The sequence below is a fragment of the Sorghum bicolor genome, chromosome 8 (assembly GCF_000003195.3).
Source record: "Sorghum bicolor cultivar BTx623 chromosome 8, Sorghum_bicolor_NCBIv3, whole genome shotgun sequence".
Lineage (NCBI taxonomy): Eukaryota > Viridiplantae > Streptophyta > Magnoliopsida > Poales > Poaceae > Sorghum > Sorghum bicolor.
Window position 1 is genome coordinate 41,329,112 of NC_012877.2, and position 72,089 is coordinate 41,401,200.

At 43.6% G+C, this 72,089-nt stretch overlaps 1 protein-coding gene and 1 long non-coding RNA gene across 2 annotated transcripts; one reads left to right on the forward strand and one right to left on the reverse strand.

Moving 5' to 3' along the window:
- LOC8061253 (E3 ubiquitin-protein ligase UPL1) lies at nucleotides 23,762-40,124 on the reverse strand. The gene is made up of 17 exons (XM_002443111.2): nucleotides 39,944-40,124; nucleotides 39,621-39,768; nucleotides 36,587-36,682; nucleotides 36,292-36,495; nucleotides 29,670-36,180; nucleotides 28,418-29,493; nucleotides 28,034-28,327; nucleotides 27,737-27,944; nucleotides 27,363-27,619; nucleotides 27,014-27,285; nucleotides 25,606-26,713; nucleotides 25,373-25,519; nucleotides 25,190-25,270; nucleotides 24,887-25,112; nucleotides 24,662-24,801; nucleotides 24,415-24,521; nucleotides 23,762-24,314 (listed from the first exon to the last, which is right to left on the reverse strand). Exons 2-17 carry the CDS (start codon nucleotides 39,735-39,737, stop codon nucleotides 24,212-24,214), a joined length of 10,947 nt encoding a protein of 3,648 aa, XP_002443156.2. The 5' UTR covers nucleotides 39,738-39,768; nucleotides 39,944-40,124; the 3' UTR covers nucleotides 23,762-24,211.
- Nucleotides 46,141-48,785, forward strand: LOC110437666. The gene is made up of 2 exons (XR_002455575.1): nucleotides 46,141-46,394; nucleotides 48,415-48,785. It is a non-coding gene; the product is annotated as an uncharacterized LOC110437666 (long non-coding RNA).

Sequence of the window (72,089 nt, forward strand, 5' to 3'; positions counted from 1 at the left end):
TTGAGAATACGCTGAGCTTAAGTCGAAAAAGTAGATGCTAGAATATGAGTAGAAACTTGTGTTTGATTGATTGATAGATGTCTCGATTACAAGGCCCTAGGGTCTACATTTATACCCTGCTTAAAGAGCTACAACCAGACACGACTAGAATTGGAATTCCAAATTTAAACAAAATCCTTGTACAAAACAATTTAAATAACTAAGAAAAACATAAAACTATCCTGCCGCGACAAGCTAGAACACCACCATGGACCAATTGGCAACCTCCAAGTCTTCCTTCCACGTCATCGGCAGACTCCCCATCGGCAACGATCAATACTGACCATCGGCATAAACACATCACCACCTATGGACTCAGCCACATCCAGCTGCCTCCTCATCGGCAACCACCCTTATCGGCAACTTTCCTGCAGACCAATCACTATTGCCTTTTCTTGCCGATCCACACTCTACCGATCCTGGGTACGTGTCCAAAAACGGTGCCAACACATGCCCCCCAATTTCGAAGTATGAAATCATTAATACTCCGAAATTCTCTGCAGTAATGATGCCTTTCCGCAATTAATTCTCCCAATTTGGTAACCGACAACCTTAATCTGAACAACCTTGGTTTGATTCCTCCGCAGATTCCTCGAAATCCTCAACTTCCCAAACAGACATCTCTACTTTAATCGCCCGTCAGCAATGTTACCGTTACAGAGACCTACCAATGGACTGACCAGGACGTCCTGTTCAATAAAGCATCTTATCCTCCCAAACGAATATTCCCACTCTATCCGCTCATTGGCAATATTGCCGTTACAAGGTGCTGTCGATGGACCGAACAAGAAATCCCGCACAGTAAAATATCTCCAGATCACGACCGCTTCCTGTCAAATCACCTGCACAATCCCTTGATTACCGTGCGAACAGTTACCATATCTACCTAGGCATCCTCGGATTTCACGGATACGGCGAAGTGATAAGTCAGATTTACCCTTGCCCATTTGGTCCTATAAATAGTTCCTTCTCGGGTACTCCTTCCCCATCGCATCATTACACCGTCCCAACTCCACCTTCCTAGCGGCGGTGCTGTTCGGGATCTCTAAGAACTCCAACAAAGCCTCTTCTTCACCAACCTCGAAGCCTTCGATCAACCTTTTTGTGAAGAGATGGCCATCAACTTCACCGTTCCTGAGGTTAGTTCTTCATTCCGCCTTTTGTGCTTTTTCCCGTATCCCTATTCATCCGCAATTTATTTTACTAAACATTTTTCTCTTTCTTTCTTTGTTCTTCTTTTACCTTCAAAACCATTAGGATCTGTCCAATAATATCGTCATCCCTACCGATCAGCCACACCTCCAATGTCTTGGCCCCTTAGGGAATCCAGATCCCACCGATCTCATTAACGCAGAAACAAACAGAATCCCCTTTAGAGTCGAGAACTTTTCTCTGAATCTGTGGAAGGATACCTTTCGTTCTTGGCCCATCCCTACCGTGGGATGGAAGGATTGGTTCTTGAGAGTTAGCAACTCAAACGAAGTCCAATGGGGTGAGAGAAAACTAGACCAATGCATCAGGCTATCCATTGCCGATATGCATAGGAATGAGTCATTGCTGATAGTGTTGACGGTCCTTAAGTACTAAAATTAATAATCAAATAAACATGAAAAAGGATCAATATGAAACAAACATCTAGAATTAGGGTTTTGTCTGACAGAATTCCACGAGCTTTGGTGTTTATCTATTTCTATAGGGGTTTATCAGAAAATAGGGAGAGAAGGCCCACATGTCATGTTTACAACGAGATAATTACGTGCCGCGCAATTTTCCTCAATCTAGAAGGATCCAGAAGCCACGGGAACGAACGGGACGCGAATCGGGCTCGGGAGCTGGGCGGCCGCCCACCCCCCTTGGGCGCCCGCCCTGGCCAGGAAGCCAATCAGAACTCTGCTTCGAGGCAAGACTCCACCGACCTAAAGGATCAATCTAAACCATACAATCTATGTCGGTTTGATCCAATGGCTCACGTTCACTTGAGGGGACTATAAAACCAGACCCCCTGGCCCCTGGAGGAGGGGAGGAGAAATCATTATTCAGAGGTAGCCATCAAAGTTAGGGTTTAGATCTCTCTCCCACAGAGAATTAGAATTAGCTACTCCCTAATCCTTCAAGTTTAGAGGTTGATTAGATAGCAATTAGAGAAGTAGAGCACTACGCTCTGGATTCGGATCTTCGGTAATAAAGATTGGTATTATTCATATCTTTCTCTAATTCTATTGTTCTAATTGCATTATGTCTCTAATTATTATGTTCTTAGTTTGCTCTAGTTCTATATTTGATATAGTTCTAATTGATAATGAGTTTATGTATAAGTTTGCAAAGCGCTTAGCTCTTGACGCGAGGGAGTTAGGTGATAGATCACATGTGAGCGTGGTGCTTAGATGTTATTTATCTGCAAATGTATCCTATTGGCCGAGTCGTGTGGTAGTTCGCGATAGTGACAGCTTCGTTGATTCTTATATAGTCCACCCTCCGTTGATAGGACAGGCAGAACCGGTATTGTGGAGTAAGTCATGCGATGTTCTGATTTACTTTATCAATGTTCCTTATACATGAATGAAGAGTCTTTTATGCTATATATGATCTTGTAGATAACTAGAGTAGATTATGACTTAGTAATTAGTAGATAACTTAGAATCCATTCTCTAGCTAATCCGACATCACCTACATATATGAGGAGTAGTCTATTTTCTAATCGCTGTGCTCTGTATCCCATGAACTTATACTTTATTATCATTATCTTTATGGTTTACCCCCTGCTAAAGTATGTGACTGTGTGACGAGTTTCTCATTAGTAATCATGTTCTTGCAAGTTTATCTCTAGTCTATGCCTTGATAAATTTTGCCCCCTTTTATTTTAATTCCATCTTCCTTAGATCCCCTAAGCAAAATTATAAATAACGATACCTGGAATACTTATCCTGGTGAAATGCTACAATGAGGTGTTTTATCTGTGCGCTTGCGGATAGAATAGATTATTTTCTAGAGAGCCTTTACATTTATAAATACCTTTGTACACTCTGGCGCCATGCTAGGGATGACAACCTAGTATCTAAGTGGTGTTAGCTAGTGTCAACAAGCATTTCTGGCGTCGTTGCCGGGGAGTTACGGGGAAATGTTAGGAATTATAAGAATTATATGAGTCTCAGGAATAAGTCGTAAAAGGGGAACAAAGGAGTAATATTTAGGAACGGTAAGGAAAGCCAGAAAATCAATCAAGGATTATTCACATAAAACATTAGACTAGACTATAGAGAAATAATTGCATAAAACAGCTACTAAGTGAGAAATCATAACAAGGCACCGCTACTTTGGCAGGTTCACCCTGTTGTTTTTCTATGTGTATATTTTTATACAGGGTATAACAGGATTGACTTTGGGTACATTCAACTCTCCATCATCAGAACCAAAGCAATCAAGAGAAGAAGAAGCTAGCTACCAATTGCTGAAGCTATGGCACAAAAGACCTTGCAAGAATTCTCTGCTCCAAGTCTTGACAACATTCCAACTGGTCCAAGATTTGCAGTAGAAGAAGGAATACCTGAGTTTGAGCTCAAGTCAAGCCTCATCAATTTGGTGCAAGCTACACAATTCAGTGGAAAGGCACATGAAGATGCTAGTGCACACTTGCAGAATTTCTTAGAGATTGGAAGCACAATCCACATCAACGGAGTTGACAAAGACGTCATACTGCTTCGCCTTTTTCCATTCTCATTAGAAGGAAAAGCGAGGAAGTGGTTCTACACTCATCAAGATAACATCAACAACTGGACGAACTTGTCAGATGCCTTTCTATCAAAGTTTTTCCCTATAGGCAAAACAACTGCCTTAAGAGGAAATATTGTCAGTTTCCAACAGCAGAAGACGGAAGCCATTTCAGAAGCATGGGAGCGTTTTCAAGGATACATATCAGATTGTCCTCACCATGGAATGGCTACATGGTTACTTATGCAGACCTTCTACCATGGATTAACCCAGAAGGCTCGTGAGTGCCTAGATGCATCTGCTAAAGGATCATTCTTGGAGCTTACAACTGGAAAAGCAGAGATACTTTTGGATAAGATAGCAGAAAACCAAAGCTGGTTCCAAGATAAACCTCAACATTGTCATCAAACTGAAGAAATACCAGAAGAAGTAAATGCATTATCAAGTAAGATGGAAAATTTGCTTCATTGGATTGACCAGAGGGCCAAGTTCAAAGAAGATCAAAGGGCCATTGAGACAGCATACAAATATCAACCAACTTCGAGTCAACCCAATAGCAAAGGTATGAATTCAGGTATACTTTCAAGCAACTTTCATTAAAAGAGATAATTGCTCAACAAACCAAAATTAATGATGAAGTTAAACAAAGGCTAGATACAAATGAATCATCTCTAAAAGATATACACAATAAAATGGATTTTCTACTAACTGCCTTTGATGAGCAAAACACTCTTAATAAAAGGGTAGAGCTTAAATTGATAAAGATAGCTGCTGCACTGCCTGTTGCTACTAACCTTGAGCAGGTAAAGAATATAACTACTAGAGGAGGTAAAGCTACCAGAGATCCACCATACCCAAAAGAGAAACAAAGAACATCAGCACCAGTGCAACCAGCAGTAATAGAAGAAGAAAGCCCAGTTGAAGCAGAAGATCTGCTCCAACCACCAAGAACCGGAGAAATGAGGAAAGATTTTTACGACACCAACTATTTGCCATTTCCCAGAAGAAACAGAGGACTGCAGTCGGATGAGCAGTTTGGTAAGTTTGTAGAGGTCATTCAGAAATTATATGTCAACATACCTCTGCTCGATGCCATACAGGTACCTACATATGCAAAGTACATCAGAGATATTCTTAACAAGAAGAGACCACTGCCCACCACTGAGGTTATCAAGCTGACAGAAGAATGTAGTGCGGCCATCCTCAATAAACCACCAAAGAAGAAGGAAGACCCTGGATGTCCCACTATAGATTGCTCGATCGGAAACCAACACTTCAACAATGCACTTTGTGATCTCAGAGCAAGTGTCAGTGTGATGCCAGCATCAGTCTACAAAAAGCTTGATCATGCAACCTTAGAACCAACATCAATGTGCCTACAACTAGCAGATCAATCGGTTCGAAACCCGTTGGGCATCGCCGAGAACATTCCAGTCAAGATCAGAGATTTCCTGGTGCCAGTAGACTTCGTAGTACTGGACATGAGTCCTGACTCAAAAGTGTCCATTATCCTTGGAAGGCCATTTCTGAGCACTGCCAATGCCCACATTGATGTCCGAAAAGGAGAAATTAAGTTCAACATAAACGGTCAAGAAGAACACTTCACATTCAAACCCAGACCAGAGAGAGACTGTACAGTGAAGGAAGTTCATGAAGAACCACTGGAGACACCATCTCCGGAGGAAGGTAACTCAGAAGATTAAAAGATTTGGAGGTCCAGCTTGGGGGACCTAAAAATCCCAAACCCTCACCGGGAGGTAAATCGGTATTTATCCGCATTATTAATTTTCTCATATTTAAATTCTTGCATAATTAATTCTTGCATTAGTCATAGCATAATTATAATAATAAAAAAAAGCCCCATATAAATAATATTTGTGGTGTGTAACAACCCATATTTATTAATTATTGTGGAGGCACAAAAATATTCTTCATTATCATTTTCATTAAGTTTCAATTCTCATAGATTTTTCTGCATTATATTTATGTTGATCTTCTAGAAGCATGACCCACACTCTTTGGGTCCCACATGTCATACACTTCACCTCACATACATCCCATCACATAATTTCATCCACCAATATGTTTCCACTCACTTGACATCTTTCCACCGTCCAACCACTACCAACACAATATTATTCTGCGTAAGATCAAAGCAAGGAAGCATGTGGAGGAGGCACACCCCGGATGGACACCAGGGGTGGCCGCCCGCCCACCTACCTTGGGCGCCCGCCCTGTCCCCTGCTCAGCTTATAAAAGGCCACCTCCAGCTCCCCTTCTCTTCACACACACATTCCAGAAAACCACACAAGTCTCAATTTCCCGAGAAGGAGTTCTTGTAGTGAAGAGAAGAGAGTAGAGAGAAAGAGGAGAGTGGAAGGGAAGGTTGGAGTTCTTTTGAGAGAGTGATTATCACCTAGCAAGTAGTGATCCCGTTGTCTAAACGGAAGTAAAAGTTGTTTAGGGGGAGGCTCTACCAAAATAGAAACTTGTCTTGAACGATTAACCCCTGGACTACTAACACTCTGGACAGCTGACCACTAACATTTTATCTCACATTTTCCACCAGTTGTGTTTTTGCCAACTTTTGTTTGCAGGATGTTTAAGAAGGTGAAGAATGCAGGGAAGGCTCTCAAGAACATTGGTACAAGGAGTTCATCCCGACACTCCTCACAACCATCAGAGATGAGCGTCGACCCGACACCCACACAAGCTCCATCATCTTCATCAGGTCAGCAAGTCAAGGTCTTTCTCAAGATAGGAGACCTAGGACTGAAGACCCGAAGAGAGAAGGAAGTCTATCAGCAACTGAAGAACAAAGATTTCATTCACACCCCTACTATCGATCCAATCCTACTACGAGAAACAGGTATGGACACTGAATTTGACTTAATTTTTCAAATGATGGGTTGGACAAATTTTTGGAATATAACTGAGCTGGGTTCTCGTCTTCTCACCCTCGAATTTCTTTGCACTTTACAATACTATGAGGGGGGAATTGTTTTTCGGATGTTTAAACAGGAAATTATGTTATCTTGGAGGGAGCTGAGCGACCATCTTGGTTTCTCTTCAAGATGCATCCTAAACATTGACTCCGATTTACCCAACTTTGAGAGACACCAGTTTTGGAGAGAAATATCTAGAGATAATTTTTACAGTCAAGCCCGAACCAGTGACATGGAACACCCCACTCTTAGGATGTTTCACAAATGGCTTGGGTACAATCTTTTCTACCGTGACGATATTAGGAAAGTAAGAGTAGGAGATTTACAACTTTTATATGCTGCTATTAGTAAAGTACCCACTTCACCTGTTACACTATTAGTTTCACATTGGCTTAGTATACCTAGTCTTCAGGGACCAGTAGGATGTACTTCACTTATTACTCGTCTAGCCACTAATCTTCATTTACTAGAAAACTCATCATTGGACTTCATAGAAGAATTAAGAATTTATCATGGCTATGACACATTTAGACAAGCTCGGATGTTAAAGAAAGAGGGGAATATAATGTATATGCTGTATGATGATAAAGGCAAGATTCGGTTACCTAACCCGAACCTTGGCCTCTACTCTGTGCAAAACTTTTTGATTGAGATTGCAGCAACACCAGTGAACCAGAGAACGCACTTGGTATGGAGCTGACCCTGGACCAGAAGAAGCAGCGCACCTGCATTATTGCGATTACAATCCACGAGTCCTTCGAGACCCATGGGCTCGTCATGCGCAACCACAAGAGCCAGCAGAAGAGACATGGCCGGAGAACCAAGATCACCAGTGGACAAACCCGCCTTTTCATACGGGCAGGTACTCCACTGATCCATATGGAGCTTCAGGATCCAGACCTCCACCCCAATTTGATGCAGGACGATACTCCGATGCCTCCTACGCTTTCACGAATGACTACTATCAAGAGGCCGGTGCTTTCTTCACTCGTACCGACAACACACTCCTCGACATCCAGAACACGCAAGCAGAACATGGAAGACTCCTGGAAGAGCAACAAAAATGGAACCAGGACCATGCCGCTGCAGTACAAGAGATGAGACAAGATACAACAACAATGAACGACAACATCACAACCATGATGCGGTTCTGGAACATCGGGTAAGACCGACGTCAACATCCAGCTTGGGGGAGTTCCTCCCTAATTTATCAAGTAAGTTCCTATTTGCTCTTCTTATTTTTTCTATTCTGTCTTAGTAATTAATTTATCTTAAAAGGAAAAACTTAGAAAACCAAATAAATATTTTCTTGCTTTAATTTACTGCATTCTATAAACATAAAAACAAAATAAGAAGAGTGTGTAGATAAGTGTGCTTTATTTTCCTGCTAAGTTTAATCTCTAGAAAAATAAAAAGACCAAAAATATGCATGATGGAAATGATGAACAGTTGCTCTATTTGCTTACTTACAAGTACCTAGCTTTTATATTAGAGTTCTTCCAGGAATTACTAAAACTAAAATTACTATCTTTGGAAAGCATAAAACTAAAGTCTAAGTAAGAGAAAGACATGATATAAAGTTGAGCTACTGTTTATCTTGTTCCTACTACACTAAGTTCTAGAGATTTATTTTGAAAACTTACAAATCACATGATGAGTTCCTAGCATAACAAAACTACCTACCATAGCCATACTTGCTATAACATCTTTTACTATATTTACATTGAGTTTGATCGAGCTGTGTAGACCCTTAGGAGCTTTTCATGTGGTTAAATTAAGATATTCACTTGCACACATCTACCACAGCATTCATCACCAATCATTAAAATTGCTAAAAAATATTATCACTCACTGTCCCGAATATTGTTATTCTCTCTCTCTAAAAAAAAGATTCAATGCAGAAGAGGCATGGGTTATGCAAAAATATATACGAGGAAATAAAAAGGGGTAAGTGCCCGGGAACCTCGAAAAAGAAAGAAAAAGAAGTGAGAAGAGAGGTAAAAATGGACAAGTGTCCGAAGTAGAATTAGGGGTACAAAGATGCCCACTTGAGCGAAAAAAATGGACAAGTGTCCGACAGTAGAATTAGGGGTATCTACTACCCACCTGAAAAAAAAAAGAAAGAAAAGATAGCCCATGTTCTCACAAGGCAAAGATCAGAGAGGAGGGAAATAGCAATATGAGGAGCAATGAGAACTAAGTTTTATTATCACTTATATATCTTCACCATCACTATCATTTACTCCATCACACATGCACATCTTGATTTAATTATATGCTGAGTTCCTTTGGATCCATGGCTCGATTAGACAATATATGTATGAACTGTTTTTCACTCCTATGAGCTCCACTTAAATATTCCATTAGCTATAGGTAAGTGACATCATGGTAAGGATCCACAAATACCACATATAGAGAGACTTGAGAGAATCATTACTGGGAACTCTGAGTTTTATTTTGAAAACTTATGAAAAACTCTAGAACAAAGGTGAAGTATAGACAGGAGGAATAGTGCTTGACTTAACTATTTTGTCTTTCGATTACTTAAGATTTAAGTGCAGGTACTAAACTTCATAATATTTCACTCTAATCTGGAAGAATTTTTATAAAAGCATGTGTGCCTGTCAGGAAAGAAAACATCGAAGCAACTCCTGATCCGTCTGAGTTTAGCTGTTTGCTCAGGGACGAGCAAAGGGTAAGCTTGGGGGAGTTTGTTGACGGTCCTTAAGTACTAAAATTAATAATCAAATAAACATGAAAAAGGATCAATATGAAACAAACATCTAGAATAGGGGTTTTATCTGACAGAATTCCACGAGCTTTGGTGTTTATCTATTTCTACAGGGGTTTATCAGAAAATAGGGAGAGAAGGCCCACATGTCATGTTTACAACGAGATAATTACGTGCCGCGCAATTTTCCTCAATCTAGAAGGATCCAGAAGCCACGGGAACGAACAGGACGCGATTCGGGCTCGGGAGCTGGGCGGCCGCCCACCCCCCTTGGGCGCCCGCCCTGGCCAGGAAGCCAATCAGAACTCTGCTTCGGGGCAAGACTCCACCGACCTAAAGGATCAATCTAAACCATACAATCTATGTCGGTTTGATCCAATGGCTCACGTTCACTTGAGGGGACTATAAAACCAGACCCCCTGGCCCCTGGAGGAGGAGAGGAGAAATCATTATTCAGAGGTAGCCATCAAAGTTAGGGTTTAGATCTCTCTCCCACAGAGAATTAGAATTAGCTACTCCCTAATCCTTCAAGTTTAGAGGTTGATTAGATAGCAATTAGAGAAGTAGAGCACTACGCTCTGGATTCGGATCTTCGGTAATAAAGATTGGTATTATTCATATCTTTCTCTAATTCTATTGTTCTAATTGCATTATGTCTTTAATTATTATGTTCTTAGTTTGCTCTAGTTCTATATTTGATATAGTTCTAATTGATAATGAGTTTATGTATAAGTTTGCAAAGCGCTTAGCTCTTGACGCGAGGGAGTTAGGTGATAGATCACATGTGAGCGTGGTGCTTAGATGTTATTTATCTGCAAATGTATCCTATTGGCCGAGTCATGTGGTAGTTCGCGATAGTGACAGCTTCGTTGATTCTTATATAGTCCACCCTCCGTTGATAGGACAGGCAGAACCGGTATTGTGGAGTAAGTCATGCGATGTTCTGATTTACTTTATCAATGTTCCTTATACATGAATGAAGAGTCTTTTATGCTATATATGATCTTGTAGATAACTAGAGTAGATTATGACTTAGTAGTTAGTAGATAACTTAGAATCCATTCTCTAGCTAATCCGACATCACCTACATATATGAGGAGTAGTCTATTTTCTAATCGCTGTGCTATCTACCCATGAACTTATACTTTATTATCATTATCTTTATGGTTTACCCCCTGCTAAAGTATGTGACTGTGTGACGAGTTTCTCATTAGTAATCATGTTCTTGCAAGTTTATCTCTAGTCTATGCCTTGATAAATTTTGCCCCCTTTTATTTTAATTCCATCTTCCTTAGATCCCCTAAGCAAAATTATAAATAACGATACCTGGAATACTTATCCTGGTGAAATGCTACAATGAGGTGTTTTATCTGTGCGCTTGCGGATAGAATAGATTATTTTCTAGAGAGCCTTTACATTTATAAATACCTTTGTACACTCTGGCGCCATGCTAGGGATGACAACCTAGTATCTAAGTGGTGTTAGCTAGTGTCAACACCACTCATGATCGGCATGGACAGCATGTATCGGACCACATCATCTTTGCAAATAACCGTGCATTCGGCCGATAGCAAATAATGCCTTAATTTAATACAGGAGAAGTACAAGCATCAGCACAATTTCTCAATAGCCGAATACCTGGTCTCAGCATCAATCAATCTCCTGCTTAAATAGTAAATCACACATTCCTTCCCTTCAAATTCTTGAATTAACGCCGAACCGATGACCATCCCATCGGTAGATAAATACAATCTGAAGGGTTTCCCTTGCTGAGGTGGAATCAGAACTGGAGAATTTACCAAATAATTCTTGATTTCATCTAGGGCCAACTGTTGTTCTTTCCCCCAAACAAACTCTTGATCGGCCTTCAACTTAAGCAAAGGACTGAAAGTACAAATTTTACCAGACAAATTAGATATAAACCTTCTGATAAAATTTACCTTGCCGATCAAGGATTGGAGCTCAGTCTTATTGGTGGGGGCAACTATTTTGTTGATAGCATCAATGGATCTTCGACTAATTTCAATCCCCCTTTGATGCACCATGAAACCAAGAAATTGTCCTGCTGATACACCAAATGCACACTTATTGGGATTCATTTTCAAATCATGCTTCCTTGTGCATTCTAACACCTTTCGCAAATCGGCAAGATGCTTTGCGAAATCTCTAGACTTAACCACCACATCATCAATATAAATTTCCACCAGCTTGTCGATGAACTCATGAAATATAAAATTCATGGCTCTCTGATAAGTAGCACCAGCATTCTTCAAGCCAAAGGTCATGACTATCCATTCAAACAACCCAACATGACCATGACATCTGAATGCAGTCTTTGGAATATCCTCTTCAGCCATGAATATTTGATTATATCCTGCATTACCATCCATGAAGCTGATGATCCGATGCCCAGCTGCAGCATCAACTAGTAAATCGGCAACCGGCATTGGGTAACCATCCATCAGCGTAGCTTTATTGGGATTCCTGAAATCAATGCAAACCCGAAGCTTTCCATTTTTCTTGTAGACTGGAACAACATTGGAAATCCACTCGGCATACCGACACTGCCGAATAAACTTGGCTTCAATAAGCTTGGTTATTTCGGCATTAATATCATGGAGAATATTAGGATTACATCGGCGAGCTGGCTGTTGATGCGGCCGAAACCCAGACTTGATAGGCAACGGATGTTCAACAATTGATCGGTCCAAACCAGGCATCTCAGTATAATCCCAAGCAAAGCAGTCTTTATATTCCTTTAATAAATCGGTCAACTGTTGCTTACACTTAGAATCTAACTTAGCACTAATAAAAGTAGGTCTAGGCTTATCACCACTTCCTATATCTACTTCTACCAAATCATCGGCCGATGTGAACCCCTGGCCTAACTTTCCATCATCGGCGAACCTATCCATTAAAAACCTTCATCAGAACCGACTGCTTGGATCGGTGGAATTTCATAATCGGCAACCTTGAGAAAATCTTTTTCCCAGACTTCTCCTGAAATACACCTAGTTCTTTCGTAGGTGTCTGCCTCTGCCGATGCAATAACATAAGAAGAATCCCCCGGGACAATTTCAATCTTGTCACCTATCCATTGAACCAAGCATTGGTGCATTGTAGATGGGATGCAACAATTGGCATGAATCCAATCTCTTCCCAACAGTAAGTTATAAGCGCCCTTTCCACTGATCATGAAGAAGGTCATTGGCAAGTTTTTGCTGCCGATGGTCAACTTAACGCATATTGCCCCCTTAACTGGAGACACGTTCCCTTCAAAATCTTTGAGCATCATATCGGTCTTGGTCAAATCTTGATCTCCTTTCCCAATCTTCCGATACACTGCGTATGGCATGATATTGATAGCAGCTCCACCATCAATTAAAATCTTGGTCATTGGCTGACCATCAACACTTCCTTTGACAAACAGAGCCTTAAGATGCTGCCTTTCATCATCGGCAGGCTTTTCAAATATGGCTGTCATTGGATCCAGAGCCAACTGAGCTATCTGGTCGGAAAACTCCAGCTCATCATCACTAGACAGCGCCAGGAATTCCATCGGCAACATAAATACCATGTTGACGTCTGCCGATGGCCCTTTCCCCTTAGGATCTGATTGCTGATCCCCAGATTGACCAGAGTTCTCGCCCTTGCTTAACTCCTCTCGCCTCTCGTGCTGCAGTCTTCTCTTCTGTGTCCTGGTCAACCCCTCTGGACACCATGGAGGTAGTTGCTGCTGCCTCACCAATGGGCGACGACTCTCCCTTGACTCCATCCGATAAGTATTGGCGTCTCGACAGAAAACGAACTCATCGGGAACCCGCACATTAGCCATCTCTTCGAGTTCCTCCTGGTTCCTGGGAAAATACTGAACATGATCGCCAAGCCTGTCGTGCACACTGAGCCTGCCCCCTAGCCGATCATGAACGGACGCTCTCCCCCTAATCGGCTCATCAAATCGCCGATTACCATCGTGATAGCGCCGATCGGATCTGTCATACCGATCATAACCGTTGCACTCAAGACAATCTCTGATAGTTGGAAGCTTGATATTCTCCTCCCAGCAATGGATGACGAATGGACAATTTTAGTGATCCCTATGTCGATTCCACTCTTGTCGGCGTCTTTCTTCTTCCCGACGATAATCTTCCTGCTGGCGCCGGTACCGATCCTCACGTTGTTGCCAAGTTTCCCAAGGCCTTCTGTGAGTTATCACAATACCAGATCGGGGAGGCCTTCCTGAATTAGTTCCTTCCTGGATTAAGCCTTTTCCTTTTGCATCGGCAGTAGTGACCTGATGCTGGGGATCTACCGATGCACCTCTTTCAGCTGCCTCCGACGTCAAGACTTTGGCCTTTCCCTTAGCATCCAGCATGTTTGTTGGGAAGGGATGTTGATCAATCTTCATCGGCTTCTGAGTTTTGGAGCTGTCAAATTTGATCCTTCTAGATTCTATAGCCGATTGCAGCTGTTGTCTAAAAACTTTACACTCATTAGTGTCGTGAGAAGTTGCATTGTGCCACTTACAATACTTCATCCTTTTCAATTCCTCAGCCGACGGGATCACATGATTAGGTGACAATTTGATTTGACCCTCTTGAAGCAGAAAGTCAAATATCCTATCGGCCTTAGTGATGTCAAACGCGAACTTCTCTGGCTCTTTATGTCCGAAAGGACAAGACATCGGCTTTTTATTTTTCACCCATTCTGCCAAGCCGATGACTGGTTCTTCATCAGAGTCCGAGCTTGCAGCTTCATCCACAAATGATACCTTTTTATTCCATGCTCTCTTGGGCTCGAAAGGCTTGATATCTTGATCAGAAATTCTTTGCACCAAATGACTTAAGCTTTCAAACTCCTGAGACGCATACTTGTCCCTTATGTGCGGCAATAAACTCTGGAAAGCCAAATCGGCTAGCTGTCGATCGTCTAGAACCAGGCTATAGCATTTGTTCTTGACCTCCCGTATCCTTTGCACAAAACTTTCAACCGATTCATCATTGCGTTGCCTCAATTTGACCAAATCGGTAATCTTCTTCTCGTGGACCCCAGAAAAGAAGTATTTGTGGAATTGTTTCTCCAAATCGGCCCAAGTAATCACTGAGTTGGGAGGTAATGATATAAACCAAGTGAAAGCGGATCCAGACAATGAGGACGAGAATAAGTGAACCCTTAGTTCATCCATATTAGCAGCTTCCCCGCATTGGATGATGAACCTGTTGACGTGCTCCATGGTTGACGTGTCATCCTGTCCAGAAAACTTGGTAAAATCTGGTACTTTGTACCGATTTGGAAGTGGGATTAGATCATATGCAGGAGGATACGGTGTCCGATAAGAGTAGGTGTTGACTTTGGGTTTTATCCCAAATTGATCTCTCATTACTTCAGCAATTTTATCGGCCCAATAAGCATCGGCGTCTTGCCGATGAGGCGATTGCGGATCCGGCATCTGCTGGTAAGCTTCCACGTGTCTATTCGGTACCCGGTCTGCATGGAACATTGGGTTAATCATTTGGCCACCCACCTGCTGACCACCAAAGTGTTGTGCGCTGATCTGTTGTCCGCCAATTTGCTGCCCAAGATTCATTGGCTGGTTAGGTAGTCCCTGATTATGGAACCCAGGGTAGATCTGGCCTTGCTGGAACCCTGTAGCCTGATGATTAGCGTTCATCGGCATAGGTCCTGCCGATGACTGGTAATTGGGCATCATCATTGAATTGACATACCCTGGCTGAGTCATAAGTCTCTGTTGCATTAGCATTGAGTCTGCCGATGCGTTAGGCATCTGGAAAGTTGGAGCTTGAGAGTTCCCAGTGTAAGGTCTCGCAGTGGTGGTTGTAGTATATTGGGGACTCTGATTCATCGGCATATTTGGAGGTGCCAATGTCATAGGAGCCTTGCCTCTCATATCAGTTGCCTGAGATGTGCCAGATGTCTTCAAGTATTCCGGGGGCATACCAAAACCCCACCAGTTAGGAGGAGGGACTGGTCCTGACATTGCCGATGCCAATAGATCTGTAGTGAGCTTAATCTGCTCATCTGAAGTTGGTGGATTAGTTGTCATCGGCGTAGATTGTGCATTAGTGACTCCCAACGTGCTTGTAGGAACGGTAGTCTGTGTACCCGCAGCGGCTGTAGTAGCCGATGGAGCTGTGACCACCGGTGATCCTGGCTGATGATGAGAGGGGCCCACATAATCTGGTGGCAATTGTCCTTCCTTGAAAGTTCTAGCCACGGCATTGAAAACCGTATTGGACAGCACACCAGCTTGGTTGATCAAGGCACGGTTGATAGCACTATGGACCATCTCTTGAAGTTTACCAGGATTGGCTTCAAAAGTAACCTGCCGAGGCATCGGTAGCGCATCCTTCTGGATCACTTCGCCGCTCCTGTTCATGCTGAAGGACCTCAGGCATTGCTGCTTGTAATCCTCCATGGCTTTAGCAATAGTTTGCATCTGCTCATCCTTGAGATTGGCTTCCATCACGGGGATGACGTTCTCCTGATCAAACTCAGTAGTCGACATGTTGACTTGAATCTGGTCCCACTGGGCGTGCCAAAAGATGTGTTGATGCAAAAGCTGATCTGCAAACACAAAGGGCTAATACCCGATTTAAACGTTAAGGCGTGCCAGCCAATTTGACCTTACTATCGGCAAAAGTGATAACTCGAATACTTTGGTCCCGACAACAGCGATGCGCCCGGATGCCACGGCCAAGAGGTATTCACGCGGAACTTGAGAATACGCCGAGCTTAAGTCGACGAACTCCTAAGAACTCGTAATAAAAAGGAAAATATGACGAAGTCGTCGACAAAGTAGATCCTAGAATATGAGTAGAAACTTGTGTTTGATTGATTGATAGATGTCTCGATTACAAGGCCCTAGGGTCTACATTTATACCCTGCTCAAAGAGCTACAACCAGACATGACTAGAATTCGAATTCCAAATTTAAACAGAATCCTTGTACAAAACGATTTAAATAACTAAGGAAAACATAAAACTTTCCTGCCGCGACAAGCTAGAACACCACCATGGACCAATTGGCAACCTCCAAGTCTTCCTTCCACGTCATCGGCAGACTCCCCATCGGCAACGATCAATACTGGCCATCGGCATAAACACATCACCACCTATGGACTCAGCCACATCCAGCTGCCTCCTCATCGGCAACCACCCTTATCGGCAACTTTCCTGCAGACCAATCACAATTGCCTTTTCTTGTCGATCCACACTCTACCGATCCTGGGTACGTGTCCAAAAACGGTGCCAACAATTCCAGCATCTACTTTTTCGACGACTTCGTCAACTGCATATTTTCCTTTTACGTACGAGTTCTTAGGAATTCATCGAGTCAAACTCGACGAGTTCTCGAGTTCCGCGTGAATACCTCTTGGCCGTGACATCCGAGCGCCTCGTCGTTGTCTGGACCAAAGTATTCGAGTTATCACATTTATCGATTGTAAGATCAAATCGGCTGGCACGCCTTAACGTTAAATCAGGTATTAGCTCTTTGTGTTTGCAGATCTTTTTTTGCATCAACACAAGACGGCAGGACGCCTTGTCACATCACAAATTAATGAAGAGAAATAATGTTTTCCAAATCTAAAAAAAGAGAGAAGAATTTTGTTTGGATTCATCCAAAAATCTGGGGACTGCACCGACCACCGAGCATGGTATGCTCGGGAACTGGTCGACCAGCCCGCTCATTTGGAAACCGTGGACAGTACCGACCACCGAGCATGATATGCTCGGGGACTGGTCGACCAGCCCGCTCATTAGGAAACTGTGGACTGTAACAACCACCGAGCATGGTATGCTCGGGGACTGGTCGACCAGCCCGCTTATTTGGAAACAGGGGACTGCACCGACCATCGAGCATGGTATGCTCGGGGACTGGTCGACTAGTCTGCATAAAGAAAGCCTGGGAACTTCACCAATCACTGAGTACGATATGCTCGGCGACTGGTCGATTCGTTTGCGCACAATGCAGATGTAGGGGTATAAACCCCTATACCCTCATGGGCCTATATGGGCCGCACCGTCAGAGGTGGCTCGGCCCACAGGATGAAGACGTGCGGCGCACGACTGATCGGCGTGCACCGCAAGGCTACAAGATATTGTACCAAATAGGATACTTCGCTTGTAACTCTGTCCCTTCAGGATATATAAGGAGGGGCAGGGGTCCCCTAGAGGACAGATCATACAGATTATCTCTCAACACAATCCAATACAATCAGACGCAGGACGTAGGTATTACGCCAACTCGGCGGCCGAACCTGGATAAAAAGTTTGTCCGTGTCTTGCGTCACCATCGAGTTCGTAGTTTGCGCACCGTCTACCGATAAACTACTACCGTGGGTATACCCCAAGGTAGACTGCCGACCAGCTTTCGTCGACAGTGGCGCGCCAGGTAGGGGGTGTGCGTACAGCTCTCCCGACGAACGAGATGGTCATCATCCCCGACTTCGTGGCCACGGCGGGCAACTTCACGTTCACCGTCAGCTTCAACAGCTTCACCGCCACGACCATGGAGGAGGTGTAGATCCGATCTGCGCCAACCACTTCTTCATCGACGTCGGCGGCGGCTTCAACCACGCTGGGTACGACTCCAACTACTCCAGCAACGTCTCCGACCACGCCGACAACGCGTCACCCGCTTCTCTGCTACAAAGGGAGGCAGATCGACGACACCGACCTGCTCAGGCTATCGACCAAGTTGTTTGGCCTACTTGCTCTGACCACGAGTCGCAATAATAAACGCCGCGAAGAACGGCGCTACGACAGCCGCGACCACCATCACGACAACAAGTCAAGCAACTCTCCCGACCAGACTTTCGTCCAAAGATAAGTACAATTCTAATATTTTATTTATTTTTGGCATAATATTTTTAATATTATTATTCTTCAAAACAACTTTTTTAGCCGACTAGTTTTTTCTCCTACACGAGCTTTCCAGAGCCGGTACTGTCTCCGACTCCTCCCTACACGTGCACGAGATCCGCCCTCTGCGTTCCGGGTGGTCGACAGTAGCTCTTAAACGTGGCTGACAATCCTACGTGTGCCTAGGTTCCGCACCTCATGCTGATTGTTGGCTAGATCAGAGCTGGTACAAGCTCTAGGATGAATTAACTACTCGTGCTAATTTTATAACAAAAAATCTAAAACTTATCTTAGTACTGATTTTTTATCTAAAGGTTATTTATACATCAAGTACTACCAATTCTTTATATTTATTTTTCAGGAGTTTGGCCCAGTCGACAAGCTACGCTTGGAGACTCGTCGACTATTTCCTACGCTGTGTCCGGGGACTGCTCCGACCACCGAGCACGTTTACGTTCCCAACCACGCTCGGGGACTTGTCGACTACTCTCTATGCTGTGCTCGAAGACTGTGCCGACCACCGAGCACATTTACGTTCCCAACCACGCTCGGGGACTTGTCCACCGGTCCCTACGCCGTGCTCGGGGACTGTGCCGACCACCGAGCACTATACGCTCGGGGACTGGTCGACCAGCTCACCTATTTGAGAGTTTTGGGACTGTACCGACCCCCGAGCACTATACGCTCGGGGACTGGTCGACCAGCCCACCAATTTGAGAATTCGGAGACTGTACCGACCACCAAGCGTTTTATGCTCGGAGACTGGTCGATTAGTCTATTCAATTACAGACGGACTGGATAATTTTAATTTTTAGACCTTGCTACAAGGCTCATACTTCGCCTTCCAGCAAGCTCGGGGACTACATCGGTACGATGCATCTGGCGATGCATCTCAGTTTCAGAATTTCTTTGAGGACTTTTCTTTTGACCCTGGCACCACGTGCCTACGTCACCTACTACCAGGCTCGGGGACTAAGTGGGCACACTTCACCTTGCGGTGAATATGCTTGCTTTTTGAAAGACTATACTTTTCAGAAAAGTAAAGTGGGCACACTTCACCAGGAAAGAAATCTTTTTTAATTTAGAGCACCATGCATTCTTCGAACAACCTGCTTCTTCGATGTCAATGTTGATCAACTGTCTTTTGAGTTGGTCAAAATACCGTTGCAACTGTTTGGGCGACTTTTCTACTTATTGAAGACGTTAAGCCTCACTGATCGAAGAAGCTCAAGACGGCGTGTTACATCACAATACATGGTGCTCGGGGACTAGCTGTAGGGATATAAACCCCTATACCCTCATGGGCCTATATGGGCCGCACCGTCAGAGGTGGCTCGGCCCACGGGATGAAGACGTGCGGCGCACGACTGATCGGCGTGCACCGCAAGGCTACAAGATTTTGTACCAAATAGGATACTTTGCTTGTAACTCTGTCCCTTCAGGATATATAAGGAGGGGCAGGGGTCCCCTAGAGGACAGATCATACACATCACATCATATTCTCTCAACACAAATCAATACAACCAGACGCAGGACGTAGGTATTACGCCAACTCGGCGGCCGAACCTGGATAAAAAGCTTGTCCGTGTCTTGTGTCACCATCAAGTTCGTAGTTTGCGCACCGTCTACCGATAAACTACTACCGTGGGTATACCCCAAGGTAGACTGCCGACCAGCTTTCGTCGACAGTGGCGCGCCAGGTAGGGGGTGTGCGTACAGCTCTCCCGACGAACGAGATGGTCATCATCCCCGACTTCGTGGCCACGGCGGGCGACTTCACGTTCACCGTCAGCTTCAACAGCTTCACCGCCACGACCACGGAGGAGGTGTAGATCCGATCTGCGCCAACCACTTCTTCATCGACATCGGCGGCGGCTTCAACCACGCTGGGTACGACTCCAACTACTCCAGCAACGTCTCCGACCACGCCGACAACGCGTCACCCGCTTCTCTGCTACAAAGGGAGGTAGATCGACGACACCGACCTGCTCAGGCTATCGACCAAGTTGTTTGGCCTACTTGCTCTGACCACGAGTCGCAATAATAATCGCCGCGAAGAACGGCACTACGACAGCCGCGACCACCATCACGACAACAAGTCAAGCAACTCTCCCGACCAGACTTTCGTCCAAAGATAAGTATAATTCTAATATTTTATTTATTTTTAGCATAATATTTTTAATATTATTATTCTTCAAAACAACTTTTTTAGCCGACTAGTTTTTTCTCCTACACGAGCTTTCCATCTCCGACTCCTCCCTACACGTGCACGAGATCCGCCCTCTGCGTTCCGGGTGGTCGACAGTAGCTCTCTGACGTGGCTGACAATCCTACGTGTGCCTAGGTTCCGCACCTCATGCTGATTGTTGGCTAGACCAGAGCTGGTACAAGCTCTAGGACGAATTAACTACTTGTGCTAATTTTATAACAAAAAATCTAAAACTTATCTTAGTACTGATTTTTTATCTAAAGGTTATTAGGTTATTTATACATCATGTACTACCAATTCTTTATATTTATTTTTCAGGAGTTTGGCCCAGTCGACAAGCTACGCTCGGAGACTCGTCGACTATTCCCTACGTTGTGCCCGGGGACTGCTCCGACCACCGAGCACGTTTACGTTCCCAACCACGCTCGGGGACTTGTCGACTACTCTCTATGCTGTGCTCGACGACTGTGCCGACCACCGAGCACGTTTACGTTCCCAACCACTCTCGGGGACTTGTCCACCGGTCCCTACGCCGTGCTCGGGGACTGTGCCGACCACCGAGCACTATACGCTCGGGGACTGTTCGACCAGCTCACCAATTTGAGAGTTTTGGGACTGTACCGACCACCGAGCACTATACGCTCGGGGACTGGTCGACCAGCCCACCAGACTGTACCGACCGCCGAGCGTTATATGCTCGGGGACTGGTCGATTAGTCTATTCAATTGCAGACGGACTGGTAAATTCAATTTTTTAGACCTTGCTACAAGGCTCATACTTCGTCTTCCAGCAAGCTCGGGGACTACATCGGTACGATGCATCTGGCGATGCATCTCAGTTTCAGAATTTCTTTGAGGACTTTTCTTTTGACCCTGGCACCACGTGCCTACGTCACCTACTACCAGGCTCGGGGACTAAGTGGGCACACTTCACCTTGCGGTGAATATGCTTGCTTTTTGAAAGACTATACTTTTCAGAAAAGTAAAGTGGGCACACTTCACCAGGAAAGAAATCTTTTTTAATTTAGAGCACCATGCATTCTTCGAACAACCTGCTTCTTCGATGTCAATGTTGATCAACTGTCTTTTGAGTTGGTCAAAATACCGTTGCAACTGTTTGGGCGACTTTTCTACTTATTGAAGACGTTAAGCCTCACTGATCGAAGAAGCTCAAGACGGCGTGTTACATCACAATACATGGTGCTCGGGGACTAGCTGTAGGGATATAAACCCCTATACCCTCATGGGCCTATATGGGCCGCACCGTCAGAGGTGGCTCGGCCCACGGGATGAAGACGTGCGGCGCACGACTGATCGGCGTGCACCGCAAGGCTACAAGATATTGTACCAAATAGGATACTTCGCTTGTAACTCTGTCCCTTCAGGATATATAAGGAGGGGCAGGGGTCCCCTAGAGGACAGATCATACAGATTATCTCTCAACACAATCCAATACAATCAGACGCAGGACGTAGGTATTACGCCAACTCGGCGGCCGAACCTGGATAAAAAGTTTGTCCGCGTCTTGCGTCACCATCGAGTTCGTAGTTTGCGCACCGTCTACCGATAAACTACTACCGTGGGTATACCCCAAGGTAGACTGCCGACCAGCTTTCGTCGACAGCAGAGGCTCACAATTATGAATTTTGGCTGACTCGATTTTTGCACACATTTGAGGGATAGTATTATTTTTCAGACCTTGTTACAAGGCTCATACTTTGCCTTCCAACAAGCTCGGGGACTGCATCGGTACAATGCATCTCAGTATCAGATTTTCTATGAGGAGTTTTCTTTTTGACCATGGCACCACGTGCCTACGTCACCTACTACCAGACTCGGGGACTAAGTGGGCACACTTCACCTTGCAGTGAATTTGCTTGCTTTTTGAAAGGCTTTACTTTTCAAAAAAGTAAAGTGGGCACACTTCATTAAAAAAGAAGACTTTTTTAATTAAGAGCACCATGCATTATTCGAACAACCTGCTTCCTCGATGTTGATGTTGATCGACTATCTTTTGAGTTGGTTAAAATACCGTTGCAACTGTTCGAGTGATTTTTCTGTTGGTCGAAGACGTCAAGCCTTACTGGTCGAAGAAGCTCAAGATGGCATATGGCATGTTACATCATAATACATGGTGCTCGGGGACTAGCTGTGGGGGTATAAACCCCTATACCCTTACGGCTAGACTTGGGCTGGGAGAATTGACCCATTACGAGACAGCTCGAGGCTTAATCCAACTGCTCGGAGTTTCGCAAGGAAACAAGACGTGGAGATCAAGCAGGATTCTAGTCGGTTAGAATAGGAATTGATATCACGTTATCTATTGCAATTGTAACCGACTAGGATTAGTTTCCAGATTTGTAACCCTACCCTCTGGACTATATAAAGAGAGGCAAGGGACGCCCTTAGACAATTGAATTCAACACACAGCAATACAATCAGACGCAGGACGTAGGTATTACGCCCACACGGCGGCCGAATCTGGATAAAATCCCTTATTCGTGTCTTGCATGACCATCGAGTTCGTAGCTTGCGCACCTATCTGCCGATAACTACTACCGTGTGTATACCTAAGGTAGACTGCCGACTAGCTTTCGTTGACATCTGTCCAACCATTATTAATGTTCATCGGCACAAGACTTGCCGATGGCTGGAAATTAGTTGTCATTGCTGGATTGACATAACCCACCTGAGACATGAACCTTTGTTGTGTTGGCAATAGATTTGCCGATGAGTTTGCATTAGGCATCTGGAATGTTGGTGTCTGAAAATTCCCACCAAATGGCCTTATAGTAGTTGTCGTGGAATATTGAGGCACTTGAGTCATCGGCGAGACTGAAGGCGCCGATGGCATGGGAGTCTTCCCTGCTAAGTCAGTTATGTGAGATGTTCCAGAATTATTGGCAAAAAACTTTGCAGGCATACCATATCCCCACCAATTGGGAGGAACTTGACAATTCTGGAATCCTGACATAGCTGATGCCAATAGATCTCTATTGAGCTGGACCGTCCTCATCAGATCAGATCTGGTGTAGATTGCTCATTAGCCAATCCTGCCATACTTGGAGGTGATGTGAAGTCTGTCCCTCTTTAAAAGTTCAAATCACAGAGTTTAGTTAAACTTAAGGAAATTTGAAGCCACTCACACGTATAGAGTGTAAGTGACGAAGGACGACGGAATGGAAGGAACAGACGTGGACGACGCAATGAAAGGAACAGACGTGTATTGGGAGCGCGAAAGAGAGACGAAAGAGAATTTTTCGCTGTATATTATTGGAAATAAATATGGCTTCTGAATTTACAGTAGTTTCAACAGATTAGGCGGATGTAAAATTGCTGCGTAAGATGACTTGCATTTGACATACTGTTGGGTTACAACGTACACCAGTCTATGAACGAAAGGCAGGGAAAAATCTTCGGAGCAACAGTGAAAGGCAAAAACTACGAAAGGGGCCGACGACCGAAAGAAGCTAAAAGAGTAATGAATATTATGAACACAAAATAGTCTCTATCTCTCAACAGTACCTCCCCCACGGACATTCTTCTATCCTGGACATGTTCCCCCCGTCCATTCCTCTCATCACACGTGGAGTTCAGAATTTGGTAAGGAAATCAGCACACACGTGCTGCTCGCCTATTGCAATTCTCAGTATCTATACAGATCTCACGGATAGGCACGGACAAACGAGTATGACTGATTAGCCAAATCCGAAACCTTCATTTGCTTCGTGGATTGCCAACAGTAACCTCTCCTGGAGCTGCTCTTTGGATGTGTACTCGGGCAAGTCTAGTTGGTTAAAGCTGAATTTAGCAAAGATGGCCTGGTGTCAGTAAACTAGACATGGTGGCTGCAAAATCTTTCACGGTAAGTGAAACGAAGCAAAATAAGCAGATAGGTTACCAAGTATGAGCTGAAGGCAGATGATTCGTGCTGCCGTAGGCCTTGTGTATCTGAAACCTTTGGGGCCCAGAGATCCCTTGAAGTGCACTAAAACCTTCCAACGGTACCTACAGATAAACTCAAATGTTAAGCACAACACATGGTGTGGCATCATAGATTCCAATGTGGCAGTTAACAAACTGTAAGCTTGCTAGAAGTGCAGACTGGAATGACAATCCAGAAACTGAATCAGTACTGCAAGGAATACCTTTGAGGTGCCAGTGACGAACTGGAGGAACCGAGCTTTGTCTTCCTTGCTGAACCCCTGAACGATTTCCCAGAACCACTGGATTACTGGAGAGGCTATGCTGTAGCCAGAATATTCTGTATTTGCTTTCAAATCGTCCACTAAAAGCAATATAGGTAAAACAGGTCAATTAGATGGATACATAACTAGACTAACAACCCTAAACCATATATTTGCAACACTTACAGTCAATATCTGGAAGACCACTAATCAGAAGTTCAAGCTCTTTGTCGTTGAAGATAGATATCAGCTCCCGTGGAATGAGTTCATTAAACCCTTCCATGAAGGCATTAATCTGAGGTCTGATTGCAGTGGTCAATCGATGCTCTGCTACCCGGTCGACATATTCATGCTTATTCTCCTCAGTAACCCTGATGTTACGCCCTCCAGGAATCAACTCACAATCAGTGACCTGCAAGGATAACTTACGACTTAGATCATAGAAAAGATTGAGACCACAAATCCTTGTGACACAAGCACAGCAAATACCTCTGCCTTCTCATACAATATCAGTTTTTCTTCGTCTGCATCCATGCTAAAGGTGAGATCCAAAACATCACTTATGTCATTCTACAAACAGAAAATAGAGAAGGTTACATCTGAATGATCAATTGTCGACAAAATTACAAGGAACATGCAGCATAACTTGTGTAAGTAAAGCATACAGCATACCTCGAGCATCCATTTCAAATTTTTGTAGTACGCAGGATCGATGGCTTCAATGTCATGGTATGTAACCTTGACTCCAAGTATGTGTTTGTAGAAAGATCTAGTAAAATGGGCATCTAAAAGCTGACCATCGAAGAGAGCTTTGCCAACCTGGTGTAATGTAAACTTCAGAAACTAGAATAATACTCGCATTATGTAATATATACAAACACATAAATAGGAGCACCAGAACTCACCACTCGTCCAACAAATTTGAAGTATGAGAGGTGCTCAGTTTGATACACAGAATTAGGATTCGGTTGAAACGTCAAATCATTCCCGACTGTCGTAAACAGAAGGGCACCCTTGTCAAAAATGACCCGTGATAGTGACTGGTACCATTCCCTTGTCAACCCACCAGCATCAATTCCTTCTTCCGCTTGAAAATGGACAGTGAGTCTACCCTTTAATTCCTGAGGAGAGCGCATCCTAAGCTGATTGTAGGAGTCCTCAAGAATATATGCACGACGCACAGAAATTCTAACAGGACTATGATGATGATGATCATACTGGTGCTTGATTTTAGACCGGAAATATGCACGTTTATTGTCAAAATCAATCAGGCGAGGAATTTTCAACATCAGTGAGAATGACTTTTCCAGCAATCCAGGGTTTTGACGGATGAATGCATTCAGCAATCTTCTGTGCTTCTCTGAGAATTTCACAAAAGCATTTTGCTTCTCATCAAGACTGGCTTGAGCAGATGACCTCTGCCCACCACTAGATGTTGAAGCATCTTCCATATCAGAAGTAGAAGCCTCTTGTACAGCATCAGGTTGCCCAGGACGCAACTTCTCACATGTCACAAAAAATGATTCTATATATGGTAATATGTTTTGAGTTCCAGCAGGCAATGGAGGTGCTACTCCTGTTGTTAATGTAGCTGCACTTGCAGAAGCAGGACTAAGATTTGATGCATACTCTGAAGAGCTTTCTATCTTGCTTATGCAGTTGCTCAATTCGAACCACAAAGCATCCAATGCTGTGTTAATTTCAGAAATCTGGGAAACCGCATCTGAATGTTCCTTCTCAGCAGGCTGTTCTGGATCCTTTCTCTCTTTAAGAGTAGTGACAAGAGAGCTCAAAGCCTGCAAAACTCTAAGAATTGCAGTACCATTGGCTGATGAAGAGCTAAGAAGAGCCTTTTCAGAATTCTCGTACAAACGAAGCTCCTTCATTGCACTAAGTGTCAAGTTTTGCATTGAACGTGCCAGCTCGTTTATGAAATGGCAACAGAAGAAAGGGGCCAGAGCCACAATCTTTTTCAACACTTCACCTACAAGGAGATAAGCGCTGTCCGACAATCTGAAAATGAGAAAAGGTCCATCCACCATCACATTAGGTAATAAAAAAGAATACAGTGAAACAAAAAAACTGATGTAAGATAATTTGATAGAGTATAAAACAGTACAAAAGAACAGAGCATTGTTCTCATATTTTTTTCTTGAACCACAAAGGAAGTAGAGCAGTTTTATAACAGCCAAAAAGGTTATGAAAGTAGAATGATCCAACAAAAAAAGGTACACGAGGCAGATCATGAATTAGCAGACAAGAAAATAATAATTAACTGTACAAATCACTGAAGAAAATCATCCACACACATACCCATCATGCGCAAGCAATGAACATAGCAATCTAAGCTCTGGTTGGGGAAGACTTTGCAAAACAGCTTGCAAGTTACTTTTGTTGTCAACAGCAGGGGCTTTGCTACCATCCTCGGGATTCGACTTTGATCCATATGATTCAGAAATGGAGTTATCTTTACCATCTTGCACTGCATTCTCAGGTGCAGATGGCTTCTCAGATGATGCTTCTAGCTTAGCTTGATTAATTTCATTCTCAGCGTTATGCATGACAACTTCAAGAAGGTTTAGTAACTGCACATGTCACAAAATGATAAGAAAACTGCGAGCCAAAATGTTAAATGAAATACCCAAAAGAAAAGATAACTCACCTGTTCAAGATGAGCTACACTTCTCATATAAAGTGGCTGATTCAACAGAGTTAACAGAAGAACAAGCGCAAAGGCTTTCCGTTCTTCACCATCTTCTAGGAGAAGAGCCTTGCCACGCCTATGATCATGTGCTTCTGGGCGACATCTTGATGGGCAAGGGAATTCAAGAAAGAGCAAGAGTTTAGCAACACTTGGATGGCTTCTTGCCAAGTTTGTCAGCGTTTCAAGCACACGACGTGAGACTAATGGAGGAACACCTATTTAAGGCAACAAAGAGAATCCATGCATTAAAATACATTGCAAATTAAAAGACCAGAAAATTAGGGAATGTAACCTGCTAAAAGGAATGAAGAAAGATGAAAACACTTAATTACCATCTGAAGATTGAGGACGTGAATATGTGATATTTGCATGGCATCCATACAACCTAAAGGGTGACTCAGGTGCATCTATTGATTTCTTTGAAAAGCCCTGCAGATCAAGCATAAGCATGTCCACCAGAATTCGAACCAAGGCCTGTCTGCTATCCCGATGAGTACAAAGGTTCACAAGAAGCCTCTGCAGCTGACCCTTGTATAGAGGCTGCAAATAATAATGCAAGAGGCAATTACAATAAGTATTCCCAGCATTCGATAAAAAAACAGAGTGCATAGAAGAAACAGTACTATTACCTGAACAACTCGAAGTAACCGAATAAGAGCTTTAAGGGCATCTTCATCAACAAGAGGAGCACCTTCAGTCTCAATTGGCTTGCTAGTTGATCTAGAGGGATCACCTGTGTTTCTACCAAGTCCTGCTGCCATTATGTCATGTCGGGAGGACTCACCTCTCCTGTTCCTGGAGTTCATACCAAAAAGGGAGCTACTGTGATACCGATGAGCAAATCTCTCCCTTAACATGTTAGCCTCAGCAACTAGTGCAGGCGTGAGTGTAGCTAGTAGAGTGTCAGGAGATGTCAAAAGCACCTGCAATTAGAATAGAATATGTAAAGAGACCATAATAAAACAATTAGATAAAAACATCTGAAATGGGACAGGAATTGAAAACAGTTATACCTCTTCCCGAATTTCTGAAGGGAATGTTGCAATAATTGAAACAGCATCCATTTCAACTGGCTGTCCTTCTAATTCTTGTGATTGTTGTTGTATCCTTTGAGTACGTTGTTGAGCTAGCACCTCCTCCCTTATATCAGGGGGAAGTGCAGCAAGAAATTCAGGATCAATATCACCATCATTCTGAGGTTGGTCATTAGAAGTCTGAGTTACTTGATTTTGCCGCGAAGAAAGAACTTCAGCTCGCAAGTCCTCTGGAAGGGCCTCCAAAAATGTAGGATCAATTGAGTCAGCACCTGCCGCTCTGATAGGCTCCTGATTCCCCTCACTAGCAGTCTGGTCAGGTTCTTGGTCTGGAATTTGAGGAACCTCACTAACACTCTCCAGAGACATATCTCTACTGCTTACTGGCACAGCATTTCCAGACAGCCTCCGTGATCGAGCAGCTGCTTGAATATCACCCGAAGGTAATCGTTCTGAGGCCCCTGAAGTTCCATGCCGGTCACCATCATCATGCCCTTCAACACTTCCTATTTCAACCTCTAAACTTCTGAGGCTCTCCCCTAAAGTAGCACCACTGCCACTGCTTGCTTGGCTCACTGCTTCAACATCACGTGCTACAGCGTCACTACGTTCATACTGCATCTCTGTAGCATGCTCACTTGCATTGGACACATCTCTTTGAAGTGCATCACTGTCAGGTGCAAGGCCAGCACTTTCTGACAGACCTACAGGATTCACTATATTTTCACAGTTCTCATTTTGCTGAGCTGGTGCTACTTCCCTTGCCTCAGCATCTGATTCATGGTTGGGCTGGTCATTTCCTTGAGTACCACCAACAGGTGTTGTCTGGCCATCAGGTTGTTGAGGAGTGGGCCGCCTCAAATGAGAGATCAGCAATTCTTCAATGCCTTCAGGTACTGCAGGGGCAGCAGATCCATTGCGTTGTGGACCATCATCTAGCCACATATTAAAGCGGTGTCCATTACGTCCACTTCGCAGGCTGCGGAATATAGCATCCAAACGGGAGGAGCTACTCTCATGGTTTCGATCAGAGAAAGCCATCTCAACAAGATTCTCTGAAGAAATAATAATAATAATATTACGAATCAATCATGTATGCAAGACATGACACTATCTACATACTACTGCCATTATCAGGCTAGGAGGATTAGGCAAATAACAATAGCAGGTTCTTGACAAATTAAAAATGTAATTTGGGATGGGCGTAGGTGGTAATGAAGGTAAGAGATACCTGGTTGCCCTTGGTGTGAAAAATTCAATGTTGAAGAAGGCTCTTCAAGAAGTGGGTGATCAAGAACACCATGGTCACTAGCCCTGCCAAGAAGATTGTATATGGAGGTACTTCGGCCTTGCCTTCTTGTACCAAAAATGTCCAGAGGCATCACACGCATTGTATCCCCAGACAAATTGTTGCTCCCACCAAAAACTTCAATGTGGTCAAACACATTAATGCCATTAATCCCCTCCTCCAGGCGAAGGATGACTCCTTCCTCGTCCTCATCTTCATCATCATCTTCTAGCAAATCCTCATCAAATTCTTCTTCATCCATTTCACGGTCTTCCTGATCTGTGTCAGGATGAGACATCTGATGGGCATCATCTTCCTCCAAATTGTTATTCTCCTCATCTTCATCTTCATCATCTTCATCAACCTCCTCACCATCCTCTGCAGACATATCATCATCAGTGTCCTCGTCATCATCAGCCATATCATCCTCTCTGTTGCGCGGAATTTCAAATCTGATTTCCATTGTAGATTCATTACCAGTTCCATCTTCAGCCATCTCATGCATAAAATCATCTTCACCATCACGAGCAAAGCCACCATCCATATCACGATCATGATCCATCTCATCTGCCACTGAATCTGAACTTTGTGAAGTTTGGACAGCATTAAACGTTTGTCTGTGATCAGTAACCATCTCTGTGTGCTGAGAAGTCATGTCAAGAGCCTGGAATCTATTAGATGATGAATTCACATGGTTGCCGTCGGAAGCAATCTTTGACGAGTTATCTCCTTTTGCATTATCTGCTAAATGAACATGTTCCTTACTAACGAGTTCCAGGGCCTTAATAATAGCAGTAACAATCTTTGCAGAATCAGGGTGATCCAAATCAAGAACTTGAAGCATTGTCGATAATGAATGAACAAGACCAACTTCAACAAATGTAACTGTGGATTCTGCTGACAGCGAGGAGCCAGTTGGTGATCGCGCTGACAGAATATCATTCAGCAAATCAACATACACATTCATCCTTGGTACTGGGGCTTTGTAAGCTGCAGACGAGTCGGTGAAATCAAGAAATATACTGCAGATTTCAGAGAAAATCCTTTTTCGGGCCTCTGCAGAACGAATAGATGAAGCCACCAAGAACTGATTAGCCCTTGTTGCCAATTTATACATCCAATCTCCATCACTTTTTCTCTCTTTCTTTTGCCTTGTAGCATGAGGAAGGAAATGCTGCAGGATATGGTTAAAGATTCCACCACTAATTAGACCAGCATTTGTTCGATTTGGACCATGCATGTTGCTCAGATCAGCATCATGACGAAGAACAACTTGAATGGATGATGCGTAAGTTAACAATACATCTGTCAGCAACTTAAGGAAAAATGCAGTTTTGGCAAGGGATGCAGTAGACTCTTGGATAGCATGCTTGCTCTCTTCAGGTGGGACAGACACAGCTTTCCCTTTCCCTTTTGCAGAACTGCAGTCAATATCCATGTCTGAAGATAAGGCGGTACCAGAGACAACATCAGCTTGATCCTCTAGACGAGGTTGCGGAACAAAGGACATCACCAGATCTAAGAGATGCTCTATAACTGTGACAAAACTTGGTGGTGGCTTGCGGTGAGATTTCATGTTTCTTGAATTCAAATCAGATTGTTTCCCCTGAGCATTTGCAGGAGATCCTGCAGCTGTGTCCCCAGAAACTACCTTAGTGACTGCACCTGTTGCTTTATCTTTATCAACTGACTTGTCCTTATCTTTCTCCTTGCTCCTTTCTTTCTCACGGTCCTTTAACAGAACAACATATGGTCTATCTCCAACCATCTCAATCTGGCACACAGACTGGGCAGCTTTCATAAATATCACTGGATCCCTATACACGACAAATGCCAAATTCTGGACAAAATTGCGTGGGGTAACCCTGGGATTTGCATGTCGATTAGCAGCTGTGACAAGACTGTGACGTATCTCTAATTCCATTGCTTGCTGAAGGGTGTGAGGGTCCTCCAAAATATGACGAATTATTGTAGAAGCCACATTGTTGAACCCAGAAAACAAGCTACTTGTCGGCAATGATAGCAATGCATTCAGACCACCAGACTCAAGAAAACATATAGCAGCTGCATGGACTTTTGTCAGTGTTGCAGAGAGCTGAAGAATAGCATGCATGGAAGCAGAAGGCAACTGTTTTTCTATGCACTTGCAACAGATCTTCAAAAGTTCATACTGGTCCTCCATGTCTAGTAACCCAACACTAGACAAGGATTCTGGATCTTTTTTCTTGTTGTCATCAATCACAAGTGATGTTTTTGTATTTGAGTTATCCATTTTCAGGACATATAGCTCTGTAACATCTGGCAACTTTGGTTCCAACTGTAGCATCTGGTCAACAGAAAGGAAACAGGAAATTACCCAATTAGGAACCTCATTCATGCCACTTTCCCTAGGTTCCAACTCCCAGCTGCGAAGCAGATCCAAAGCAACCTTCACAAATCCTGCCTTTGAGGCAACTTCACGGGCAGCAGTATCTCCATGGAGAATCAAAGCAAGAACATGTAAAAGAGCAGACAATGCAGTATCATTTGAAGGCTCAGATGCCACCACACATTGTTTCAGATTATCAATCAAATATGTAAGCACCTTTACTCGGTTTTGGCCATCATTCTGTGAGCTGATAGTAACAAGCATATCCCTGACAGGGAAAGCTAATGCTTCCTTTGTCTGAAGTAGCTTAAGACATGAATGTAACATCTCATCTATAGGAGGCAGCTGAACTGTTACTTCTTCCAGCTCAAGATCATTGGACCTACTATCTCCCTCTTGTGCAGGTGTATCAGAATTCCCAAGAGACATTGCAAGCGCCCGAGCAAGTTCATCATCCTCCTCTTGTGGTTCCTCGGGGTGTGAGAATAACCAATCAGTTGCTATTTCAACACTGTTTGTTCCAACTTGTCTTAATGCTTCTTCAGCCCTGGCACGAGAAAAACCCATCTCTACGATCAGTGAAATTGCACTCTCATCAGGAGGTGGACCAGCTAAACGAGCACCACCGTTGCCAATAGTGTTTTTCACTTCCACCCCAGAGCAAACATGCCTCATGATGGACATGACTGAACTAATCAACTCAATGTTGCATTCTGGAAACTGGGGATGGGCCCAGATGGGAAGAACTGTCTTCAACACCTTTGACTGAAGTAACTTCATGAACCTCTCAGCATCTTGAGGAAACCTTACAGATCCATTAAAAATAGGCTGCTCAAGTAATTGTCTAGTTGATGAAGAGAGAATAAAAGATGAGGTCACAAGATGATCCATAATTGCTCCATAGCTGGTGAGGGGACCATAGATCCATGAAGAATCCATCTCCTTTCCATCCTTTCCGGTTTTACTATCCATCTCCATAGGTGAAGACGGTGAAGACGGTGACCTGCTCATTGTGAAGAGCAACTCACTGGTGGCCTGAAATGTGGTCAGGATGGCCTGAATGACACCACGACAATAAAATGAATTCGCCATAATTGGATTACAGGATTCTGGACGGTCTAATAATATCCCATCAACAAATTCAACTGCCTTCCCAAGATATCTGCATTTTGTGGTAACAGTCATCTCCCTCTCGGAACTTACCGAATGTCCTTCAAAGTTGAGGTGCTCCAACACAATAGAAGCAATATTGTTAGCAACAGATATAACAGATGGGGATAGGTTTACAGGACTATTCTCCCGACGAGATGTAAGAAGCATTGCTTTACCAAGCTCCATAAAAAGATGGTTGATATGGTACGAGAGAGATCTCATCATGTCAAAGCAGGAGGAATGCTCAGATTTTTTCTTGTCCTCTTCTGATCTTGTGCTGGCATTTGCATCAGATGAACTGGAAGACTGGTCCTGGGAACTTGAGGACAAACCCAGGCTAGAATATCTATCAGAACCAACTCTCTGAGAGTCACTAGCTGCACGGCCAATGTCTCGATAAATATTAATGAGATCAGACACTTGAGACTCTATGTTCCACCCAGAACCCCTTCTCCTTAAAATTGGATCAAGATATTGCCTGAAAGAAGTGTATCTGCTATCACCAATGTCGCTGGCAGACAAGTCAGGCTGCTGGGCTTCAGATGTGGAAGAAGATGAACTGGTTTCAGCATCGATCTTGTTTTCTTCAAAAAGCGAAATTTTCCAAAGCACTTCCCGGTGAACTCGCCCAATATCTTCCAGGACCTCCCTGCTGGCATCGCCAAATTCTGAGAGCAACGCATTCATCCAGCGATTGTCTTTTGAGGCAGCTAGGAATAGCAAAAATTCAACAACAAACAAAGATGGGATCACTCCTTTTTCAATATTGGTCATCTCAAATGAGTTGGAAACTTTATTAAGTTCCCCCAACGCACTCTTCAAATGCTCCCTTAAAGACGAGCAAAATGCACGTGCAAGTGGAGTAGAGTGATGCTGAGTAAATCCCTTGAACACCATCGTGCTATGCAAAGCAATAGGCATCCCTCCAGATGACTGTGTAATGCTAGGCCTCAACAAGAGTGTCAAAAGAGCATGTAGACCTCCCTTTTCTACAAATAACCGGCAGGTTTCAGAGTTTTCCATTGTCCGGTGTACCAATACCATCACATGGAAAATGCTCAGATGAGAAAACTGTTCATCATTACTGCCATCCACACTGGAGTCCATAACACTTACCAAATCACGACCTTCAATATCAGTGTCCATATCTGTTTTTTCTTCCAAGATGGCTGTTTCATTGTTTCTATCTTCCTGAGATGAATTTAGTTTATTGATTATTTCAATAATGATGTCAACACCAATACTTCTCAGGGATTGCACATGACGAAGAAGCTCTTCCACTGCATTAGCTAGAAGGACCACGCCCTCATTCATTGGTATCAAGTATTTCCTGCTAGTGAAGGTATCTACAAGAAATCGTAATGCTGAAGTTTCCCTGACAGCCTCAAGTCCTTGGTTATTGAGGCATATTGCACCCAGGCCGTTAGGAACACAGATAAGGGCTTTACAAGATGGTACTACCCCAGCAATCACTGATGAGAGAAAAGCATCTGGAAGACCAAGTTCTTTCAAAGCAGGAAAGCATGTAGGATCTTTATGGATTATTTCGCTCATAACAGTAACTACTGAAAAATAAATGTCACCCCCAAACTTTTCTACATTCTGAAATATAAGAGAAAGTGAGACAGGTAATGAATTATCTTGGGAGCTTTGAGAACGAGCAGGATTCCCAGGGGAATAAGTAGCAGACCCCAAAGCCTTGAGCAAAGCTTTAATCAATCGCTTCTGGGAGTACAGGTGGTCCTCTTCTGATTTAACTGCATCAGTAACCATTGAATTATGTCCATCAGCAGTACCAATAACACGCTGCACCTCTACATGTAACCTCTGAGACAAAAGCTCTACGCCACCCAAGTCTTTGAACAGAGAAACAGCAGGGCTGCTGTACTCCATAAGCTTTTGGAGAGTCTTCACTGCCAAGCAGACAAGATGCATATGATAAGGATCATTATCTCGCAGAAGAGGCAAGAGAGGAGGGACCATCCCTGAGCCTCTAACCGTAGTCCCTGAACTTGATGAAGACAGTACATGGAGCAGAAAAAACTGAAGAAGGGCATCGACAATTAGAGGAGATGAGGTATCATTCGGGCTATTGAGTGAGGATATTGCTTTCTGCAAGACACTGAGCAAGACCATACGATTTCCACCAGCAGAGATGATACTTGAGCCACTCAATATCCTAGCACGCTCATGAGATGATGCATATGCTGCCAGTTGTGCTCCCAGTGCTAGCATAGCCAGTGCACGAATGGGCCCAGGAACAGAATCTTCTGACCGAACAAGCCTGATTAACTCGTTTATGTACTCTGGTTCATTTGTAAAGAAGTATGTAAGTTCATCGTGAGCATCACCGGATTGCACAAGAACAATGAACGAAAGAAGACTTATGCGGCTATAGATCCTACAAGTCCGTGCAGAGTTGAAGGCACGGGCATATCTTATCCTTGTAAGCAAAGCAAACCTGTGCTCTGGGGGCACATTGAACTTGTCCACACATTGCTTCAGTATGCTCAAGTCATCCCCCTTCTGAAGATGCATGTCTGGAATATGTATCACGCACAAATTAGATGGCTTGCCCTTGTCACTAGTTTGGTCAGGATACTGTGCAGGACCCAAATTATACTCAAAATGAAGAGTTGAACCAAGACGATGCTGTGTGCCACCATATTTGTTCTCCAAGTCTCCTGGGAACAAGGACAGGCCCCCCTGCTGGTTTCCTTCATTTGCCACAACACAAGAATATATGCCTAGACCTTCCTCCTTGCTGCCCCATCCTTGGGCCAATGATAGAAGATGGGTGTTTATAGATCCGCAGTTAATTAGCTTTCCATTCATATGCAACTTTGAAGGATTTATTTTGACCAAGGCAACAAGAGTTTCCAAAGCTGCTACAACTATCTCAGGGTCTGACGATGCCAGGAGAAGCTTAAGATGCTGACAAAGAAACAGAAAAAATTAACACAAACTGAACAAAAAAAACATGGGTGGTTATATCACACATATTATAAAGAACACAAACAGGTAACAGCACAAACAAAAGCTCACCTCAAGACCAGTAAAAGAACTTCTGTTCTGGCAGTTCTCCAAAACAATCTGCGTAACTCTTAAAATTTTCAAGATGGCATTCTTTGGCATAGGGTCAGCCTCAGTCATATCATCAGATAAAAGAAGATCCTTCCGATAAGAAATGTATGTCTTGAAATATGTGTCAAAATGAATAAATAAAGGCTTCCAATGGTGGAAATTTCCCTGTTTCCAATTCCAAGTACGTAAAGTAAGCTACAAACACAAAGTAAGCAAGTGAAAAGCATAAGATGGGTAGTCCTTTTGAAAAGTTCACCTTATTGAACTCCCAACGGAAGCCTGATAGCGGTATGGCAATGTCATGTAGTGGAATATTGATGACTCGATCAATAAATGCTTTGACGTTTGCAGGCTGCAATGCAAACACATGCAGGATAATTCATCAGCAAAGAGTTGTCTTCACAGGTGCACCAAGGATAACGAATGTCGAACCAAAAGAGGAACACTCCCCACATAATTGGTAAAAGTAGAATTTTGCAGTAAAAAGCAAGTTCCGTCAACAACAGTTACAAATCAGGTTTAGTACCAATTATAATATGCTATCCACGTCTCACAACTATGCATTGTTATGTTTCAGAATAGGCATCCAAATCACATGCATAAACCACGCTGGCCATAAATCACCTTGAAGAACATGTGGCAACAAACTGATCATTGTCACCAGGAAACCAGAAGTAGATGTGACAGTGTTATAGAGCAACCAAACTGGGAGTAAAAATATCAAACCGTGATATGTTTTACAATTGTTATATCAAACCGTGATATGTTTTACAATTGTTATACAAATTTATCAGAACTACTGGCATCGACCAAGTTCATACAGACCTCAACCATAATATTGCACTGTACGGCATCTGCTGACTCAAAATTATTGGGTTGGATAAATAATTGACTAAGACCAATAAAGAATGCTAAATGCCCAAAGAAGAACAGACCCAAAACACAAAGTGAGAAAGGAAACTAAAACTCATTAAACCTAGAAAAGCAGCAACTGAAGGACACAGGCAGAAAGAGAGCCCACTAAATCAGAAAGTAAAACCTATGACTGACATTATAGCATCATTACAACAGAACACCCTTAAGGGCAAATGACTTCACAAAAGAACTAAGGCCATGTTTGGAGCCACTTCTTAGGGGATTCTGGTTGAAAAAAGCAAACCAACTCCCCCAAACAGCATGCTTCTGAACATGCTTCTTCCGCCCACGATTCTTCCCCCAACACCTTTTGCACATGAGCGGAAGCCGCTGGCTGCAAGTGTTGGGGAAAATCCCACCGATTGTGAAGTTTCATGTTCCAATATTGCGCATGAACTTGATAGAATTTCCATCATTGCCATCACATAAAAGGCTTACCACACCTTTCCCCCTACCATGCACTCCAATTGCTCACACTAGGCCACTCGCAGGGGTGCCGCATCTCCCTGGTGACTCCACCAGCTAAGAAAACGCCAGCACCACTTCCATCAGATCTGACCCCTCAACGGTGACTGGTGGCTGCCTATCGTGAACCTCCAGATCCAACGACTCCGTCCAGCCCTCAACAAGTGAGATCGGCCAGCGACGACTACAGCCGCAACTTTGCCACATCCCGTTCAGCTTTCAAGGTATATATGTTCCTGCTTTTCTCACGCCTCCATTGAACATCCTCTCACATAGGTGTTGTTCTCCTTTAAAAAAAGTAAAAAGATGCTGGCAGTGTTCCAAAAGGCAGCAGACGGCACAGTCAGTTGCGAGTCATGACTTGTGCGGCCAAGCTGGGAGCAGCACAAATTGATAAGGTGGGAGGGGAGGTTAGGATAAGGTTTGCTCTTCAAACTTGGGCTTGGGCCTGTTTTCATGGGCCTTTCTATATAACCCATGGCCCACGATCTCCTGTTTCTTCTTTTATTTTAGATTAGACTTTTAGGGGTAAATATGCATGGGTATAAAATGTAAACACCTAGCTCATCTAAGCTCTAGGAGAGGGTGGGCCTAGAGATCGCCTAGTACCTTTTGTAACCTTGGATGCCGGTGATGCTTGATGAACCATCTAATGATTGGATCTGTGCATTATTGGAGTCGTGGTTTGGAAATAAGCTTACGCACTGATGTATTCATATGCATATATTTCTCCTCTCCATCCTACTGTGCGCTACTAATATCAGAAAGACATAAAATGATTTTTTGGAGTATAAAATTGCAGATAGGAAACAGAAAAGCAATGTTGGATGCGGGCCAAGACAATATTTTCATAGATATTTGCCTAGAAGTAGTTGCCCGTAATATTGGATTTGGGAGATGTCTGAATACAGCTGGGTTCTCTAACCTGGAGGCCAAATTCAATGCACGCATAAATAAGAACTATTGTCGCCTGCATTTAAAAACTAAATGGAACTCCTTGGGATACAACAATGGAACATGGAAGAGAATTAATTTGAATGCCTTTGGCCTCAAGGGAGATCCTACAAGTGGTAGTACTTGGTGATGATTGGTGCAATGAGTAAGAAACAGTATGATCTATTCCAGTTCTAACATCTTTGCATAGGTATATGAAGCTATTGACATGTGAAGTTGTTGTGTTTTTTCGGTGCTACTAAATCGTTTTAAGCATTGACACACACGGCTTGAGGATGAAAAAAAAGCTACAATTGTTATTTGATGGCTTAATTCGATTTTTTTTATCCCTTCAAATCTGAATTTTTCTTGTGAATTTGTTGAGATTAGATTTGGTATGTAATAATATCACGTGAGTGACAATTCTATTAACTCATGTCATATTTGCATATTCACGTCATGTTGTATTGCTATGCAAAATTATAAACTTATAGGATTATGGGTCCAAATGTAGGGGGAAAAGGCAATAAATGGTTTAGCCGCTTACTTATCAACCAAACAAATCATCATCAGCACTAGGGGCATTCATGTCATTACACACTCATGACAGATAATTTCTTCAGGATAATCAGTGTTGCCAAAAACATAGATTCAAGCTGATTCTCTAGACAACCAGAAAAGCTCTACAAGAAAAAGTTGTTCCAAAAGCAATAGAGATTCTACCAAACAGCACTAACTACCAACCCTAAGAGAGATCACAAGCGAGCCCACAACAGATAAACTAAACCCTAACCTGAGATACCAATAGACAATTAGTTTTATCCAAGACCATGAAAGGCAAGTCGCCCGTTACAATCACCTAGAACGAAGGACACGGCAAGCAAAGCAGCCAGATTCGGGGCACGAATCACCTAGAACGAAGGACGGCAAGCAAAGCAGCCGGATTCGGGTGACGGGAAAGAGAACCGGAGACTCACCGGCTCAGACTCGACCTTGATCGCAGGTGAGACGGCGCGGCTCCCGGCAAGGATCTGCTGCAGGCGCAGAGGGAAGCTGGCTCTATGTGCGGCCATCGCCGCCGCCGCCGCCGCCATCTCCGACCGGAACCCCTTACCTGCTCGTCACCTGCCAAAAAAAACAACAACCACCAAAACCCATCAGCGAAAATAAGATTAGAATCCCCAATAAAAATCCCGCGAAAACCCTAGACCGCCAGGTCCGATCGCCGACCGCCAGGGTCGGGGAGCGCTGGCGGCATGGCGGCCGGTGAAGGGGGTGGGAAAGCTGGGCGCGCGCGTACCTCTAGGGTTTTGGGCTGGCGGGGCACACACATCGGCCGCGGAGGAGGCCGGCGGAGGAGCGAAGGGTGGGGATTCAGAGGCAGCGACGCGAAGGAGAGAGGGAGAGAGGGTTGTGATTGTTGTTGGCCTGTTGGGGGTGTAGAGGAAGAGGAAACTTAGAGAGTTTGGTCGCTTCGCTTTTTTTCTAAGGAAGGGGAAAGGATGCGCACTTGGCGCACTAGGTCACGGGCACGGCGCGTGACAGACGAGGAACTACGTAGTTCTGTTGGCTGCGGCTGACCGAGGAAACACAGGTTGGGTGTACACGTATCTGTGTCTACCTTTTTAGCCCTTGTTTAGTTCTCGAAAGTAAAAAATTTCACGACACTGTAGCATTTTCATTTGTTTGTGGTAATTATTGTTTAACCATAGACTAACTAGACTCAAAAGATTCATCTCGTCAATTTCGACCAAACTGTGTAATTAGTTTTTATTTTCGTCTATATTTAATACTCCATGCATGCGTTTAAAGATTCGATGTGACGGGGAATCTTGAAAATTTTTAGGTTTTTGAATGCAACTAAACAAGGCCTTAATCCTGCTATAACCGAAAAGTACCAGAGCAAGATGATTTTTTGGTACCACGATTTATTGGTGTCACTCCTCCGCCTCCCAACCCCGCTTCCACCTTGCGCCTTCACTTCGTTTGCCATACGCAGAAATCACGCGCGTAATAATACTAACGAAAGAAGGGGAAAAAAATCAGTCGCATCCAAGCTAAAAAAGCAAACAAAAATCAATGGCATCTCTTTCCAAAAAGAGTGTGATTGACGCGATCCCATAGCGCTACTTCTCTCATGCGCCACTGTCTCTGTCGTGATCGTCTCCCTCGTCCCTCCTAGTTCTTGCTCCTCCGTCACACCACAGGTCATTTTGGGCACACACACGATGGCTTCTCCTAGCCGAGGGTGCCCTGCTAGGGTGTGATGCATAGCAAATCTACCCCCTTAAAATAAATCTCGTCCTCGAGATTCGAAAGAGGCATGGATTCCAACAGAGAAACAGAAAAAGATATTGATAACTATTTCAACTTCACAACTGGCATTCCAAATGCAAACACTTATGTCTCAGGATCACAACTTGTAAACAAAATTTCCATAAAACGTCCATTATTCGTAATTGATCAAGGTCCATCTTGACTACCAACTTTTGACTTATACAACTCGAAGACATGGTAACTTAGCATGGATATGCCTCCTCAGGTAGGAGTGGACCACCTTGATACTCGATTCTTTTCCCTGATGGTGCGGTTAAGAAAATTTTTCACTGGATATCATAGATCACTCCTTTGTGTGCACATGACCATAAGATACATGATAGTTTTAAAAACATCATCCCGTGATATCAAGGTACTACCCCCTTAAGACGAGGTTGATTGGGGGACACTAGGGACTAGTTCTCCTATCCTTTTTAGACGCTACACATCATAGTCTTTTAAATTCCTTGTACCAAGTCTCTTGATCCAAGGTTAGTTTCATCACTAAGTTCCAATTATCGGTACCTTTATCACAGTTAAGTTGCTTCACTCTCACACTGTACATACAACTCTGTAGACTTTGGTGTCATCTGACCCTCATACACAACTCTTAATCCATGAGTATCAGTAGTGACATAAACCTCCATTGGTATTAGCACACTCCAAATAGAATGATATCTTGAAACAAACCAACATACCAAGCACTTGATGTCCTTGTAGATGTTCCAGTCATTAACCACTTCTTCTCTTGTAACTTTTTTAATTAGGCTACCCTCTTAAGACGAGGTGAACTATGGGGCACAAGAAATGTAGCTTGCATGTTTTCCAGACAAGTGAACTAACATTGAGAGCTTCTGACATTCTAGAGAACTTATGTGCAAGGGAAGAAACAATATCCTGAAATTTCCTCGCGATATGTAATACACCAACATAGTAAAATAGACATAACTCTTGTTCTGTGAATCTAATAGAGTTGTAGCTTATACCGTTAGAAAACTTATGAAATTCCCTACAACTTTCATGTAGAAGACCTCCTTAGATTCTGTCTTTAAGCTTAGGTAAAACAGTCAAACTTAATATCCATCCTGACAATGTCTCAGCAAAGGTGCAGTAAATTCCAGAGGTTATATATCGAGCTCCTTAACTCATCTGGAGATGATCCTTATATTGTTGAAAAGCTTATGAAATCCTCTACAACTTTTGTATACAACTCTTTCCCAGATTCTGAAGTTAATTTAGCTGAAATTAGGAAATACCAGATCTGTCCAGATTTTGAAACAGAAAAGAAACATCCAAGTTTAAATGTCATATCTCAGGTTCTATTTGTCCAATAAAGTTCCAGCTTATACCGTTGGAAAGCTTAGCAAATTGTCTAATACTTTTCTATAGAACACTTTTCCAAATTCTATAGTTATATATGTCTAAACAGTAAGCAACCGAAACTGGTCCAGATTCTTAACAGCCCATCTGTATCATCTTGTGATTTTTGTAACTTCCAAATCATAATAGCTATGAGGGTGATTCTTATGGTCAGAGAAAGATCTTGAAGTCTAGTTGTTCCCAGAAAAATTTGATAAACTTTGCCTGATCAGAACTTGAGATACACCAGCATTATGGCAGACTACTCGAGAAATCAGCAAGGGATAGAAACAAGAGATACCCAAACCCAACTGCTTATTTCATTACTCCTTATGCCTTAGGCCTATAAACTAAATGATATTACGGAGAAATCCCACAACATCATTGCACTCATTACAAAGATCCAAATCAAGCATAAGCATAATAACAAACCAACTAAGCATTGAAGGTTCATACTTCACTCAACTTGCGATACTATCGTTCTCTTCGTAGTAAGGGTAAAGATTCTAAAACACTAGGTGGTAAGAAAATGTTCTAAAAGCATATCAAGTAAGGAGTAGGGATGAGAACAAGTCTTTATAATAAGCAACAAGGTGAAGATGAATAACAATGAAAATGATATAGTATAGAGGAAAATACCAAGGTTTATAGAACAAGGATTTTATAGCAATTTTAAAATCTTAAGACGGCCAATTTCTAACTAGGCTTGCGTCCTACAGTCAGCATTGCTTTGATACCACTTTGTAATACCCAATTTTAAGGACAAAACCAGATATGCACCATATGTAAGTTTGAGAAGTCAAATCTCACATATAGCTACAAATAAGGGGTAATATCAAAAGACAATGCATAAATATATAACGTACTTAGTATAAAAGAGATGACCTTGAGTATCAAACAGCAGATAGACAATCTTCAAACTTCGGGTATTAACTCCTCTCCATAGGATCAAACTGACTGGTTGATCACAAGCCCAAAACTTCTCCTGAGGTGTGGGGGAAATTGCAAGAGTGAGCACACATCGTACTCAACAAGTATAACCAGGGGTTCATGAGGCTCAAATAGCTGACACTGGTTTGACTGCATTTAGCTTTTAATAGTGGATAGCATGTTTAATCATTGGATAGCAAAATGTCAAGGTAGCATGAATAGATCCCATAACCACATGATCAATTGTATACAAGAATTAAGAATAACACATATAAACAACATAATAAACCATTATTTATTATCATTATTCACGTTCATCAGTGTCCATCTATTCCGTCAGTTTTCCGGGCCGCGCGTATCCGTGGGCACGGCTAGTATACCAGATTTAACACTCTGTAGAGGTTGTACATCTTTACCCATGAGTCGTGATTTACCCTTTCGTCCGAGGTCATGAGTCTCTTAACCCCCTTCCTAGGGAGGTCGGCAGGGATCACTATGAAGCCTTTCAAAGGTTTCGTCTAACAAGTTAGGGCCATTAGATTCACTCGGCAGGCAAATATAGAGCCCCCCTTCCATGGCACATAACCCGCAGCCTATACACATGGACAGAGGCCACACTATACCCAACGTGTCTAGCCATTCTTACGCCATTTAAGGTAACCGCTAACAAGATAGAAAAAAGTCCTCATACTGAGCTAAAACCAGAGCCATGTAGCCCTCATGGTTGTACGAGTTGTCCTAGCTTTTGCCAAGGGATAAGTACTTATGGAGGGTCAAGATCAATCTAGCAAAAGCTAGAGTTCTTTTCACCCTTTATGTTCAAGTTGCTAGAAAGTTTATTTTATTGTTTATTGTTTATCCAAATATTCATGTTACAAGATCATGGATTATTAATCAAGCACTAGCAAGAACTACCCCAAATGCATATCCAAAATAGGTAACAAGGAATTCAGGATAACAATCATGTATGATTTTGCTAAGGTCATCAAGGTGGACACATGCATATGATATAATTTGTATTAATTGTGTATAGGTAACAAGGATGATCCCAGTTATACTTGCCTTGATCAAAGCTCTCCTGAGCCTGCTGGTCTTCAAAGGCTTGATCTTGATCACCAACGTACGGCTCACCGTCTAATCCCAATCATCAATCAACAACACACAGTCCAATATAGACAATCATACACGAAGCAAACAAGCTATAATTAGAACAATATACCAAACAGTGGTAAAACAAATATAAAAGTTTATCAAAATATTTTATGCAGCGCTACAATCACACAAACGTAGAGATCACGAAAATGGGAATTAAAACGGAGAAGATATGAATTTTCCAAGATTTTCTATAGATAAATAATTAATTAAATAGGATCATGAAATTAAAAAGTTTCAAAACAGTGAAATAATACTTCTAACATGTAGAGCTCGTAAATACGGATCTAACAAAATTTGAATGGATTAAATCGGAGTTAAAACGAATATTTTATGAGCAAAACAATTTTAATGGCAAACTTATAAATAACAGAAAGCGTATTTTGAGTCAGCCGGCCAGGATTACGCTTTCGCGGTTGGAAAACAAAGTCTCCTCAGAGCGCCAAAAACTGCGGGTTCTATTCTCAAAAAAGACAGGGACTCTTTAACAAAAACACCATCGAAGGGGTGTCTTCTAATCTGGATCGTTGATCCACGATCCAACGACTGAGATTCGATCTAGGGGGAGGGAGAGGGGATGGCTGGCCGGAACAGTGACCAGCGCGGTGGTCCTCCATTGCCGGCGCTAGAAGCTCGCCGGAGACCACGAGGAAACGCGCTAGAGTGCATCAAACTCGAATCTGAGAACATGGGGAGCTCGAGGGGATTACCGCGAACTCACCAAAGTCGAAGAGGATGGCAAGGAGAGTTTGTGAACGGTAGACGTCGCGGATCGGCGGACGAACGCACCCTGTAAAGGTTCGGCGATGGTTACCGCGACATATAGTGTGCTAGAGAACAAAAGGAGTAACTTGAGAGCTTCGTTACCACGTCACGGAGCTCGACACGCGGTTGTTGGTGCCCTAGACGCAGTAGGGAGAGGAGGTCACGGCGGCGGTCGAGTTCGTTCGTCAGAGAGATCCAAACCGTGACGAGAGAGCTACTGGGGCGGCATCACGTCGCGTTAAACGGAAGAGGGGGTCGAGAGGGAGGGCACGGGGCTTTATTGGCCTGGAGAAGATCTCCTATCGCGCGAAATCCCGGAGAAATCGGAATTTGCTGCCCGGTCGGGAGTCCTGCACAGCCCCGATTCAAGGTTGAAGAAGGGAAGGGTGGCTGACGAATGGGCCCAAGGCGTCAGCGACTCCAGGCATCGGGCCCGCGTGTCAGTGAAAGAAGGAGAGGGAGCGCTGGCGGCCTGCTGCCTTGCTTGGGCCGCAGCAAGCTGGGCCGGGGTGGGAAAGCAAGGCCGAAAGAGGGAGAAGGGGTTCTGTCTCTTTTATTATTATTATTATTATTATTATTATTATTATTATTATTATTATTATTATTATTATTATTATTATTATTATTATTATTATTATTATTATTATTATTATTATTATTATTTTCCTTTCTTTTATTCTAAAGCCATTTTAAAATCTCTTTGAAATATTTTTGAACTTTAGTCAAACCACTCATGTCAACAAAAATTAATGCAGAATCATGAATGCACAACAAGTTGCTAAGCCCTATGATAATTTTTAATTTAATGAAAAATATTATTTTCCTATGTTTCATGAGCACAAAAATTCATAAATAAATCATTTTTCACCTATTTTAAAATGAGCAAATTTTAGGGTGTTACAGATGCATAGCAAAAGGCAGCCCTCAGCCGCCCATGATCCGAAACAGCCTGTCGCCGATGTGCATCTTGTGGCGCTACCACGATGCATCCACTCCTCTAGCATGTGCGGTAGTCGGTCTCCACCTCCTCCATGCTGCTTGCCTCAGTTGTGCCTCCAGCACCCGACGAGCAGGATCTAGGATTCGAGCGGTCTCTCTCTGCTCACAGATCCACGATCGGAACTCCTCGCTTAGTGGCACCCCATGATTGAGTCCTCTGACGATGGCGGCTTAGGTTCGTCGCTGCCCTCAATAGGGATGGGAAGCCTCAACCCTTCATATATCTTTAGGTAATTTTCTTACTCATCAAGAAGTATTGTTGTGCTACTATCGCTCATCTATCTTGCCATGCTGCTCCTCGGCACTGCTTGTGCCGCTTTTCTTGGTGTCATCCTTATGGCCGGCATAGGTAGGCGGAATTAGGATTTAGGATGTGGGAGTAGGCTGGTTTGACTATTACGTGATGGTGTTGTAGTGGACGGCGGGCACCATCTACTGCGAGAGCACCTACATCATCTCTCATTGGTGTGGTGATGTCCATGTCCACGATCACCTCCCTAGAGCTGCTTCCAGTGTATTCAATAGTATGCTAATGTTAATAGAAGTTTTTTTATGTGATTTGTGCTTGCTTCATAATCTGAGCTAACCTCTAAAGTCTGAATAATGATAAAGTTGATTGCACCTTGGGAGATCAGACAACTATTGCTTGCATGTCATGTTCATCATTTTTCTATCTTGTTGTAAGTAAAAGTAGAGCTCAAGCTTAGAATGTCTTTGTTCTGAAATTTACCACTCAGTTTATTTATTAACTCTCTCTTTCTCCAAATTCCATACCATTTTCAACAGCACATGTCAGATTACAACGCTAGAAATTGCAATTTTTTCATACTTGTGATCTGGTGATCCAAATCCAAGTGTTGAACCATACCCTTCCCACTATGGAGCCTATGCTGATTCTCTTCTCTACTCCTAAAAGCCTCAACTTGTTAAATAAAGACTTTTGTGCAAATGTTTTCATTAACTTGCCTCAAATCAATAAACATCATTATTCTATTTTGCTTGCACATTGATTATTCAGTCAAAAATAATGTCGGTTTCATGGTAGTAAACCTCAAGAGGAAATTAGTGAAATTTCAGGCAGCATCGACATGCACCATCTGTTTAGTGTTTGTTTGCTAGGCAGCTAGGGATGAAAACGGTACAGATATTTTCCGACCGTATTCGAGACCGAATTCGTTTAGAAGGGTTTAAATCTGTCTGTATCCGAGTCCGAATATTCAACATCCGATACCGTATCCGTATCCAAATACTTAAATCGTATATTTATGATGTCGACATCCAATCATATCTTATCCGACATGATTGACATTATCCATATTCGAATCCGAATCCGACTAGAAATATGAAAACAAATATGATATCGGTGATATCCATCCGTATCCGATCCGTTTTCATCCCTATAGGCAGCACTGTAGAAACTAAAGCCTTAATGCTATTTATATGTAGAGACCCATGATTTTGTGTTTCAGACCAAATTACATGTTAAAAATTTGATAAGAACTCAAGCAGGAACCATGTTAACCATGCACGATATAGTTAGTTCTTGTTTGCTAAGCACAACTGTCAACACTAAAACATCATTGCTATACGTTGTGATTGTCATAGGTGCCTTATACTTTATTTCCTTCTAAATTTTATTGTCATTATGATCCAAGCATGCATGTATATTTATATTTTCTTGTGGGTCAAATTATCACTATTTTCAACACTAAGCGTGGTTTTGATCGTTGAGTAATGTACTGTTAGCTAACCTTTTTCATAAAGAAATGCTAGCTATGTGTTACTTTAGTTTACACCTTTGTTAGATTTAATGTTATTATTAAGCACTAGATGATGTAGACCATTTACAACTTTAGAGTGAGTTAGGATATTCCATCTGAGCTTACAATTCTGGTGTCTGGTGTTATGGTGTCCATGTTTTTTATTTGGTGTATATTATTGTACAGTAAAAAAATAGTAGAAGTTAATTGAACGATTATCAATGTGTATAGCATTTCAATTCAGTGAGCATTTTGTATAGCACTTCACTTCAATGAGCATTTGCAGTAAGACCTCTTTGTCTCTGCATTGTTTGGTGTCACCAATGGCAAAAGATGATGAGCTTGCAACCTTGTTGCTTTCCTTTTCATTTGATTTAGGAATGATAAATGATTGTTAGACTACATGGTAAGAAAATTGAATGCCAAATTATTCAATATACTTGCCTTGATGTTGTGACTCACATGCAAAAAATAAATCACTTGTTGTCAGGTGTCAGCTCAATAGGTCCCCTGTGCGTCGTGGGCGTGGCTCTCGACCTATGTCCAACCTTGGCTCTCGACCTGTGCCCATGGTAGCTATGGATTTGCTTTGGGTGTCACAAGTTGTTCTTGGCTGATGACGTGTTGATGTTAGCATCATCGCACGAGCATGATCATAGCTTGCAATTTACTGTCTTATAATTCCTCAAGAGATGGTTGTTGGTTAGGTAGCCCCAAAGGCAGCCAAAGAAAGAATAGCGGGTTAGTAACAAAATACTTGTATGAGCCTTGCAAGGGTATATTGGAATCATGATCCAATAATCATGAATGTTTAAGATGATAATTTAATAGCATCATAGAAAATATATCACCCTTCATACATGATATCGGTCCACAATGGTGTGCTTTTGGACATTATATATTCCGGTTGCAAGGCACAAGACACTTAAGTGGATACCTTATTCTATAGTATATATCTGCATGGAATAATTCTAAGTCATACATATTTATACGATGAGTATAACATATTTTATTTTAAGGTTTTGTGAGAGGCTTTTCAAGATATAGTATTACCCATATGATAGGCAATAATATTTACATATATACTCAACCTATGTACGAGATAGTATGGAGATATGGCAAAACTTATTCGTGAATTTATTGGCGTACGAAAAATGGACATTGGAGATTTCTTTTTCTCAATATAAAATATTATCTTAGTTGCATCACGAAAAGTTCTATATAGTACAATTTGTGAGCCTGCAATACCGTGTTCTCCATGAGTTAATTTTATGAACTTTGCCTTTTAGATTAAATGTTACTTTTGAAAGGACCTTGATGTCGCCTAGGAGGCCTAGAGGGGGGATGAATAGGCCTACACAAATTCAGCTCAAACTGAAATTAAAACTAAGGGCGGCACTGCCTCCCTTTGAGGGCGACACTGCCTTCCTGCACCCGTGTGTCCAGTAGAGCCCAAACTTGGTGAAGATATACTAGAGATATCCAGTGACAAATCTGCAAAGTTTCAACTCAAAACTCTATCAGATTAGAGAGAGGCACTGCCGCTCTTATGCAGGGAACTTAGCACAATTCAAAATGTAACCAAGGAAATTTAGATCAGATAAATTTCCTAGCTTCCTGCAAGTAAGTTAGTCACTGAATAACAGTTATACGCAGCAGAACAAGTACCACCAAGCAGAACAATCACATATCCCCAACACTCAATATTGCACTAAGCACTTCACTCTCACAAAGAGAGGGCTGGGGAGAGACTTTGTAAAGGTTGTGAAGGTCTGGAGCATCAGAAGCACGACCAGAAGCAGTGGGATGGGTATATATACTCATCCCACTCAAACTAGCAGTTAGGATTCGAAAACTAGCCATTGTGACAGTACAGGGGCAGCACTACCGCCCATCAAGTGCGGCACTGCCATCCTTGTAAAAACAGCACAGGTCACCTTATGGAAAAAACCATAACTTTTTACTCTAAACTCCGTTTGCAGTGATCTTGGACTTATCAAAAAGCTTATTTTGAGAGCTATCTAACCCTGCAGAGAACAAGCTCCAAGATCAACTTGTGCAGGTGCAGTGCTAAGTGTTTTCTCTTATGTTAGCACTTGGGTTCGGTTAGTTTGAGCACTTGAGACTTGTCTATCATTCGTATTACATCCCCCTTGATAGTACGACATACCTATACTCAAGAATAAGAGAATATAACCAATTTAACCACTTGAGTCTTTAACATCTTCATATGCCATTTCTTCTCAATATTACTCCATAAAGGGTTACAATCAACTTTTTCTCCTTTTCTTGAGCAAACACACCTTGAGCATGTGACTTGACCCATTTCAACACATATGAGTTCACCTCCATGGCTTTAAGTCACTTCTACTAATGATTTGATTCTCAACACAATATGACTCCACATAACTTGATTAGTTCCTCGACTCAATGCAAGTACTCTCTTCTTCACCTTAGCCATGGTACCTCGGTCCTTAAGTCGTCGCTTATCCCTTCACCTCCGCTTAGTCCCTCGAAGCCCTTTCCTTGCTATCTTCACCTTATCAAGCCATACTCAAGTCATATCACATTAAGCATCCATTGAATAGCCATTTCTTCAATATTGTGATCCTTGCTTGAATATCTTCTAGATATAAATATTGAGATCAATCAAGCTTCAGTTTGACTCACATAGAGACATATATGGATCAGCATCAATATGGTCAAGCCAATTCACAGTTCCTTATATCCTCACTATTTTGGCTTGACACTCAATACTCACTTCAATCTTTATCTTCATACTTCTAGCTTGATCAAACCTAGTTCACTATCAAACTCTTCTTGTTCATGAAAAGCAAGCCATTGTAGAGACCAATCTAAGAACATCGACTCATGTCTCTTTTGCCATTTTCCAAGTATGCTTGCTTTCTCATGATGCTATGATATCCCACAACATAGAGGCCATTCCATAGATTTCATTTGCATTATTGTCTTTGGCTTGAGCTAGATTGTTTCCATAATCCTCCAATACAACAATACACAAATTGGCCTTCATTTCAACACTATGTGGCATATCATCAAGTTTGCCTGCTTGTTGAGCCTTGCATATACTTGTTCATACACAATCCACAAGTATATGCAATAGACTCAATATCCTATTCAACACTTAGCAAACTTATTAGACCTTTAATTATGATGTCATTCAATTCACCAAAACCCACAAAGGGCTAGATGCACTTTCAATCTCCCCCTTTTTGGTGATTGATGACAACACAATTAAAGATTACAAGAGATTGATAAACATTAAGATTTTAAATCCTATGATATAGTGAGCTCCTCTTAAATATGTGCATAGAATAGAATTTCAAATTTTGGCCTCAAATGCCAAATGCACATATTCAATATGAAGTGTGGGAACTCTTCTATATCTTAGCATCCGTGGGGTGCAAGGTGTCAACATGATAAACGTGATGCTCATGGCATGGCAGGTCATGCACTCAAGGTTTGCTGACCAGTAGAGGGCGGCACGGCCACACCAAGAGGGCGGCACTACCGCACCTTCCAGAACAGCACAGAAATAAAGACAACCACTACTCAAGTCAAGAACATCACACACTAGCATAAATGGTCCTTATCAAGAGCATAGACTATCCTTGCACACACCACACAAAAATTTGAAAAATCTTATATGCCTCTCCTTTACCCCTTTCAATCCTCATATCAATCTCTCCTCCCTTACACTCCCTCCCAACATTTCTCCCCCTTTGGCATTAATCTCCAAAAAAGATCTTTCCACCAAAAGGAAGAAATGATGGTAGACAAGTGAGGGAAAGAGGTAGGTAAAAGTTTAGCATATAGGATTTCTCTCCTAAGTTTTCTATCAAACCAAGTATGCAACACTTTAAGTCAAGATTCTTGAGAAGTTAGTATATTTAGCTCATACCTCACTTAGATGATAGTTCTAACATGAGACAAATTCACTTTATCACCACAAGAGGTATCAACCAAATATCTAAATCATTCTCTAATCGTCACCATAAGATCAAACTCATGGTGTGGCTAAAATATTGCATACACATGCACACACTAGCATGTAAGGGCCTAGATGCACAAAGGTAATATAAGAGTTCATGGAGCGATATACCTTTGTTCTAAACCTCATAATCTCCACTATGATCATGACATTATGAATTTAGTGCTTTGATGGGCTTGGCAAAATGCAAAATACTTCATTTGTGCCCATCTCTCTTGATCATCATCTTGAAGGAGATATCATAAACTTGTGCTTGATTTCAGTTGAAAGTCCATTGCCAGCTCTTGTTGTCATTTTGAGATACCAATTGAAGACATATTTCTTGATATGACAGGTTGAAAGATTATCCACCAATACTAATTGAAATATGATCTTCTCAATTTTGACACCACTTGAAGGAATCTTCAAAAGCTGATGCCAATTGGATGGGATGCTTGTATCTCATATTATCACCTAGGTAATGCTCACAAGACAAGAGATAGCATCAAATTGCACAAGCTAGAGTTTCACAACTAGTGACCTTTTGGATGTGGAAGGCATGTAAGTCACTAATTGCAAAACCTCATAACATAGACTAAATTCCCCCTTTTTTTTGATAGTGTATACATGTATATGTGGAAGGCAAGAACATATGCACTTTTGGTCAATTAAGTCCAAATAAGGGAATTTAAGCTATATTATGGATAGTAGCTACCTAAGAGATAAAATTGCAATCCAAGTAAATGTGAGAGATAACTTTACCCATTTTTATTGAGTTAATGTAGCATACCCATGAGAAACTTATTCTCACCGAGAGACTACACAAATTCACTAGAAGAAAAGGTTAGTCTCAAAGACACAAGATATAGAATGGGCTCCCCCTTAATATATGTAGCAAGTACTTGAATTACTTGTAAAGTGCATTTGAGTCGGTTTAAGAGTCAAGAGGAGTTCATCCTATACCTTGGTCAAGGCATCATGAATTTGCAACAATTGAAATTGTGCCAAGGAAACATACCACCACCAAGGTAGATAGATCACCACATAGATTTTCATTGATATGACCATCATAAGTGAGACTCAAAAGATTTCGATGGCCATACATTTCTCAGTTGATGACATGTGGTGAATTAGAGCTCTAGTGATCATTCAAGATAATAATTATGTTTCTAGTTCTTTCTTTACCTAAGGCAACCCACATAGAGAGCAAAAGGTAAAATTCATGAAATTTGCAAATTATGAACTAGGAGTTACCACTTTTTGTTGACAAGATCCTGGATGATCAATGAGATGAGTCATGAACACTTGATGAGCTCTAGAGAGGAGAAATAGCAATGAAAGCCCATTTTTCAATTATTTTCTCTAACTCATTCAAATTCAGTTGTACTAAAGGATTGGGGCATTCGACACTAAACTGAGAGTACTTGGTTTAAAAAGACCAAGACCCTTAGAATAATTGTGAAGCACTAAGAGAATCCATTGGAACCACCCATCTTCCTTTTTCCATTGTGTGGGATTGCATAATATGCACTTGAAAGAAACCAATAGTTCTACAAGATATAGTCTAAACTCCCCCTTAATTTGTGCATAGAGGATTACACAAAGTACACTTAAGCATATTAGCAATATGAGGTCAAGAGGGAAGTTTACACTGAATTCCAACTGATTTCAAACTCTTTCAGGCTGCTGCAATCCAAATTAGTTTCAGGTAATTTTCTGTGGCATCCAGTCTTCATATTGGATCTTGTGTTGATTTTGCAGGATTGTGTTGTTTACAGTTTTAGTTTACTTTCTGCAAAATCTCGTTACTGTCTGCTCAAACGTTGAAGGCCGGTAGTGCCGCCCTATAAGGCCGGCAGTGCCGCCCTGTGTTCTACTTGCTGCTGATTGTAATCTGATTGCAACTTATTTGGACTTGTATGAGTTCTTTTCTTCCAATGAAACTCCTTTATCCTAAACTGATGTATCTCATTTTTAATAAATCTTTCATGACCATCTTGAGAGCCAACTGAACCTAGATTCTGTCATCCTCAGAGAAAAATTCATATCTCTCAGACCACTAGCCCAATATGCATGAAATTTAGTAGAGATCTTCATCTATGAGTCCACTAACTTCTGTATAAATTTCAGCTCATTTGGACTCCATTTGATAAGTCAAAATAATTTTCTACCAAAACTGCTTTGGTCTAAATCTGCAATGCTGAAGCTGATAGAATTCATCTTAAAACTGATTTTCTTCGTAACCAATCTTCATGCAAACTATACGGCAACAAGTATCAGATATGTGTGTCATGATCATAAAGTTTGAGGTCAATTCATCAGTGTCTAGACTTCCAAATCCATGCTTGAAGGCAGCCAATTCAGATTTTCAAATTTCTAGACAGATTTGATATTTCACAATTCTTCTTTGCTTCTTGTCAAGTCTTGAGGTGGATTTGGTTGAGAATACTCACAAGATGCAATTTTCATTCAGTCCTCTTATCAGTACTTGTCATCTTGTGAATTCTTCTAATATAGCTCATCCAATTCAACCCTCAAACTTGATTTCATTCAAATTCAGATTTTGATCATCATGACCTCTAGCAGCAACATCTTACTTTAGGTGAAGAGTAACCTTAAAGCTTGTGAATTCTTCAATTAAGCCAATCATAACCTCTTATTGATTTCCTATGCAAGCTCAACACAAGAGGCATTAGAAACACAAGCACTAGTTTCTCACTTAGTAACCCTTTATATGTGGATGACAAGTGGGTCACTAAATAGAGAAACCTCATAACATGGACTAAATCTCCCTTAATGTCACATACACACTCTTTGAGTGGAATGAAAGTGAATATGCATGGTTGGTAAATTAAGTCCAAAGGGCAGATTTAAGCCATATTATGGTGAGTGGCTAATCATAGATGAATGAATTCCAAATTAGCTAGAGAGAGAATACATCACATGGTTTTGGAATGATGATCTTTATATAATAGCACACCCCATTTGAGAAGCACATTCTCATTTAGTGAGACTACATAAATCACTTAGAGAAATGATTAGTCTCACAACTCTAGTCATAGAGTAATTTCCCTTATGATAAGTGCTCTAAGCATTTGAATTTCTCATATAACACTTTATTCATTTAAGAACTTGGGATTTCACTCTATGTCTAGGTCATGGCAACAATAGTGTAATCAAATTGAAATATGCCAAGAGATACTTACAACCATTGCAGCATGTAGGTGCCCATAAGATAAAAATGAGAATTTTTGGCAATATACCATATGACTAGATTCTATCAAGTAGAAAGTTCTTAAATTGTGAATAATAAGTGCCTCTACTTGAGCTTTCTTGAAATTCATGGTTTGAGGTCCACAGAGGAAACTCAAGTCATCTATGTTGCTTGGTGTGGATGATCTATTCAATTCCAATCATACTTTTCTTTCATGGCCAGCAACCAATAAATATCTCCAAGTGCTTCATTTATCCTAAGTGACTACATGAGGCACAAAGGAGTTTAGTTTTAAAATAAATTGCACTTGAGATATAGTTGTTACCACCCTTCTTGAGATATACTAGATGACGTGGTCTCTTCATCTTCACTTTGCTTATCATCATGTTGTAGGCTTCATCCATGTCTTAGACTGATGTTAGCTGCCACTATCTACATAGGGGCGGCACTACCGCTTTGAGGCGCGGCACTACCGCTCTGAGGTGTCAGCGGAATTAGGTGCAGCAGCAGCAGCTTGAGGATATCCTTATCACTGTTACTTGGACTTCTTTGGTCTCATATCACTAGTGGCAATTTTCTTGATTACCTCATAAGATGATTCCTCATTACCTACAGCATGAACAAGATCTTTCTCTACTAGAGAGCCATTAAAAGCATCATATGACAAATGATTCATTTAAGCTTAAGGTACTCTAGCCACTTTGATAATTCACAAATACACACATACTTGTGAACTATTAGAGACTACACAAGTCAAATGGCTAGCTAGCAAGGGTTAGGTACTAGTTACCAAGGTGAATATGAAGTTTGAAATAATTCCATTAATTTATCTTCGGGTCAACCATATAAGAAGAAACAATATGAATTGGTTGATAGCTTGAGTGAATATTTTCAGTTAACTTGCTTAAGCACCCTGAAGCTTCATATCACCTTCAAGTACCTACAACACTCATCATGCACAATTTGGTACCCAAACTATGTTGGGTCCATCATGGTTAGTCACAAAAGACTTAGGTACCCAAATGGCCTTTGTGCTACCACTTGGTGAACCAATCACCTTTCTAGCACAAGTGTCATTTTTAGGTCTCCTAAGCATATTTGAATTAATTGATGAGTTGAGCTTAGGAGTGTTACCCATGGTACAATCCATGCTTAGGTGTCCCTTTTCTCTACAAGTGTAGCATAGGTGGCTCTTGTTTTTGTTAGCCTTCTTTTCTTGCATTTTGCTTGCTACCTTGCTAAAGAGCCTCTTTGTTGATGATGACAAACCTTTACTTTTCTTGTTGGGACATGAATCAATTTCATGTCCCTTCTCTTTGCATTCATAACACTTCCTCTTGCTTCTTCTTGTCTTATTCTTTGGAAGTGTGGCTTGGTCATGAACCTTGTTGGAACACATAAAAGCATTATGTCCCATACCAGAGGACTTGACATGAGCCATCTTCTTCTCTTGAATCTTGCTCATGTTCTTCTTTCTTTAAGGTGCAATCTTTCACATGGTGACCCTCTTTCTTGCACTTGAAGCAAGCGATGCGAGTCTTCTTTGGTTGATGCTGCACCTTGATGGCTTTGGGAGCTTTGCTGTTCTGTCTAGACTTTTTCATTATGAGCTTAGTTTTATTAGGAGACAGATTGGTAGCCTTCCCATTTTTGCGGGGTGCGGCACTGCCGCGGTCTGTGCAGGCTGAACTATACCAAACTACTCTCTCCTCTCAAACTCACATTCAAAGCCATTCACAATTTTCTTGCCAGCATATTGAGTTTTGTCATTCATGCACCCTCCTGCTATGATTTCTTTGAGCCTAGCAATCTCCTTTCTCATGACCTCCATATTAGCAAGATTAGTGGCATAAATATTTAAATCAAGATTAAAGCATTTTCCACAACCTTGGTTAGTGGAAGGAGTAGAGGCACCCTTGCCTTAGAGGGATGTGAGATACTCTCCCAAAGAAGACTATATTGCAGCTCAAGCTCTTTGTGCTTTTCATCTAAGTCACAATACTTTTGGTTGAGTGCAGCATTTGTCTTCTTTATGAGAGCATGATCATCTTGCTCTTTAGCCAAAGCCTTGTGCAAGGAGGCCACTTCACTTCTCTCTAATGCAAGAGCTTCCTTACTAGCAATATAAATATTTTCTTGTGCAATAAGATCATTATCTCTAGTTGCTAGTTCAGCTTGGATGCCCTCTAAATCCTCCATTAGTTTAGAGATGAAGAGTTTGATCTTAGGATCCAAATTTTTAATTATGTTATCAATCTCTTCATCACTAGATTCATCATCACTAGAGCTATCACTAAGATCACTACTAGAGATGTCACTAGGAGGTGAAGGAGGTTTGGATTTTGATTTTACCTTCTCACCTTTTACCATGAGACACATAGGAGAAGTGACATGGAGAGCTGAGCTTCTAGGTGAGGTGGATTCATCATGTGGCCTCCATCGATCACAAGCTTTTCCTTCCTCCAAAATGTTAGAACAACAACAACTAGAGGAAGTAGAAGTACCACATGTAAAAGCATTTTTCTCACCAACCATTTGATTAGCATCAATTAAGTCATGTGTTGGTGAGGAAGTCGATGTGGTATGATCTATTAGGCCTTTTGGGAGAATCACTTGAGGCTCATCATTTGCTGGTGAAGTGAGCACCTCTCAAGTGGTTCCTCTAATGAAAGCAACTTCTCATCGCATTTGGAGCTACCATACCTTTCTTTGAGCGTGGTCCAAATGATATGAGTGTCATCAAGTGGTTCACCATCTCCAAATATGATGGCATCAAGAACATCTTCACTCAAAGCACTAAATAAGACATTAGTAGCTTGAGCATTGTATTGTAAGCATTTCACTTCCTCTCTAGATAGATAGTCCAAATTATCACTAGGAGGTGAAATACTTACATCTACAATCTGCTCTATTTGAGGACCCATGGCCCTAAAAATATCAAGCATACAAGCAGACCAAGATGTATAATTTGAGCCATCTAAAAGTAGAAGTTCTAGAGATACCTCCTCACATGTCGATATCGTCTCTCAAGGCGGTTAAGCCCAAAATTGAGAGCCTAGCTCTGATACCAATTAAAAGGACCTTGATGTCGCCTAGGAGGCCTAGAGGGGGATGAATAGGCCTACAAAAATTCAGCTCAAACTGAAATTAAAACTAAGGGCGGCACTGCCTCCCTTTGAGGGCGGCACTACCTTCCTGCAACTGTGTGTCCAATAGAGCCCAAACTTGGTGAAGATGTACTAGAGATATCCAGTGACAAATCTGCAAAGTTTCAACTCAAAACTCTATCAGATTAGAGGGCGGCACTGCTGCATTTGTGCAGGGAACTTAGCACAATTCAAAATGTAACCAAGGAAATTTAGATCAGATAAATTTCCTAGCTTCCTGCAAGTAAGTTAGTCACTGAATAACAGTTATACGCAGAAGAACAAGTACCACCAAGTAGATCGGCCACAATCCCTACAATCACCTCAACAACAATATTGCAAGAATATAAATCAGCACACAATATTCATCTCGTGGTTCGGCGTCACCACTAAGGCTGGCCTAAGTCCACGTTGTTGAGGTGTCCACACAAGGACCGGCTTGCCCTTCCCTCGTTCTCCAAACAAGAGTGTTACCTCATAAAGGAGGGGTGATTTCACTAGCTGCAAGAGATGATTACAAACTATTCCCGCTGCTCACCACAAGCACGGGAGCTTGCCAGGCGATGCCTAGCCATCTAGGAGGCTTCACCTCCAAGAGTAACAAATACACAACGAATATCGACGAAGCCCAGCAAGTGCTCAAGGTTAGGATTGCTCTAATTTGCTCTCTAACACTCAACCACACATCCCTAACACTTAATTGTGCACTAAGCACTTCACTCTCACAAAGAGAGGGTTGGGGAGAGGCTTTGCAAAGGTTGGGAAGGTCTAGAGCATCAGTAGCACGACCAGAAGCAGTGGGATGGGTATATATACTCATCCCACTCAAACTAGCCATTAGGATTCGAAAACTAGCCATTGTGACTATACAGGGGCGGCACTGCCGCCCTTGTAAAAACAACACAAGTCACCTTACGGAAAAAGTCATAACTTTTTACTCCAAACTCTGTTTGCAGTGATCTTGGAATTATCAGAAAGCTTATTTTGAGGGCTATCTAACCCTACAGAGAACAAGCTCCAAGATCAACTTGTGCAGGTGCAGTGCTAAGTGTTTTCTCTCATGTTAGCACTTGGGTTCGGTTAGTTTGAGCACTTGAGACTTGTCTATCATTCGTATTACATCCCCCTTGATAGTACGACATACCTATACTCAAGAATAAGATAATATAACCAATTTAACCACTTGAGTCTTCAATGTCTTCATATGCCATTTCTTCTTAATATTACTCCATAAAGGGTTACAATCAACTTTGTCTCCTTTTCTTGAGCAAACACACCTTGAGCATGTGACTTGACCCATTTCAACACATATGAGTTCACCTCCATGGCTTCAAGTCACTTCTACTAATGATTTGATCCTCAACACAACATGACTCCTCATAGCTTGATTAGTTCCTCGACTCAATGCAAGTACTCTCTTCTTCACCTTAACCATGGTACCTCGGTCCTTAAGCTGTCGCTTATCCCTTCACCTGTGCTTAGTCCCTCGAAGCCCTTTCCTTGCTATCTTCAGCTTATCAAGCCATACTCAAGTCATATCACATTAAGCATCCATTGAATAACCATTTCTTCAATATTCTGATCCTTGGTTGAATATCTTCTAGATATAAATATTGAGATCAATGAAGCTTCAGTTTGACTCACATAGAGACATATATGGATCAGCATCAATATGGTCAAACCAATTCACAGTTCCTTATATCCTCTCTATTTTGGCTTGACACTCAGTACTCACTTCAATCTTTATCTTCATACTTCTAGCTTGATCAAACCTAGTTCACTATCAAACTCTTCTTGTTCATGAAAAGCAAGCCATCGTAGAGACCAATCTAAGAACATCGACTCATGTCTCTTTTGCCATTTTCCAAGTATGCTTGCTTTCTCATGATGCTATGATATCCCACAACATAGAGGCCATTCCATAGATTTCATTTGCATTGTTGTCTTTGGCTTGAGCTAGATTGTTTCCATAATCCTCCAATACAACAATACACAAATTGGCCTTCATTTCAACACTATGTGGCATATCATCAAGTTTGCCTGCTTGTTGAGCCTTGCATATACTTGTTCATACACAATCCACAAGTATATGCAATAGACTCAATATCCTATTCAACACTTAGCAAACTTATTAGACCTTTAATTATGATGTCATTCAATTTACCAAAACCCACAAAGGGCTAGATGCACTTTCAACTTTAATGGTGGTATTTGATTTTACAATATTATTATCTTATCATGCGATCCGTATATTTTTATTAAAAAAGTTTGTCCCATAGCAATGCACATGCATTCTACCTAGTTATCTATATATACCTAGCTCTATTCTACACCCTAGGTGGAGAATATTACTACACCGCAAGCTAAAATTGAGCAGAAAAAATACTGAGCAGTACTAAACAATGTTTAGTATCTTCCAATACTACACTCAAGACCACGAAATACTGAAACACGAATCCTGAATGATATCGGTGTAGCTAGGGTGTAGAATAGCACTTATATATATGGCTTATATATATAGGACCATACCCCGCGCGTTGCTGTGGGAATTGTGGATTAGTGGATTATATAAAATGATGATATGGACTATACTTATTTGTCTTGCTAACGTGGACATTACAGTTGTCATGTGTGCTATTGGATTTTAATTGTATATGTGATAGTGCATTGCATGTTGAGATAAATAGTTATTGAGGTTTTACTTAGTGCATTTTGAAAGCATCTAGGCCCCTAGTGAGTTTTGGTGATTAATGACAATGTTGATTACTATGACTAACGTGTGTTTTGCAGCGGCAAAGTCATTTAAGTTAGGTCATGGTAATGGTGATCGATGGACTTAGTCATTCATGCCTACTTAATGGTGCAAATTGTTTTTGGTTTTTAAAGGATTGTTGGACATCATCAAGACTAGACTAGGTCTAAGTACCATTTAGAGTTGAAGGGCACTTAGAGTAGTTTAGAATTTTGTTTTTCCTTTAACCGTACTATTAAGGGGGGCATCGAACGGATAGCTTGACCTAGAGAAGGCTTTAGATTTAGGTGTGGTGCACACTTGATAAATCTAGCACTAGGCAGCTCAAAGAAAGTCCTTAGATCAAGAGAATCAAACTTCATTTTGGAAAGTTCATGATTTGATGAAGTATTGGTTGAGAAGTAGCACCAGACGCCATAGTGTGACTGTTGGCGCATCCGGTGTATGCAGCAGGCAAGCTAGCGCGCCGAGTGCCTAGGGTTAGGCACCGAACGCACACACCAGACTCTACAGGGTGCGTCCGGTCCCTTACCCAGCGAAGATACAAAACATGTTTCTCACTGGATGCGTCGTGGATGAGGACACTAGACTATTAGAGAGCGTCCGGTGCGAGCAGTTTTACAAAGTACAACTAGTCGTTAGAGCTGCACCAGACTCTCTATAGAGAGCGTCCGGTGCAACATTAAGTTTGTCCGGTGTATACATTTTCTGTTGAATTCATTTGGCTGGCCCTTGGACTTGATGGGGAGTATTTATACTCCTCCACCTCATTCAAGAGAGCTCACTTGCCCATTTGTTCAGCTAAGAAACACCTTGTGGTGCAAAAGAGAAGCAAGAGCCTAGAGAGGATTGAGAATTGAGTGATTTCTTGAGAGAATCCTTCTCTAGAGAGTTCCAAGAGTTCAAGTGTGCATCCACCACTCTCTAGTGCCTTGTTTGGGTCAAGTGAGAATTCTTTGCTTGTTACTCTTAGTGATCCCCATCACCTAGACAGTTTAGTGGTGATTGGAGGCATGAAGATCACCCAGAGTTCTTGTGGATGGCTCATGTCAAGCTTGTGAGCGGTTGTGGATGATTCACCGCGATGGAGTGTTAAAGAATCAACCCGTAGAGAGCACTTGGTCCTTGCGGGGAGCAAGGCCCTTACGCGGAGCAAGGCCCTTGCACGGATGCTCCAACGAGGACTAGTGGAGAGTGGCGACTCTCTGATACCTCAGCAAAATATCACCATGTTCCTCTTTCTCTCATCCTTTACATTCTAGCATTTACTTTGAGCTTTTTGCATTCCTAGAATTGCCATGCTAGAATAGGATTGGAACTAGGTTGCAAAACTTATATGTGGTAGCTCTCTAAAACACACTGTTGACACCGTTTTTTGGACACGTATCTTTTGACACGCACCTGGAGTTAATGAAATGTAAATCGGCAGATGGAGCAATGGTGACTAGTTTACAGGGGAGTTGACGATGAAGGTGGTTGCCGATGGGGAGACAACCGAATATGACTAAGTCCAGAAGTGATGACATATTCGTGCCGATGACCAGTGTCGGTGTTTGCCGATGGCTGTGATAGGTAGTCTGCCGATGACTCTGGAGAAAAGCACGGAGGATGGCCGATTGACTCGTGGTAGTGTCCCAATCGGTTACGGGGGATAGTTTAATGTTTTCCTTAGTTATTAGAATTTGTTTTGTATACGGGTTCCATTTAATTTGGAATTCGAATCCTAGTTGTGTCTGGTTGTAGCTCTTTGGACAGGGTATAAATGTAGACCCTAGGGCAATGTAATGAGACATCTATCAATCAATCAAACATAAGTTTTTACTCATATTCCATCATCTACTTTTTCGACGACTTCGTCATATTTTATTTTTACTATGAGTTCTTAGGAATTCGTTGAGTCAAACTCGGCGTGTTCTTGAGTTCTGCATGGTCACCTCTTGGCCGTGACATCCAGGCGCATCGCTGTTGTCGGGACCAAAGTGTTCAAGTTACCAGCTTTGTCGATTATAAGGTCAAACTGGCTGGCACGCACGTTTGAATCGGGTATTAGCCCTTTGTGTTTGCAGATCATCTTTTGTATCAACACATCTTTTGGCACGCTCAGTGGGACCTATTCAAGATCAAGATCAACATGTCGAACACCAATTTCGACTTGGAGAACGTTATCCCCGTGACGGAAGCCAATCTCAGAGATGAGCAGAAGCAAGCTATGGCAAAAGCCATGGAGGACTACAAGCAGTTATGCTTGAAATCTTTCAGTATCAACAGGAGTGGAGAGGTGATCCAGAAGGAAGCATTGCCGATGCCTCGGCAAATCACTTTCGAATCCAATCCTGGTAAACTTCAAGACATGGTTGACAGTGCTATTAATCGTGCCTTGATCAATCAAGCCGGTGTGCTGTCCAATACGGTTTTCAATGCAGTGGCTAGAACTTTCAAGGAAGGACAATTGCCACAAAATTATGTGGGACCTGCCTATCATCAGCCAGGGTCATCATTGGTTACGGCTCCATCGGCTACTACAGCCGTTGCGGGTACAGAAGCTACTTCTCCTCCAAGCACATTAGGGATAACTAATGCGCAATCTACACCGATGACGACCAATCCATCAACATCAGACAGGCAAATCAAGCTTGCCATGGATCTATTGGCATCAACAATGATAAGATCTATCCCTCCTAACTGGTGGGGTTATGGTATGCCCCCAGATGATGGTAAAAACTCCTGGAACGTCTCAAGTGGCTGACGTGACAGGCAAGGCTCCTATGGCATCGGTACCTCCAAATACGCCGATGAATCAGAGTCCCCAGTACACTACAACTACTACTGCAAGACCTTACACTGGGAATTCTCAAGCTCCAATGTTCCAGATGCCTAATGCATCGGCAGATCCAATGCCGACGCAGCAGAGGTTTATGATGCAACCAGGATATGTCAATTCAATGATGATGCCCAATTACCAGTCATCGGCAGGGCCTATGCCGATGAATGCTAACAGTGGATGGACATGACAGTTAGTCTTTCCACAGATGCCTCAGTAGAATCATCACGCTGTAGGGCTTCAACAAGGCCAGATACAACCTGGGTTTCAGAATCAGGGGTTGGTCAACCAGCCGATGAATCTTGGTCAGCAAATTGGTGGTCAGATGGTTAATCCAATGTTCCATGGGGATCGTTGTGGGGGTATAAACCCCTATACCCTTACGGCTAGATTTCGGCCAGGAGGCTTGGTCCATTACGAGACGAGTTCAAGGCTTGATCCGACAACCTAGAGTTTCGCGCAAGGAAACAAGATGTGGAGATCAAGCAGGATTCTAGTAGGTTAGAATAGGAATTGACATCGAATTATCCATGGCAATTGTAACCGACTAGGATTAGTTCCCAGATCTGTAACCCCGCCCTCCAGACTATATAAGGAGGGGCGAGGGACCCCCCTAGGACATCATATTCTCTCAGCACAAATCAATACAACCAGACGCAGGACGTAGGTATTACGCCAACTCGGCGGCCGAACCTGGATAAAAAGCTTGTCCGTGTCTTGCGTCCCCATCGAGTTCGTAGTTTGCGCACCGTCTACCGATAAACTACTACCGAGGGTATACCCCAAGGTAGACTGCCGACTAGCTTTCGTCGACAGTGGCGCGCCAGGTAGGGGGTGTGCGTGCAACTTTTCCGGCGAACAAGATGGTCACGATCCCAGCTTCCGCGACCGTGCCCGAAGGCCTCACGTTCACCGTCGGCCAGATCACGTGGACGACGTGCAACGGCGGCTTCGCGACCACGGTTCCGAAGGAGATCCAGATCCAATCTGAGATCACGCCGTCTCCGACCACACGCATGACGGCACCAAGCGCCCGACCACCGTTCCCACTCTACAAGGGAAAGGAGATCGACTGCTCGGACCTCCTCCAAGCGCTCGATCGCGCTGACTCCAAGCTACTCGAAGTCTCCCAACTAATAGATGGAGTTCTGCGCCGGCCCGACCAAGCTGCTCGAGCGGATTTTTCGAAATCCCGCCGGCCAACTCGTGTCGCCACACACGAACGGCTGGGAACGTCCCTGACGATAACCACTACCCCCTCAGGACGATCCGTCGAGCTCAAAAAGGAAGACTATCCTCGCGGCCTGAACAACTCGGCCTCTGTTTACTCACAGCATGTCCAATCCGTTTTCAGCAAGGCGGGTTGGTCGCCGTCAAGGAACAATCGTCACCATGTCAACATGGTGACAATCCGAGAGCTACGGGACGGCCAGGTTTCCAGCACCAACTCAAGCACCGGCTCCGTCCCCACCGAGGTTATAAACACCGAAGACGAGGGCTACGACCTGGATTTTCCTTCACACCCTCCGGGTTTCGACCGATTCCCGATATTCCCCCCCCGGCGAGGGGATATTGTGTTCAATGTCAGCGCCGACGAACCGGCCGTTGACGGAGAAACAGATGACCAGAGGCAACTCCGCGAACAGCGTAACGCCGATCGCGCCCGACGGCGTGCGGACGAGCAACAACAGATGCCACCGAGTAACCTCAACGATGCCTTTGACATGGTCGGGGATCAGCCAGTCTACAAAACGCCAAGCGCCAACGTGGCTGTCGCCATGGCCAACCTGGATCGGCTTCCTGACACCCCCGAATGCCAGGGAGTCCGGACCAGCATCCGAGCACACCTGATCGCCGCAATGGGACAGACGGCCACTCTGCTCAAGAGAGTCCAGGACGTCTCTTATACGGAAGCCGCCTCCGACCAGACTAATCGTAGCCAGGTCTCACCCAGCAGGCGTCACCGTAGCCGCTCCCCCGACAACCGTCGAGGGGACTCGCGGCGCGACGATGGTGGTCGGGACGCCGATGGCCGCCGCAAGCAAATTCATGGCGTACACGGCCAAGAAGAAGATCAACACAGGGATCTCCGCCACAACATCCCTCCCAAAGATGCCCGGGACCGCATCAACAGGCGCGCCGCAGAGAGAGCAGTCCACGAAAACCTGCGCCGCATCGAGTACGATGCGACCCACGGTCCTCCGGGCCTAAGACAGTTCTCCTCACACCTCCGCCAGGTCGTGTGGCCCCGCAATTTCAAGCTCGAAAAACTTAAAAAATATGACGGCAAGGAAAATCCAGAAAACTGGATCACTCTCTATGAAATCGCCGTCCGATCAGCGGCAGGAGATGAGCACGTCATGGCTAACTACTTCCCCGTAGTCCTCGACCAGGCTGGTCATCAGTGGCTTCTCGGCTTGCCCGAGGACTCCTTCGACTCTTGGGAAGAGCTACGCCAGGCTTTCATCGACAACTTCATCGCCACATGCGAGCAGCCCGGAAACAAGTATGACCTTGAAAGGATAAGAGACAGGAAGAATGAACCTCTGCGCGATTACATCCGACGATTCTCGGATATGCGCCTCAAAATCCCGAAGATTTCTCATGACGAGGCCATATCAGCCTTTATCAAGGGCTTGCGTTTCCATGAAGCGCTGAGGAACAAGCTGTTGCGTAAGCGCCCATCAACGGTAGCAGAGCTCCTCACCACGGCTAAAAATTACGCCGATGCTGATGACGCAGAAAAACTAATCCGAGACGATGCGAGAGGCCCCGACCAGCCTTCCCGGCGAGATGACGGTCGTGGTCGCTACGACAACAGAAATCACCGCCGCTCCGACAACCGCGATCACCGAGAGGGTTGGGATCGGCGGCGCGACAGCCGCGACGACTTCAGAGGAAAGCGCCCTCGCGAATACGACCACGAAGTAAATACGGTCAAACGTCCCAATGGACGACGGGACTACCAAGACGACTACAACAAAACGTTGAAGGGACCGTGCCAGCTACACCCAAAGTCCAACCATACCATGGAAGAGTGCCGCGTCCTCAAAAGTATCTATACACGGCGGGCCGCCCAAGAGGACTCCGCCAAGAAAAATAACAAGCGCGACGGGCACGACCACGAAGATGAGGATGAGGACCAAGACAGGGACCCCCGACACCAATCCGTCAGCCCCACCGACGTGGTCCACTCCATTTTCGGGGGCAAGGTCTCCACTGAGTCCAAGCGAGAAAGAAAGCTGTTAAAGAGAGCCTGCCTCAACATAGACAGCACGGACGGGCTGATCGCAGATCCGAAATTTCCCGCGTGGTCCCACAGGGAGATCTCGTTCAGCAGGAAGGACCAGTGGGCCGCTATCCTAGAGCCGGGTCGTTTCCCACTGATTCTTGATCCCTGCATCAATAGCATCAGATTCGAGCGCGTGCTCGTTGACGGGGGAAGCTCCATCGACATCCTCTTCCGCAACAGCCTGCCCGCCCTCAAGATATCACCGGCACAACTAAAACCTTACGACGCCCAATTCTGGGGGGTTTTGCCGGGTCAAAGTTCGGTGCCCCTCGGACAGATAACATTGCCTGTCCAATTCGGCACACCCGATCACTTCCGGACGGAGTTCATCAACTTCGTAGTCGCGGATTTCGACGGGACCTATCACGCCATACTGGGCCGCCCATCGCTGACAAAGTTCATGGCAGTCCCGCACTACTCATACCTAGTCCTTAAGATGCCCACGGAGAAGGGTGTCCTAACCGTCAGAGGCAACGTCTACACCGCGTACACCTGCGAAGAAGAAAGCTTCAAGATCACCGAGGCAATCGACCTCTCAATCCGCATGGCGGAAACAGCAAACCAAGCCGCACAGCTACCTCCCGACCAGCTCCGATTACCTGAGCAGGAGACAGCCAGAAAGAACTCGAAATCCAAGGAGTACAAAGAAGTGCAGCTGGTCGAAGGCAACCCCGAGAAGACAACCCTCATCGGGGCTAACCTGGATCCAAAATAGGAAGACGCGCTCGTCAGGTTTCTAAGGGACAACGTGAGCGTCTTCGCATGGAAACCCGCAGACATGCCTGGTGTCCCACGAAACCTGATCGAGCACTCCTTAAATGTCTCGAAGACCGCAAGACCAATCAAGCAAAAACTGCGACGGTTCGCTCGTGACAAAAAGGAGGCTATTAGGACAGAAATAACACGGCTTCTAGCAGCCGGATTCATAAAAGAAGTGTATCACCCCGATTGGCTCGCCAATCCGGTTCTTGTACGCAAAAAGAATAATGAATGGAGAATGTGCGTTGATTACACCGATCTCAACAAATACTGTCCTAAAGATCCTTTTGGTCTTCCTCGCATCGACGAGGTGGTCGACTCAACGGCCGGATGCGAACTCCTCTCCTTTCTAGATTGCTACTCTGGTTATCACCAGATCTAGCTAAAGGAAGAAGATCAGATCAAAACATCCTTCATCACACCCTTCGGCGCATACTGCTACACTACCATGTCTTTCGGACTTAAAAACGCCGGGGCCACTTATCAAAGGGCCATCCAGCAATGCCTCCACGACGAGATTCGCGATGACCTCGTCGAGGCCTATGTGGACGACGTGGTCGTAAAAACAAGGGACGCGAGCACCCTAATCGACAACTTAGACCGAACCTTCAAGGCACTCAATAGGTACAAGTGGAAGCTCAACCCCAAGAAATGCATTTTCGGTGTTCCTTCCGGTCTACTGCTCGGCAACGTCGTCAGTCGCGACGGCATACGACCAAACCCTTCAAAAGTCAAAGCCGTACTCGACATGCGACCACCGAAGAACGTCAAGGATATTCAGAAGCTAACCGGATGCATGGCCGCCCTCAGTCGTTTCATCTCAAGGCTGGGAGAAAAAGGCCTCCCTTTCTTCAAACTATTGAAAGCGTCAGAAAAATTTTCTTGGACAGAGGAAGCCGACGCTGCGTTCACTCAGCTTAAGACCTTCCTCACTTCACCACCTGTCCTCACAGCGCCTCAGCCCAATGAAGACCTACTCCTTTACATTGCTGCAACCGACAGGGTTGTTTCCACGGCAATAGTGGTCGAGCGAGATGAACCAGGGCACGTCTTCAAGGTCCAGAGACCCGTCTACTTCATAAGCGAAGTCTTAAACGAGTCCAAGGCCAGGTACCCACAAATACAGAAGCTTATATACGCCATCCTGATAACGTCAAGAAAGCTGAAACACTACTTCGACGGCCATCGAGTCCTGGTGACAACCAGCTTTCCTCTCGGGGACATCCTGCGCAATAAAGACGCTAATGGCAGAATCGTGAAATGGGCAATGGAATTATGTCCATTTTCCCTGGAGTTCCAGAGTCGCACCACTGTCAAGTCTCAAGCCCTGGTCGATTTCATTGCCGAATGGACGGATCTCAACGAGCCTTCCGTTCCCGATGTCTCAGACCACTGGTCAATGTTCTTCGACGGGTCCTTGAACATCAACGGTGCAGGCGCTGGGATATTGTTCGTATCACCCAACAAGGACAAACTCCGTTACGTCCTTCGGATCCTTTTTCCGGCGTCAAACAACGTCGCCGAATACGAAGCATGCTTGCATGGCATACGACTAGCCGTTGAACTGGGGGTCAAGCGCCTCTATGTCTACGGCGACTCCGCTTTGGTCATCAACCAGCTCAACAAGGAGTGGGACGCAACCCATGAGAAGATGGATCTCTACTGCAAAGAAATTCGCAAATGGAAACCTAACTTCTATGGCGTAGAGTACATCCACGTGGTCCGGGATAAGAACCAAGCAGCAGATGCGTTGTCAAAGTTAGGCTCATCTCGGGCCCAAATCCCGCGGGGTATTTTCGTCCAGGACATCCATGGGCCGAGCGTAAGCTCCCCCCTGGTCGACAAGCAACCCACCGAGGCAATGCTCATAGATGACGCCACTCCGACAACCGGTGGACGTGACTGGCGTACCCCGTTCATCAAATACATATCAGACGGGACAGGCTTTCAGGACAAAACAGAGAACGAGCGCCTCATCCGACGATCAAAGAACTACATCCTGGTCGACGGAAAACTCATGCGGAAAAACGCAAGCTCCGAAGTACTGCTCAAGTGCATACCCCAAGATGATGGTATCAAGCTCTTGGAGGACATACACGCTGGATCCTGCGGCAATCACGCCGCATCTAGAACGCTGGTCGGAAAGGCTTTCCGAGCAGGTTTTTATTGGCCAACCGCAGTCGGCGACGCAGAAAAACTGGTTCGGCATTGCGAAGGATGTCAGTTTTTCGCTAAGAGGACCCACGTACCTGCCCATGAAATTCAAACCATCCCGTCGTCTTGGCCCTTTGCTTGCTGGGGGCTTGACATGATCGGACCATTTAAACCAGCCCCGGGCAATTTCAAGTTTGTCTTCGTGTTAATCGACAAGTTCTCCAAGTGGATTGAATACATGCCCCTGGTCAAGGCAACCTCCGAGAAGGCTGTGGAGTTCCTCAATCAAATCATACACAGATTCGGCATCCCGAACAGCATAATCACCGACCTGGGCACTCAGTTTACTGGCACCACTTTTTGGGATTTCTGCGATGACAGAGGCATAGTCATAAAATATGTGTCAGTGGCACATCCACGTGCCAACGGTCAAGTCGAACGTGCTAACGGAATGATCGTTGACGCCCTAAAGAAAAGGCTGTACACCGAAAACGACAGAGCACCCGGTCGATGGATGAAAGAATTGCCGGCAGTGGTCTGGGGCCTCCGAACCCAGACCAGTCGAAACACAGGGGTGTCTCCCTACTTCATGGTGTACGGTGCAGAGGCGGTCTTGCCGTCTGACATACACTTTGGATCTCCTAGAATCGAGCACTTCGACCAGGCGACCGCCGACAACGCCAGAGAACTCGAAATCAATTGCATGGAGGAAAAGCGTTTAGTTTCATGTCTCCGAACAGCAAAATATCTCGCGGCAGTCAGGCGATACTACAACAGGAACGTCAAGGACCGTTCCTTCGTGGTCGGCGATCTGGTGCTTCGATGGAAAACAAGCCAGGAGGGAATGCACAAGCTATCCACTCCCTGGGAAGGACCCTTCGTGGTGACCGAGGTCACACGACCTACGTCCTACAGATTGGCATACCCAGATGGAACACGAGTACCTAACTCTTGGCACATCGACAAACTGCGACGTTTCTATCCATAAAGTTTTAATGACTTTCTTTTGTAAGTATCTTATAATTTTTGATAATGAAATTCTCTATTTTTTGCCTATACCTTGTCACACACAGCACTCGACAAAACTCCTGCAATGGATGCTCTTAGCGACAACCAAGACAAATACGGTGACACGTCACTCAGATATTCTTACAGCGCTCAAAACAACAGTCATGACAAAAAGTAAACTTTATTACAAACTTTACATACAAAGTTTACAATAAATACCCTGACGGGCAGACACTAGTCTATTCCTACAGACTACTTTATTGGCCTAGCTGCTCGGGCTGATCACCCGCCTGGCCCTGCTGCCCGGACGAAGGGGTCGGGGCCACCGGCGCCTGGCTGGTCGAGACCGCAGGCGTCGACCGCCCATCTCCCGCAACGGACGCGCCCGACAACTCCCTGGGCGACCTATCTGAACTCGGCTGGTCTGGAGGAGTGGCCGTTCCGCATAGATTGATGTCGCCGATCACTGTCGACGACAAGTCCAGCAGACTACCCCGAAGCTCGTCCGCGTCCTGCGGGCCGACTTCCTTCGGGTACCCCTTCTCCAGCCTGCTCAAGTCGACCAGAGGGTAGTGGGCGCGCACCATGCTGAGGACGTGCGCGCCGGCAAACTCCCCGGCGTCCTTCACAAACTGCTGGAGCCAGTCCCACGCCCGTTGCGCCTTCTCGACCGGGGTCAACTGCGGCGCGCGGGGCTGGCTCTCCGGGAGCTCGGGACTGATCAGGTCTAGGACCGGGGACACTCCTTTCCAGATCCTGCAACAGTTGACCTTCCAGGAGTCCCGGTCCTTGATCAGATCATCCAGGTGCTTTTTGGCGTTCACCTTGAGCGCTGCAAACGAAACAAAGAGTTATTTTCGGCATAACAAAGGGGCAGGCAGCAACCAACAAGGCGGCACCCATTACCAGATAGCTCCCGGTCTTTTCGACCCAATTCCTCTCCTGCTCGCCGCCCGGACTCCAGCGCACCGGCGAGCTGTTGGCTGAGCTGCTCCTTCTCTTGTCGGAGGCTCGCCACCTCCTCCTCC

Bases quoted from the DNA above. Each gene is read 5' to 3' on its own strand.
- LOC8061253 (XM_002443111.2), bottom strand. From the start codon at position 39,737: ATGGCGGCGGCGGCGGCGGCGATGGCCGCACATAGAGCCAGCTTCCCT. The intron at 27,286-27,362 runs GTGAGTTATCTT...TGACATGTGCAG, and splicing joins GTGTAGCTCATCTTGAACAG to TTACTAAACCTTCTTGAAGT. The intron at 26,714-27,013 runs GTATGTGTGTGG...TCTCATTTTCAG, and splicing joins TCATTGCTTGCGCATGATGG to ATTGTCGGACAGCGCTTATC.